The sequence below is a fragment of the Barbus barbus genome (assembly GCF_936440315.1).
Source record: "Barbus barbus genome assembly, chromosome: 1".
In the NCBI taxonomy this organism is placed as follows: Eukaryota; Metazoa; Chordata; class Actinopteri; order Cypriniformes; family Cyprinidae; genus Barbus; species Barbus barbus.
Window position 1 is genome coordinate 10,683,266 of NC_136729.1, and position 72,089 is coordinate 10,755,354.

Sequence of the window (72,089 nt, forward strand, 5' to 3'; positions counted from 1 at the left end):
AATGTCGCATCCTGCGCGATTTAAGTGACGGCCAATTTACCATATTATATAAGATGCAATGATGTGTCTGATAGCCTGCATTTGTAATGAACCTGAGAGCCGCATGATAAAGAGGGTCTAATATTGACAAAGTAGATGGACAAGCAAATTGATAGATGATATCCCCATAATCTATCTGAGACAGGAATAGTCCTGCAACCAGTCTTTTTCTTATAGCCCTTAAAAAGCAAGATTTTAATCTATATAAGAATGCCAGAGTGAATTTAAGTTTCATAGCGAGAGCTTCAATGTGTTTTTTAAAGGTAAAACCTTTATCAAGCCAGATACCCAAATACTTGTAAGTATCAACAAGTTCAATAGCTTCATCTTGAAGTGTCTTAATAGCAAGAACTGGGACTTTAGTACCTACCGGGGGCAAAAATCATTGCCTTAGTCTTTTTTGCATTTAAAAGTAACTTCAAATCAAACAAGGCGGATTGTAATGAGTTGAAATCTGACTGCAAATTCGCACAGGCAGTCTCAGATGTAGAGGCACAAGAATACATAATTGTGTCATCGGCATACAAATGATACTGTGAGTATTTAAATTCACTAATATAAATTTAAATTTAATGTAATATAAACTGAATAGCAATTAACTACAGTAGTTTATTTATTTATTTATTTACAACCATTTTAGTAATGTCATTTTGATGCATTTAATGGCAATTTTTCTCTTTGCTAAAAAAAAGAAAAGAAAAAGAGAATTCAAGATCTATAAGAAGTGGGTTTATTAGCATTTTAAAATATTTTATAACATTGCAATATAATTTATTTTAGAAAACCCTTTGTTTCTATACAGTGCATATTATAGTCTGCTTTGATACAGTTTGGAGCAAATACAGTGTGAAAGCCACACCCCCTTCAAATAAATGAAGCTGAATTAGATTCTTCTCAGTTGAGTCGATTTGTCTGGAACGTAAACATGAATTTGTCTGCAACACATCCTCTGATGCTTTTTTTAACTTTCATGAAAACGGTGATAAGGGGAACTACTGTCTCTCTTCTGTGTTCAAACATGCTAAAAGAGCCCAGTTATATATATATATATATATATATATATATATATATATATATATATATAATCTTTTTTTTTACTTATCTCTGTTCTGCATAAACCAAACTAGTAAGTCACTCAGACCTTGAGGACACACACAGACAGCCGTATAGCTGCTTTTGACTTTAACCCATTCTACCTCAACAGGATTCCCTCCTTTGTTTTCCCACCAACCTTTCTTTATGTGAGGGCTCTCCTTCTGGATAATTTGGTTAGTCACTGTCAGTGTTGGGAGTAACGCGTTACAAAAGTAATGCATTACAGTAACGTATTACTTTTTGCTGTAACGCAGTAGTCTAAGGCATTACTAATCAATTTTCAGCTGAAGAGTTCTGCGTTCAAATACATGCAATAAAGCACAAGCCCCAGCAAAAGTAATTACCATGAATGTGTCCGGGGGGAAATAGTAAGGATTCGCCATCTCCTCGTTAGACACGCCTTTAGAGAGAAGTGCATCTTCACGGATAACGATTATATTAAAGTTTAATATAATGTAGATTATAACTAAAGTTTTTGTTTTCGTTTTTATTTATTTAGTTAAGTTGTAATTTAAAGCTTTTATGTATTCGCTGACTTTCGGTTCATTTTTGTGAAGCGCTCCTGTTCAAGATAAAAACACGACGTTTTGTTGATATTGTGAGTACACACAAATAAATTACAATTTTTGACTATTTAAAGTAAAATATGCTATGAGCAGTTCTTACAATCATCTTTACCTCAAATGCTTTATTCCCTTGACCATTGTTATCCAAACCATCTCTTCATCTAGCAAAAGCAGTCTTCATTTTTAGCCACCACCATGTCTTGTAATTATCCTATGCCATGCTTTATGACCTGCATGAGTAAAAACTATGATAGATATATTAGTTCAATATCATATCAGCCTCATTGATTCAGGAAGTCATCATAATGCTGAATATGAAACTTTTTATACAGTTCTTGCCAATAAAGCAACCAACATCGTGCTACTGATATAAATTAAGAAACTTTCACAAAATAATGGCTGTCATCACATGGTCTCAGATGGTTCTTGAAAGCCCTTTGCCATTTGCCATTGAGGTCCTTGGTCTCAGCACATCCTTGTGCCAATGGATCTCCAGCTTCCTGAAGGACAGACAGCAAGCCGTACGGATGGGTAAACACACCTCATCCTCCATCACCCTAAGCACTGGAGCCCCTCAAGGTTGTGTTCTGAGCCCCCTGCTGTACTCACTGTACACTTATGACTGCGTGGCCACTTCCAACTCCACCACCATCATCAAGTTTGCTGATGACACTGTTGTGTTGGGCCTGATCTCAGACAACGACGAGACGGCCTACATACAGGAGATTAAGAACCTGGAGAGTTGGTGCCAGGTGAATAGTCTACACCCGAACATCAGCAAAACTAAGGAGCTGATAGTGGACTTCAGTACGAAGCAGGAGCGGTCATACCAGCCGATCACGATCAACGGGACTCCAGTGGAGAGAGTGGACAGCTTCAGATACCTGGGTGTTCACATCACGCAGGACTTGACTTGGTTCTGTCATACCAGCACCCTGGTGAAGAAGGCCAGGCAGCGTCTGTACCATCTGAGACGTTTAAGGGACTTTAGACTTCCCTCTCGGGTGCTTAAGACTTTTTACACCTGCACCATCGAGAGCGTCCTGACGGGCAGCATCACTTCCTGGTTCGGGAACTGCACTATGCAGGACAGACGAGCCCTCCAGAGGGTGGTGCGTTCAGCGGAACGTACCATCCACACCGAGCTCCCTGACCTGCAGGAGATCTACAGCAAGCGGTGCCTGACCAGGGCCAGGAAGATAGTGAAGGACCTCAGCCATCCCAACAATGGACTCTTTTCTCTGCTGCGTTCAGGGAGACGCTTCCGCTCCATGAAGGCGAACACAGAGAGAATGAGGAGGAGCTTCTTCCCGCAGGCCATTCGGAGTCTTAACCACTCTCCACTATAATCACATCACCCCACACTTCCACTTTGCACATTTTTCAAGTACAATCTGCACTAATTTGTAAAAGGTTACGTAAGGATAAATGAGTGGGACTTACATACCATTTGTCTTTAGTATTCCTTTACTCACTTATACACTTTACTGCACTGCACAGCACACGGACACTTTATCACTGACATACACTTTACTTTTTATAGAATCTATATAGAATCATATTCTATTTTTTATTCCTCATATCTATTTTTATTCTCATATCTATTTGTTATTTTATTTTATTGCTAGTTTATTTCTGTATATATGTTTACTGTACTTTTTCTATTTGTATTTTTGTAAACTTGAGGTTTTTCTTAATTTTGTTGGACAATTTGTTGGACAGTCGTACAATACATTTCACTACATGTCGTACTACGTATGTATATGTATGTGACAAATAAAATTTGAATTTGAATTTGAATTTGACTTTATAAATAAGCTCCTTTACCTCAGGTTTTGATCAAGTTGCATCAAGTTTTGGTCGCTTGTCACAATGAAAAACAAGCCATCAATCAATGCGGTTGCTGGTGATCAGGTCTGGAGGAGCTCACCTTTTTGAGGCAGATTGCTGTAACTTCTTACAGTTCCCCTAAACTATGCTTTTAGGTCTATCAAGCATCCGCTCAACTCCACTACCATCTCACATATAACACCTCCCTTCTGGGCAGGTGCCCAGTGGCGGTGACCCCCTGTCTTAGGTTGTCCTCTCCTGGCCAAAAGAGGATCTTACCCGTCATTGAGCAATCACCTCATGCACACTTTTTTAACCGCTCTTTCCCATTGCAACATCCTCGACAGTCTTCTTCCAGAATCCGGTATTTTCCACCACTAGGAAAGGTGCACTCAAGAACCATGATAGCCATTGACACCACCTACTAATGTTAAAACATTGAGAAAAGGTAATCAGAGCAATATTTTAATCACTAAAATCAATTTGATATCTTCAAACCAGTGAATTTAGATATCACACCCATCCATTCAGTGTAATGTTCTGCTACTTCTGTAGCCGGAGCCATCGGGCCCTGTATGATGGTGGAGACTAAAAATAAGACAGATAAGTTACTGGTCATAGAACAAGCAGCAATACATCTTTTTGACTATTCAAAATCATTACTTCTATAGCTCAGCGTCTGTATTATGATTATAAAGACATCATGTCTCTTCAACAATAGCCCCTAGATTGTTATTCATTATTTTTACAATCTCTTATTTCTTAAATGCATTGGGCAGTTGAAACATTTAACTACTAATTGCCCTCTTAATAGGATCTGAACTCCTTGTATCATGTCCTTTAACATCTCACTGAAACACTGTGCTTTACTATAAATAGCTTGTTATCACTTATGACACAGGCTCAGATAATAGCATTTAGCTGACTTTGAATGAGAGAGAGAACTCTGAGGGATTCAGGACTGGTAACAATGCATTTTCATTAGATTTTAACAATTTCATCATACTATTGCTTTACACTAGCCCAGCTTAAAACTTGTCAGAAATGACATGCATTTTCAAATAAACATCTTTATTTCTGTCTTTTTACTTTATTTATTTTGCAATTCAAAGGTTTCTTAACGTTATTTCATTTGCAGTCCTTGTCAGTACATTTACATCAACTTGTATTTAGCCATTCACTTAGTTCTGGCCAAGGCTTTGGAATTTCAACAATGGTTTTAAATCTGTCAGGGGTTATCTGACCCAGATGTGTTACTTCGGGTTGTGCTAGCTGTGCTTTCTTTAAATTAACTTTGAAACCCCCATTTATGTTACTTGTTTACAACATTATCATCTCATAAGTGAAGTCGGGGAAGTCGTGGCCTAATGGTTAGAGAGTCAGACTTGTAATCCGAAGGTTGCGGGTTCGAGTCTCCGGCCGGCAGGAATTGTAGGTGGGGGGAGTGAATGTCCAGCGCTCTCTCCACCCTCAATACCACAACTGAGGTGCTCTTGAGCAAGGCACCGAACCCCCAACTGCTCCCCGCGCGCTGCAGCATAAAATGGCTGCCCACTGCTCCGGGTGTATGTTCACGGTGTGTGTGTGTTCACTGCTGTGTGTGTGTTCACTGCTGTGTGTGTGCACGTTGGATGGGTTAAATGCAGAGCACGAATTCCGAGTATGGGTCACCATACTTGGCTGAATGTCACTTCACTTCATATGCAAGCAATAATTTTTCACTGGAATTTGGCATTTGGCTGAGATTCTGAGTGGCTGAATTTTTGCAGTCTGACAATAAAATTAGTCTTTCGCCCAAACATCAGTAAATATAGAAATTACAAATTTCCACTCATAACACGTCTCTGTTACTTTTACAACTTAAGCCAGAGTCTTGATGGGGGCCAGCATGAGATAAAAACAACTGCTTCATTGCAGTCAACGCAATCTTATCTTCTAAAGCAAAACATAAGTTTCTGTGTTTTTCCAAATTGCTACTGCCAATTTGTGTGCCTACAGTCTTTTCACTAACCCACAGTTCTGTTCAATATGCCTTGTCAGGGCTTTCAACAATTATATAGGAACTATAACAGATTTATGATATCATTCTTTGTCATTTAAACCTTCTATGCACAAAGAATCAGATTAAATCATCACTTCTGGGATTATTCACCTCTGGGATGTTACTTCTGGGATTATTTTTAACAAATAGCTACTTTACACATCTGAAAATAAGGCACACACATTTAGAATATTTTTTTTTATTTTTTTATCTCTCTGGTTCTTTCTTGTTTGCAGCCAATCAAGTTTTTGTTTTAAATTTCCAATCAGAATCAAAGCCCAGACTGACCATTCTTTCAATGAATTTAGAGAATATCTTTAAGGTCAGCGCTTCAGAGCCGAGCTGTTTACAGCATTTGCTCTCTTCTGTTTCATTATTTCTATCAGGACTAAGCAAGTTACCAAATTTGTCAGTCATATTTCTAGCACAGTTGAAAACCAAAAAGAGATGATACCAGCAAGAGAGATTGAGGCGATGATCTTACCAATAGCACTTGACTTCTGCATGATGAAACTGCAAAGTATATTCCACAATTTCCATATACTGGCCCAATCCAAATAGGCTCATAAAAACAAAATTTTAGCTCTTTCAGGGTTGTTCCTGATGCATCACAGATCAATCAATGCTTTCCCTTAACCTATATATATATATATATATATGCATATATATATATATATATATATATATATATATATATATGCGCATATAGGTTATTACTATTTCTTTATAACAGTAATTTTTGGGTATTCTGTTCCCTAATCACTGGCCTGACCTATTCACTAAAACTCGGGGCGTGCCCCTGTCTGTAATGGTGGGAGTCGAGAGTTGGAAGAGCGATTTACGACTAGAACCCCGTCTAGCGTCTTACATTCTCTCTGTATTTCCTATACCTTCACACAAAAACCCTCTCTGGCTTCTATGGGTCTCAATGCCACAAATGCACTTTTGCCTCTATGGCTCTCAGTGCCTCGAATGCACTATTTGCCTTCACGGCTCTTAGTGCCTTAGAGAATGCGATATGTCACTGATAAGAGCAAATATACCCCCACTTTATTGGTATTTAAATAATATATGTTTATTTGAACTTTATTCTTGAACAGATGGTCCTGTATTAAGCAGTATATAAAAAGTGTTTCTGTTGCTCATGAAAACATTTCTGAGACGTCCGTGCATTTGACAAATATTATGGAAAGCCAAACTGGTCATAAACGCCTGCTCGGGCGTCTGATTGCACACTGACACGTCAAAAGCGTGCGACTTGACAGCAAACCGCGCGTTGTTAGCGCGCGCTTTGGGATTATGGAGAACGCGCATTGGAAACGCGCGGTTTTGTGTATCAAAACGCGCGTCCTCGACGTGTGATTTCCTATAAAACGCGCATTTTTGACGTGCGTTTATCATAACAGGAAATGGGTGTCGAATATATGCGTTTGGAGTCGGACAAAATGCACATTCTGAACGTGTAAACAGGTAAACCAAACAGGCAGAGTAAACGTCTTTTGAAGTATCCACACAGGCGAAAACAACGTGCTCTTTCTGTAGTGTTCTCAAAATGGTGCGTCAAAAGCGTGTGCTGACTTCATTGCCTGATTCTGTCATGTTGTGTCCACTATATCCTCCTGAGAGCCCCCCCCCCCCCCCCCCAAAAAAAAAGCTTTGTGAATTTAGTATTTTTTCATGCCATTACATTGTTTAGAGAATTAGAAAAAAATGGAAAATTAACATTTTTGAAAAAATATATTTTATTAATATTTTTTTCTATGTCCTCTGTAGAGGACACTAGGACTAAGTTTTCCTAAAAATAAAATGGCATGAACAGACATCAAAAAGGCAAAAACAACAGGATTTTTTTTTTTTAAATCACCAATACATTTTTAGGTTTCAGGATTTTTTTCTTCTAAACTTTAAGGATGATTCTCAACTATGTTACAACATATATAACAAAATGATTTGATATACCATTTTGTTTTATCCAATATGTCTGTACAAATTTCCATAAAAAATGTATCTAATCTAATTAAACTAATCAGCATGTTGATATGCCACACCTGTGAGGTGGACGGATTATCTCGGCAAAGGAGAAGTGCTCACTAACACAGATTTAGACAGATTTGTGAACAATATTTGAGAGAAATAGGCCTTTTGTGTACATAGAAAAAGTATTAAATCTTTGAGTTCAGCTCATGAAAAATGGGGGCAAAAACAAAAGTGTTGCGTTTATAATTTTGTTCAGTGTATATATGTTATATCTAATTATATATATATATATATATATATATATATATATATATATAGGCCTATATGTTTCAAATTTGCTTAAATGTCAGGCATCATTCAAAAAGCAAAAGTCTATATTTTTTTGCAGAAGACTGCAACGATTCTAGAGGTAACTAGATTTTAATTATTTAAATATATTTTACTCAAATATATTATTTAGCTGATGAGTCAAGAACAGGTTTTAATGAAATGGTACAAGATAAACATATTAACAGAAGAACTCAATGGGATCAAGTGGAAATAATAGTCATTTTATTTTTTTAAAAGATTAAGATAAAAGCAACACTAATAATTTTAAATGTAGTTTTACATTTAAAATATGTTTATTTTCTGACAGAAAAGTAGCTATGTCAACGCAGAAAAACAAGGTGTTTACACTTGGCCCTGTGGCTATGGCTGCAAGATCGGGGGCAATTGTAACAGTGTTACAATTGCCCCCGATGTTGCAGCCATGATAAAATCTCATATGCTAGCTAGTCACATCTATATCAGCATAGGTTGTTCATGTTAATTTTCTATCAATAACCTAGAGATAAAATGTATGTAGTTTAAATTGGAGATCACCTAAACTTTAGACAGCAGCAGAAAAATACTGTGCATCCAAAAATTAATTTTCATACCACAAAATGTCAGGTCCTGCCCTGACAGTCATGTCTGTTCTGTCTTTGTTTAATGTGTACTTGTTTGTCTTGAGTCTGAGCACATGGCTTTGTCTTTGTTTTTGTTGGCCATGTGCTCCTCTTGACCTGCCTCCTGGTTTCCAGTTACCCCACGCCCTTGTTTAGTCCTACTCTAGGCCTCGTTTACGTGATGTGGCCACCTGATCCTCATGTGCTCAGCTCCTTTATATCGTGCCCCTTTCCCTCATGTCTCTGCTGGTTTGTTGTGTCAGCTCCTTGTGTGCAAGAGAATTCATTGTCAGTCAACTAGTCATATTAGTAATGTTGTTTTTTTTTGTTTTTGTTTTTTTAACTCTCCTTGTCAGTCTAGCTTTGCATTTAGTTCTCTTGAAGTTTATTAGGATTTCTTTGCTTTTGTTATTTTGCTCTCGTCTAGTTAATGTCTTTATTTTTTATCTAGTTTTCTCTAGCCTTTAGTTTGGCTTCTTTATTTTGATTTTGTCTTAGCCAGTTTATATTCCAGTTATTGATTCCTGGAATCTGCCTTTTGGTTCATTCTTTTTGTTTTATTTGCTCCCTGCAGTTTTCCATTTCCAGTCATAGCGTGTAGTTAGTGTCTTATTTTGTTGCTTGTTGTTCTGTCTTGTGGTCTTGTCTTGTGTGTTGTTTTGTCTAGTGTTTGTTCCTAGTGTCCTGATTCCCCCTGGTTGCTGTTCTCAAGACCTAGCTATATGACTGGACTGGTTTCACTACAGCTCAAAGTATCAAGCTCTGGTTGTTCTAGCTGCTGCCTGATCTCCAGTGATCTCATTGAACGGTGTTAATCTATCTCCTTTGTTCTCCAGCCAAGCTTTGTCCAGGTCTGACTTCGGCCATCCTCCTGTTCTCCAGCAGACTGCCCTTTCCTACTGTTTAGACTCTCACTTCAGCCCTGTCTTGTCAATAAACGTCACTCCCTTGATAATTCTGCATCTGGGTCTCTCTCTCTAGTACACTGCTGTGACAAAACCCTGACAGAAAAAAAGTAATTTGTCAGTTGCTATTTTGAGGAACTGAAAATAGACTGCACCACAGATCAACTCAAACCTGGTCTGAAGTCTAAGGTCAATGGCGCAATTATTTTTTATTTAAAGAGCGCTTTAGTAGAAAATGCGCCTCTATGTGGGTCCACTACAAGCGTTCACTTTGCTTATTACACACAGGGACGTGCAGCAGCACACAAACATGCCAAGTATTAGAAATTAAAGCATTACAGTGAAAAATAATATTGTGTAGGCTGCATAAACATAAAAATGTCACATGTCATAATGGATAGTCATTGCGTGTATACCTATTTGCTCGCGCATGAGCAGATCCATTTCCTCTATGGAGACGCGTTCAGTCTGTTCACCTTCTGCCATTTAAATATCGAATCCGCCACGGCGCGAGCGAATCTCGCTCTTACAGGGAATGGGAGATGAGACTTGTTATGTTTGAAAACGTTCAGGATTGTGTCCTGTTGGACTCTGTTATGTTATGCACTGCGAGTGACAGGTTATGGTGCCTTTAAGGTTTACAGCAGGGACTGACGGAAAAGGTCGTAAAATTGTAAGGTTGTTGGTATTCAGTAAAACGCCTAAACGAAGCTACACGGTGTAGTTATTGAGTCCTATCTAAACATAACAATTGGCGAACGAGGATGTCTGAACTCGCCTTACCGCCACCGCCGCCTTTCCTACCTGTTCCCGGTGATCCAGCTGTTCCCTGGGATCGCTGGTTGATGTCGTTTGAGGATTATTTGCTGGCTTTGGGGCACTCGGACCTAGCGGAGGCGAGGAAGTGCGCACTTCTGCGCCATTGTCTCGGGCAGGAGGGACAGCGAATTTTCGCCACGCTCACCTTATCGGATGATAAGTACGTCACAGCCACAGCCACCTTGAAAGCTCACTTCAGCTCCGGGAAAAGCCGGCGGATGCACCGTTTTGAGTTTCGTCAGAGGACCCAAAAGTCAGGTGAGACCGTTTCCCACTATGTATCAGCATTACGTGAGCTGGCTGGATTTTGTGATTTTGGGGTTTTGGAGGATGGACTTATAGTTAACCAGTTAATAGAGAAAACGTCATGTAACCACCTGAGAGAGAGACTTTTACTGGAGCCTGACTCCACGACACTAGCGGATGCTTTAGTAATTGGAAAGCAGCTGGAAACGGTCCTAATGGAGGTGCGCAAGTTCGGCTGCGCTGTGCACGAGCCAGTGACATCATCACCACCGTCAGTTCTGCACACAGAGGCGAGTGACAGTTTGGATGTACAGAGAGTGGACAAGGGGTCCAGGGAGAGTGGGCACAGGAGCTGTAGCAACTGTGGCTCTCCTAAACATGCAACCAGAGATCAGTCATGCCCTGCTCAGGGAAAACGTTGTCGTAACTGCAACAAGTTGAACCATTTTGCACGCTGCTGTCGCTCCTCTCCTGCTTGCCATGATACTGCTGCTGTTCCCATAAACACTGTACAGACCTCACAGCCTTCGTTCAAGCTCTGCACATGCCATGTGGGCACGGCTCTCATCCCACTCCTCGTGGACACAGGGGCTAAAGTGTCAATCCTGAACAAATGTACATATGACCTCTTCTTCAGTCACGTGCCTCTGGAAGCAGCGGCTAAACCTCTGTTAGGCTACGGCCATTTCCCCATCTCCACTCAGGGTGTGGCCTGCCTCCCTGTCAGATATGATCAACAATGTGCACCTGCCGCCAAGTTCTGCATCACCCGGAAGGGAGCTAACATTATGGGCCTAGACTTGTTCCTTGCCCTGGGTTTTACTGTGAGTGATGCTAGGGGCCTGCATGTCCTGCAGGTCGCCGCTTCATGGCCTGACTACTACCCACTACTGTTCAACGGGCTGGGCCGCATGACTGGATTTGTACACCAGCCTTCTGTTGACCTGTCGGTCCGCCCTATTATTCAACCCCTCCGGCGCATTCCCCTGGCACTCCGTGACGCTGTGTAGGCCGAGCTGCATCGCCTGGTGGAAGCAGACATCATAGAGCCCGTCGACGCCTCGCCGTGGGTGTCTAACCTGGTGATAGCCAAGAAAAAGGGGGGCGGACTGCGACTCTGTGTCGACCTCACGGATGTAAACAAAGCCATCATCCCTTATAAGTACCCCCTACCTACAGCTGAGGAGCTCACTAGCCATTTCCACGACTCCTCCGTGTTCAGTAAGATGGACTTGCGTAACGGCTACCTGCAGGTCCCTCTGGCACCGGCCAGCATGGACCTTACATCGTTTGTCACGCACGTGGGGGTTTTCAGATTTAAATGCATGGCATTCGGACTTTCATCAGCCCCGAGCTGTTTTCAGAAGATAATGTCACTCGTACTGGCTGGTATCCAGGGTGTCTCCATCTATCTGGATGACGTGGTGGTGCATGCGCCCTCCGCCGCACTGCATGACGATCGCTTGGAGCAGGTCTTTCAGCGTTTCGAACAGCATGAGGTCACACTGAACTCTGAGAAATGCATGTTCGGGGTCGAGGAGGTCGAGTTCCTGGGCTTCAGACTCTCGAAGAAGGGCATCGCCCCGATTATGTCCCACACGGAGGCCATTCTGTCCCTGCCAGACCCGCAGTCACCATCCCAGCTGTCTTCCTTCCTGGGGACTATCTTAGATTCATGCCACACTACTCTGACTCAACGGCCCCCCTGCGCCGGCTGCTCAGGAAGGATGTTACGTGGGACTGGACCCCAGCCTGCCACGAAGCCGTGCGCATCATCAAACGGCAGCTCACGTCCCCGCCCACACTGACCCATTTCAGCTTGATCGCGCCCACCATGGTCACCTGCGACGCCTCCGGGGTAGCGCTAGGCGCTGTGCTCTCCCAGATTCAAGAGGGAGGGGAACGCCCGGTGGCTTTCACCTCACGGGCACTTACTCCTGCAGAACAGAAGTATTCAGTGGGGGAGAGGGAGGCCCTGGCCTGCCTGTGGGCATGCGAACGCTGGCATGTTTACCTATACGGGAGGCCTTTCACCATCCGTACAGACCACCAAGCACTGACGGCACTGCTGGCGACTCAAGGCTCAGGGCACAGGCCCATGAGACTGCTGAGGTGGGCTTACAGGCTAAACCAGTACAACTTCAGTCTGGAGTTTATGCCTTGGCGGGCCAACACGGTGGCCGACCTCCTGTCTAGAGCTGTGTCAGTGACAAAGGAGACGGGCGGGGTGGCAGCAGACGCAGAGAGCGACGAAGACTGGGTCCACATCCTGCACGGGCCCCTCAGTTCAGTAGTCACTCTAGCGGAGCTGCAGCAGGCCTCAGCTGCTGATGAGGCCCTCACAACTCTCCGTACCTACGTCCAGGACGGCTGGCCTGCCAAAGTGGATGACAGGCTGCTTCCCTATTACCGTTTCCGCAACGAGCTCTCCTGCTGGGGGGCGGTGTGCCTGGCCCGTGGCCACCGTGCGGTCGTTCCGGAGAGTCTCAGGTCCAGAGTACTACAAATGGCGCATGAGGGGCACCTGGGGGTGGTCAAGGTGAAGCAGCGCTGCCGTGACACAGTGTGGTGGCCCCACATAGATCCTGATGTTGAGGAGCTGGTACGTAATTGTGCTTGCTGCCTCCTGAGTGGGAAAACTGGTCAGCCTGCCACAGCCCCTCTCACCCCGACTCCTTGGCCGTCTTCACCTTGGGAACATATTCAGGTTGACCTCTGTGGCGAACTTCATGGGGCACCTGCTCACGCTCGCTACCTGCTGGTTGTGCACGATCTCCATTCGAAGTGGCCAGAGGTTTTTCAACTGAGCTCCATCTCTGCACACTCCATCATCGACCGCCTGGACATCCTTTTTGGGCGCTGGGGCCTCCCCAGTGTTGTCACAACGGATAACGGGCCGCAATTTGCATCTGCAGAGTTCTCAGAGTTTCTCACGGTACGGTCCATTAAGCACATCAGGACGGCAGTGTATCACCCAGAGAGTAATGGAGGGGTGGAAAGGCTGAATAAAACTCTCAAAAATGGAATCCGAGCCTGTCTGGAGGAGGGGAAAAGCTTCAGTGATGCACTCAACCAAACTCTCCTGACCATCCGGGCATCCAAGCATTCCACCACGGGAGTGTCACCTGCATTGCTCATGATTGGGCGCGAACTAAAGCAACCACTGGACTGCTTGAGAGCTGAGCCAGATCCTGCACGTGAGAGCTCAGGACTCTCACGTGCAGGATCTGGCTCAGCTCTCAAGCTTAACCCCTAGTTGCTCCAGAGGCGTGTCATATATATATATAGCAATTGTAAGTCGCTTTGGATAAAAGCGTCAGCTAAATGAATAAATGTAAATGTATTCAGTAAAATGCCTAAACGAAGCTACACGGTGTAGTTATTGAGTCCTATCTAAACATAACAAGACTCTGATTGGTTTATTGCACGTTATGCCCCAAAACACACCCATTAAGGCCTTTCCACACTGAGCGCGATGGGAAAAAGAGAGGTGAATCACCCACGAATGTTGCTTTCACACCGAGCGCGAAACGAATCTTCGCCTTCTGCTAATTCACGCCTGCACGCTAGGTGGCGCAGACCAACAATGTATTTTTCCTCAGATATATAACGCGTATTTGGATTTAACATCTAAATTATAATTATAAATAAATTATAATAATCATTTTTACTACAATATTGAGGTGCAGATAGTTGCCACTATTTGCAACAAGTAGTATACATAGCACAAAATCCTGCTATTTTAACAGTGTAATACATGATGCCAAGCTGATCTAATAAATGTAAATAAAACTAAATAAAAATAAAAAACATTCTAAGAAATTAAAATTCACTTTTTTTCAGAAAATGACATGAACCCAAATCTTCTTGCTCTTGGATTTTCAAACATCATATTTTTGTCCATTGTTGTTTTTCTGGAAATAAAACTATACAGGAGTCAGACTAAAGGTAAGTATTTTTGTCTAAAATAACTTATAGTAATACAAAAATTGACAGACTAAAAATAACACGATGGCCATTTATTATACAAGAGTGTTTCTTAAATTTTCCAAAGTGCCTACATCTCTAGAGAGTCAAGTACATAATTTTCTTCTTAAATATATTTTTAGATCTTAAATGTAGAAATACTGACTCCATTTACAGTAATCTGTGTTATCATTTAGTAATTTTTTAATAAAAAGTTTTAAATATAAAAATGCTAGGATTTTGGTGTATTTTATGCCATCTCAAATGTCCTTTTACTCTCATAATTGGAGCATATTTTCTCTCTCAAAGAATGAAGACACGCTGAATTATGCAGCCATTAGTTTTGGTCAGAAACCTCTGAACACAAGAAGAGCCAAAGCAAAGATCAGTCAGGACCAATCTCTGTACACACCGGTCAGATTGAGCCCCGGTCTCATGAAAGTGCGTATTCAGATCACACCAGTGACATTCAGAGCTTTAGATAAACATCTTCTACAATGTAGAAACATTTCCATCATTATCTTTATAACGACATATTTAAATCATCCATTTAATTTGTCAAAAACACATACAGTGCAATGAATTTATCACTGCTGAGTCTGACACCACTTTGATTTTTGTTTAAATTTGGCAGCAATTACAAGTTTACTGGGCAAATATTTTCTTAAAGTTATTTGTATTAAGTTGTTCTTGTTTTACCCAAGCGGAAAGTCATATGTTGGTTGTTAAATATAGACCTGTGATATAGATGTAAAATTGCTACATTTTCATTTCAATCCGTGTTCATTTTGACCACGAACAATGTGCTAAGTATTTAAGCACGTGCAGCACAGTAAAAATATACCTGTTAATTTAGGCACGGAAAAATACACACTGCAATTGGAGTAAGTGTGAAACAGCGTTACTCTTTGTAAACATGTCTTACTTGTAAACACAACAGCCCATCCTGCTTCCGATACAAACGGATAGGCCTATATCTGAAACATGCCCTGCGTCCCAATGTGTATTAAACTCATGGTATCTACTGCCACCTAGTGGTGTAAGAATATTGCTATCCTGCCACTGCTTTCGATCTCTTCTGTTGTTCATTTATTTAATCTGGTTACACCAAAACAGGAGTGAAGTCTTGTGGCCAGAGTTTGAAACCATCTGTAATCTGTAAGGCACCTAATAACCAACTGCTCCATGGGCTCCGCAGCCAAAAATAGCAGCCCACTGCTCCAGGAGTATGTTCATGGTGTTTGTGTGTGCAATGGATGGGATAAATGTTTTTTCAAATGTGATTTAACAAAAGGAGATATAACACCAGTTTAAGTGAGAAGTTTTAGGGGCTTCTGAAGGGCAAAACACAATGATCTCTTTCTTTTTTCTTTTTCTTTTTACTCTAATAAGAAATAAAATGTAAAGACATCTAGGCTTTAACATCAGAAAGGCATTCAACTAGAGAGTCAAGGAATGTAAAAAAAAAAGTCAATTGTAATAGCCATTACTGTTTATATGAACAGAAATGATTATACATCATGTAATTATTGCAATACAACACTGTGCATGATATTTAGTGTGACTGGTTTTTCAGTCATTAAAATATATAAAGTACAGTCCATTAACTACTCAAACAGAATTTATTCTGTTTATCAAAAATGATTGGCAGAATTACACAAAATTATAGTTTTAATGATTAATATGAGCTAATATACAACAATGTTTTGCCATGGTCTTGATTTATCAAACCCAAATAAACTCGAATATGTCCTTAAAGCTGGTATTTCTTTTCAATCTTTAAGCATTTGACGATGAAGGGTGAAGACCAAAAGTTCACTTCCTCTTCCTTGTACGACAAGAAAAAAAGCATTCCAGACAATATAGTTTTTAGTTCCATATGATGATTATAGTGATAATCATAAGTGGTTTTAAATCTGGAGAGTTTAATTTGACAAACCTCAGTTATTGACACGTCATCATCAGTAGTCTGGATTTGCTTATATTTGCTTTTTGTTGCATTAATAGACTCTGTAATAAATGAGACAATGGTCAGCCCTCGCATGAGTTAAACAGCAATAGAAGCAAGAGATGATTTCAAACAAAAACTTACCATTTCTCTTCATGCAACACAGAAGAATACTGATGGTAATATTTGATGTCAGGAGCACCGTAAGGACAATTACAAAGAGTAAGTGTGTGTTCTGGATGTTCAAGTTGTCTAAATCTTGAGGAACAATATTTGATCAAGGAATGCATTCACAGGTATTCAGCATGAATAAACTGGGAAGTGGTTGATTAGGAAGCCTTCATATTAAAGATAAAAATGGAAGTGTTTTCATGCAAAGAAGTTTAGAATTTAGCACTGTATGACTGAAAAGTTCCGAGCAACAAACACAAAGAGTTGTCTTCGCTAACCAAAGGTGTCAGATATGTTGAAATGCTCACATTTTCTTCTTCAGGCTGGGAGGAGAAGCTCAACAAAATGTAGGTAATGTTATATAACATACAGTACAGCTTGATGCATGGCACTGTCACATGATTCTGTTCAGTTAGCGCTATCAGCCATTTCCTGGGCCTGACACAGTTCTACATACACCACACTTGAAACCACAGATAAGAATCATGCAGTTTGCTAAAATATAAACAAAGATTTGATATGTGTTATTTTCTGGATAAGGCATTCTTGTTTTTCAAGACCATTCAAGAGTATTTTACACAGCTCTGTTTTTCAAAAGTTGTCCATGAGCTTGTGTTAGATTGTATCTGTCATGATGTCATCAATGTTTCACCATCTAGCCACACCGTATTCACCCAAATACGCTTCAGATTCTTACAATATACATGTTCCAAAATCAGAGAGTTTATACTATATTGATCTCTATCTAGATACTACAAATCTGGCATTGATATAAACTAAATAGATACCTGCAAACCTAAGGAATGTAACTTTAAGGTCACGTAGCCCCTTGCCCTGATATATAGCCACTGCTGCCACCTGCTGGTTTTTGGATGTTGGTTCATGATCAGTTAGTTTAGATCTGTTTAATTAGATCATTTACTTTTCTAATTTTGAAAGCTGATTAGGACTGTTCCTTCTCAAAAAATAAATTGATATGTACTAGCACGGTGTTTTACTGTTTTTTAATAGGTAAGGTCACTCAAGACTATAAATAGACACTTTAATCTGAACAAGCATGTGTGCACTCAGAAAGTAATGAGTGTTTTAGCCTTAGTCAGTACAATGGGACTAAAGGTCATCCTAAAGGAGAATATTCCCTTTTTGTTTCTGAATATATATATATGATCATCAAAAATATATATACATTTATTTTTATTAATTATTGATTGTGCAACAAAACATTTTTGTGTGTGTGTGAGAGAGAGAGAGAGAAAAATCTGAAATGAGATTGTTTTCATTAAAAATGATATAAATATAATGGCAGTGAGGAAGGAGGGGGCTTATTTTTATTTATTTTTTTCGAATACTTGCTGCAGTAGTAAAATACTGCCCAATATTATCAAATTATTGTATCATGACATTGTTATTTCAATATCTTTTTTGAAAACTGTGTTGAGGAAAGTGGCCTTGTGGTGTTTGTTGCTACAGTAATTTGTGAGAATGTTGTATTATATCTTTATTTTCCTGAGCAAGCATTTCTCTCTTTTTTTTACATATATGGCTTTATATAACATATAACATATGTACAATATTAAATATGTACAAAAATACATGATTCATGACAATAGCGGGTCATTGGAAAGTCAGAGCAGTTCATGACGTTTTTTAACAAGCATTTATGATGAAATTGTCTGTACTCTGTATAGTTTGCTTTTGCAGTTTTATGTCACTACACTAATGCCAGAAAAATCTAAATAAATTAGATTTTCTTACGTAAGAATACTTTGTTGAGAATAAAATGTAAACAAACATGTGTTGACAGAGAAATAGAAATAAATTACTACAAATATGGTTGTATAAAGTAATTTTCAGCTTTGCTGTTGGCATGCTAAACCAGAATATAGTGTATCCTCCTGATGGTTCTCCCTCTTCACTCTTGAGTGTTTGGTGGAGATTTGGACAGTAGCGTAAGTCATTTCCCTGTTCTAAAAGAGAGAGAGAAAAAACTGTTTTAATCTTTAAAACAGTTTTATTAAAAAGTTTATCAAATTTCTCATTATGGATGCTTTATCAATGGCTTTAAGTCTGTTTCTATCTTTTTTTTAATTACCTTATTTATTGACAAATCATCTTCATCGGTAGTTTGTATCTGCTGAGATTTTCTCCCTGTTATAAACAGAGATGTAATAGTTTGAGAATTCCGAGGATAGATAAAAAGTAAACTAATATTAAAACTAATATTACAGTTAATTTGATTAAGAAAAAAATTAATTACATTCATATTAATGCTTACCACATTTCCTCAAACAACAAAGTAGAATATTGATGGTAAAACTTATTGCCAGTATTGCTGCAAGCCCGACTTGAATGTAAAATAGTATATTTTGATTCTCAAAGGTGTCTAAAAAAAATTAAATAAAAAAAGTGAATAAATGACACAGGCATTTTGGAAAATGATAAAACAAAACTAAATAAAATTTAATCTCCAAATATATATATATATATAGAGAGAGAGAGAGAGAGAGAGAGAGAGAGAGAGAGAGAGAGAGAGAGAGAGAGTTCAGATGCAAAAGCCTCTAAATACTATCTGAAATTTTCTTCTAAAATTAGCATTTTTATCAGGCTTCTATATTGATGTTCAGTTATTTCACTTTAATTGCATAGAAAAGGACCTTTACATTGCCAATAGAGTAAAATTACTGAACCCAAACATAGGAGCCTGGTAAAAATGCTCAGATGGCACTTTGAGGCTTTTGCACCTGAACTCTTCATATATATATATATATATATATATATACTGTATATCCATGATTAGTCACATTGTCAATATTGTATTAAAATTTCAATAGGTGACCTGAAATTATATTATTTTTATTTTTATTCAGCATTGTAGAAGAATATATATTTAAAAGTGACCTGAATTTATAATATTTACTTATCTGTTTTTTAGTCATCAATTTTTTTGCAAGACATTATTGTCTGCCGTACAACTCTACCAAAATGTATTTTCAAAATCTTTCCAAATACAAGTACAAAGACATAATAAAATGCTCACACTTACCAGGATTGAGTTTAGAACCTTTTCCAAATAAAGCCTCCCCACATGTGGCCAGTGCACAGTAAATTCCCGTTTGTGAGGAGCTGAACTGTTTCTTTGGGAGGTTGTACTCACAGGTCGGTGAAAGACAGTCAGCTTCAGAGCTTCTTACACATCCATCACTTGTGTTTCCATGAACATAAATCAATCCTGGAGGAGATTCTCCTGATCCATGTTTGAACCAGTAGAGACGATTTTCACCTCCACCACTCACTAACTCATTTTGGATTGAACATTGCAGAGGCACATTTACCTCTGATTTAACAAGTTCAATCTTGGGCAACTTTAGACTTGTGGGTTTGCTGATTTCTGCTCCTAGAATGGATGATGTTTTGTATTTTTCCCCCATAATCATTATAAACACTTTAACATGAAGGTGACATGCACTGACTTACCTTTAATAACCAGATGAGTACCATTTCCAAATTCAATTATATTAGAGAAAGAGAAAGCACAATAGTATGAGCCTGAATCTGATTGTAAGGCATTCACAATTGTCAGATTATAACTGTCAGTCCCTCTTATAGCATCAAAATGATTGCTGTTAAATTCATCATGAAATTGACTTTTTGATGAATGGAGAAGTGAGGAAGCAATGAGACGTGGTTCTTCTCCAGTGACTTGCTTGTACCATGATGCCATACTTAATTGTTTTGTTTTAATGAAGCAGGACAAAACCACAGGATCTCCTTCATATACTGATACAACTGGGTGCAGTTGTATAATGTCTCCATATATTGCCTTAACTGCTAAAAGATTACAAACAATGCTTAAATACTGATGATCCTTACAAAAGCATTGCCATTATTTGTTAAATTTATGTCAATATTATTGAAATGACACTTACAGATTTCATACAAGACGAAGATCATCACACAAACTTTTCTGTCCATTTTATCGTCATCCAGATCATTCTGTGCTCAGGCTAAAAAAAAGCATCTCACACAGAGTTAACTGTTATATACACTTATACCTTAAGATCACATGGTTCTGTTAGTCAGCAAATCATCACCCATTTCCTGAACTTGACACAGTTTTATGTGCAGTGCTTCCAACCCACACAAATATTTCTGTAGGCAAAAAAGATTGATCCTTGTAGAATATTCCTGGATGAAGTATTTACCTTTTTCCCCCAAAAAGTGCATTTTATTTTTATTTTGTTTTCAGCCTAAAATTATTGATTAAAATTAAATGATTATTTATTTTCATTTAATTTTCAAGTATCCACATTTTACTATTAAATATAGTTACAAGTACATACTATATGGACAAATAAAGTTAAATTGGGCAAGATTTAATTGTCATCCTCTAACAAATGTTTATTATTTTTTGAATATTAATAGTTTGATTCAGGCCATATGTAAATTAAAATGTACTGTAACCTTTGACACAGAAAATCCCTGTCCATGGTCCTGAAATTACACAACTCTTGGATGTTGTGCTGATTTGCAACCACAAAAAGCAATATCATATTTTGATGCACCATATTTAGTGTTCTAATTAATAAATGAAATGTGATATTATTATAATGCACATCACATTCATTATGATCATCTTTGATTAGCTTCCATGAATGGGCCAATGTTGATATTTCCTTCATCACCTTCTCTCCATTCTGCAGTTGTACTAATCATTAATAAACGCAATTTGTATTTGTATTTTTTAAATACAGTATACTACATTTTTCTGTTGTATTATATTTTTAAATATTTAATTAGTCTGTGAATTTAATCAATTTTATTATTTAACTTAGCTATTGATGAACCACAGGTGAAGTATGGGATTTTTTCAATGTTAAAGTACTTTTTAAAATACATGTAGCATAATAAATATGTTTAAATCTCTTATAACAGTTCGTGTAACGTTAAGCAACTTTAACTTAACATTAAGCTATTAGTAGGTTATTTTGAAACACTGGCCCTCTATGGTGCTATCAAAACTTTACTGTGTTTTGTGAGCATTACGATGTAGCTCGACACAGCAATGTTAATTTAACCGATGGTGTGAGTTTAAGATGCGATTACCTGTTTGTCTGAACACGAAACCGCATGAGAGGTATTTTTGCAATTTGGAAATTATATATTGCATATATCTGGAAATTATATATTGCATATATCTGGAAATGATATATTAAATATCTTTAAATTAAAACCCTTTACTCATGCAAATTTTTGTAATTCATGTCTATTTTTGGCCTGCCATAGGCAGACATATCACAAGTTCATCTAAGCTATAATTTACACAAACAATGAGCTGATAATCATGCATATCAGAAGGTGAGGTTAGTGTGTATGAGCAGGTTATATTGTATTTTTATATTGTAACTGTAAAGCTTTGTTTAACTAGAGCAGTGTCCTGTAACAACAAATGTAACACTTTAAATCAAAGGTCTTTGAAGTTCAGTCTCAGGCGTGATGCATTGTCTAAGAAGCTGTAAATGCATGTGACTGCTTTTGACACCTTTTTTTTTAGCAACATCAGTCGCTGTGTGGAAACTTTTGACCACTAAGATTGAGATCTACTGAAGGCTGAAGGGTGCTTGATCTTTCCATTCTGTTTTCACTTTCATGCACGGACCACAAACACAACACTGAGACCGACAGTCTGCACTGTGGCCTCATAAATTAGGTTGCTGGTCTGTTTGCTCTGTTTTCCACTGTAATGCTAAATAACACATAATAATAATAATAATAATATTAAAATGTAACATTCTTACCCATTTGTCAGATGTTATAAATACATACATATATATTAACTATGATATATATTATATTTCATACACATAATACATATATTACCTCATTGAAGATAGTTTGTAACTTTCAGCGTCAATGGTGTGATAAAATAGAAACTGTCTTGTCTTTTTTTCCATTGCTATATAAAGCAGAACCTATTTCTATTGAAGCGGCAAAAAAATGGTAACAAAACAACCACAAAATATCAAGCCCTTACAATCAATTTTATATCTGTTGTGTAACATTCTAACTTGGATGCGTTAGTTTGCTCTTCCTGCTCAGTTCTTCCTGTTTTCAGCAGCAGGGGGAGCAGAATAAGTATAAGTGAGAAGAAATGTTAACATTTACATTAACATTTAATTGATGAACTATGATGAAATGTATGCACTGCACATATTTTATTTTGTATTTAACCCTTGTGCTATGCTAGAAATTCTTTACTTAAGTTGGTTTTCTGTTCACACAGCCCCGGCTTGTATGTCATTTTATCTCGGATTCGATCTTTTTGCCAGTTTCTTTTCTTTGAATTTATTTTAATTAGCAATTATATTTCTTTTTGGAACTGATTGGTCATAGCCTTCATTGATCTGATCTTATGCACATCAGTTTTTGAGTAAAAATAAGCATAATTTGTGAGTAATTTTGGCAAAATTCACTTAAAAACTTGTATGAGCTCAGATCATTGAGGCCTAAGACCAATTGTGCTAATTTAATTACATTTTTGTGCTAACTTGTGCTAATTGAAAGAAAACAAGCTGATAAAAAGATTGAGTTCAATATTTTGTAATAATATTTTAAAATGAAAGATTTACAAGCAATTTGTTGTAGGCCTGTAATTTTTACTGAGAACAGTAACAAGCAAAGTCTTAGTCCAATGTTATAACTTTAACTAGTATTTTCAAGAAAAAGACCAGAACACAACATGAGGGGTAAACAACTCAAATACATAGTTTGTGGTTTAACTTGTATAAAAATACACACTTATATACACACGCAGGAATGTCTTTAGTGATATGTAACAAGTAAAACTGTCCAGTAAGATCTCAGAGACTTCTTGTAATTCTTTTTTTTTTTTAAGTAGGGCGGGCTATTTGTGTTTTTGGTAATGGAAAGGGATGTGAAGACAAAGGTTGGCGTAAGTATTTTTTTTTGTGGTTTTGATGCAGCAAGTGTTGAGGAAGAAAAATAAATGGGTCTTGTGTTGTGGGTGGAAACAACTTAAACCATGATGTATGTTCATGCTCACACTGAGAGCAAAGGTGTTGATCCATTTTACTTTGTTTATTTTCTTAGGTGTTTTATTTTCATTTATATATGTTTGTATGTTTGCATTTTTGTTTTATTTGTAACATACTATAATTGTATGTGTGTGTTTATTTCACAGGGACAATTCAAAATAACATTATTGCAGCAATTGCTCTATATATTTCTAGTACAGAAATAATAAATATAACAACCAACAAACTAAAAATCTAAAATTCATACACACAGTAATACAAAATATGTGACCCTGGACCATAAAACCAGTCTTAAGTAGCATGGTTATGTTTGTAGCAATAGCCAAAAATATATTGTATGGGCCAAAATTATCTATTTTTCTTTTATGCCAAAAATCATTAGGATATTAAGTAAAGATCACGTTCCATGAAGATATTTTGTAAATTTCCTACCATAAATATATTAAAACTTAATTTTTGATTAGTAATATGCATTGCTAAGAACTTAATTTGGACAACTTTAAAGATGATTTTCTCAATATTTTTATTTATTTTGTTTTTGAACCCTCAGATTGCAGATTTTCAATCTCGGCCAAACATTGTCCTATCCTAACAAACCATACATCAATGGAAAGCTTATTTATTCATCTTTCAGGTGGTTTAATCTCAATTTTCAAAACATTTACCCTTACGACTGCTTTTATGGTTCAGGGACACATGTGTAAAAAAATTACAAATAACCAATTATGTAAAATAATTGTACCCTAAATAAAATAATGATCACAAGATTTATTCCGTTTAAGCCTAAATTATTCTGGATTAATCAAATGATGTATTTTGATCAAAGTTGTAAGCATACAGTACAAGATACAAAGCTGATCCGCTGATGTTCACCTCAGCAGTTTCTACTCTACACTAAGCAGTTTCTTCCTGTCACTCACTCACAGGATATGATGTCATTCACTCACTCAGCCCCTCTTTTAGTTTGACTCACATGTTTAACCTGACTAGATTTCTCTTACTTTCATTCTGTACTTTAATTTAATGAAGAGATTTTCCTGGTGGGAGTCATGTTTTCTTCTGTCTCTGACTTTAATCTTGAAAAGAGCTTGTGCCACAGAGTGAGGAGGGAGAGAGTGGGCTGAGTAGGTGTAAAATAGGCCAAAGTTATTGCAGACAGCCTTATGCATGTTGAATGGGAGAAGAATGTCTAAAGCTCTTTTGTGTAGTTTGAGCAATTGATTAAATCTTACCACAGAACAGGTGTGTAAACTGGGCTAAATTTCTGTGGCACAACATTGTGGTTTGTGATGTTGATCTTATAAAATGTTAATCAGATCCTGTTACCATTCACATTCAAAATAAATAAAATCTAGCACAAATTTGTGTTTTTATCAACGAATATGTTGCAATGGTATATGAAAATGAAATACACAGAGCTTGGGGGTCTGTTTCTGTTTTCTGGAAAAAATAAGACAAACATGGCATATTGCTCAAATAACACTTTACTCACATACAGTACAATATCAACACTAAAGCACATTGACACAGATGTCTGTGGTTATTTACAGAATAAATCTGAATGTAAACCTATAAGTTCCATATTTATTTAGAACATAACATAACAATTATGATTTATCACAATGTATTCAAAGTGGCTCTGGTTAGCAAACAATATTAGCAACTATGCATATACATTACAATACAGAGTTTTTTAATTTCAGTCCAGAGTATTCTGTATGTCTTTGCCTCTTTTCTCGCTGCTGTCTTGTGCTTTGCTTTGTGAATTTTAAGGCAGCATAATTCAAATCAGAGGTCCTGTGGTACTAAAATAAAAAAACATATATTAATAAACATTTTCATTAAGGTATGCACATCATCTACACCACCTTTGTCTAAACACTTGACATTTAACATATCATTTTTTCAATGAAATACAAACCTGTACACTTGACACTATATCATCTGTAGCATAAACTTGCTGAGATGTGCTGCCTGTTATAAGATAAAATAGATGATTTTTATATATAATAGATTATATAATATAATATATATAATATATAATATAATACATAAATAGATTAAAAGGAATTGTGTTCATTTTATTCCATAAATATTACATGAATGATCTGAATAATACAAAACACTGCATATTTTTCATCTTAATGTATTTTATATGACGTATTATATACATAAATACATTAAAGTTAGCTGTTACCTTTCGAAAAGTAGAATATTACTGATATATACTGATAGAATATTACTGAAGCTTATGGTCAGCAGTGCTGCAAGGCTAAACAGAATGTAGATCTTCATGTGTTGGCCTTTATGTTCATCTGAAAAAGTAACAAATAACTTGAATGCACCACATGCTGTGTCCCTGAACTACATGCAGTGTGCAATTAAAGAAGCATGCGATTTGCATCAACAACGATATGTTTAATTTCAATGACACTTTATGCACGCTACAGTATTCTGTGTTATATACAGTGTAATATGTCAAAAATAGACAGGTTTTGTCTTATCAAAAAGTGACATGGAATTAAGTCATTCTGAGTCGTTGCCCATTAAATGGCTGCTTAGGATGTATATAACTTGTTATAAGTTGTTTTTAACACACTTACCATCAGAAGCCAGATTAATTCCATGTCCAAATAAAATTTCCCGACATGTGACCACAGCACAGTAGTACGTCCCAGCATCAGAAGGCTTGATGTTTCCCATAGAAAGACTGTAGACACAGCTCTTGGTAGGCGAAACAGTCACTAAGCTGTTTTTACAGCTTCCTTGAGTGTAAATGATTCCTGAATGAGATTTTCCTGTGCCATGTCTGAACCAGTAGACTTTCTGCTCACCTCCACAACTCTCTTGTTCATTTTGGATTGTACATTGTAGAGTCACATTTCCATCTGATGATGTTATACCAGGATGAAGCTGCTGCAGAATATGAATCTTGTTGGATTTAGAACCTAATGCAATGAATTTAAGACTGTAAAATTGTACTTATTTCAGAAAAGGTTAATCGAAATGTTTACCACTCACCTCGAAGCGCTAGATTATAGTTCCTGCTCCAAAGCAGACAATGTTAGAAAAAGAAACAGCACAATAATATGTGGCTGAATCGGATTGTACAGTTCTTTTAATAGTCAGATTAAAGCAGCCAATCCCTGCATCTACTTTAAAGCGTTTTGACTTTTTAAAATCATCACAAAGTACACTATCTTGAGTCCGGTGATATGAAGAGGCTACAAGAACAGGTCTTTCTCCCAGAGTCTGTTTGAACCACATAACTCTATTCAGTTGGTCTTTTGGGTGAAAGCAGTGAAATGTCACATCATCACCCACTTGAACTGCTACATTTTCCATCTGCAGAATACTTCTAGAATATTGCATTGCTGTAAAATAATGTGCAGACATATAGGCGACAAAGTGAAAAGTAAAGAAAGCTCTATAAAACTTATGAAACCATTGCTATTGTAGTTTTGGGGAAGTCGTGGCCTAATGGTTAGCGAGTCGGACTCGTAATCGAAAGGTTGCGAGTTCGAGCCCCCGGCCGGCAGGAATTGTAGGTGGGGGGAGGGAATGTCCAGCGCTCTCTCCACCCTCAATACCACGACTGAGGTGCCCTTGAGCAAGGCACCGAACCCCCAATTGCTCCCCGGGCGCTGCAGCATGGCTGCCCACTGCTCCGGGTGTGTGTTCACGGTGTGTGTGTGTGTGTGTGTGTGTGCATTTGTTCACTACTCACTGCTGTGTGTGTGCACTTGGATGGGTTAAACGCAGAGCACCAATTTCGAGTATGGGTCACCATGCTTGACAATACGTCACGACGACGACGACTTGTACTTACTTGGTTTATAAAAGAGAACACATACAATGAAGAGAATGACATACATTTTCAAATGACCTTCAATGCTCAACCTTAGATTCTGTGAAACATTTCCTCTGCTCTGAGGGGAAGCACTATAGATAGCATCATTGCATTGGCTCTCCGAGCTTACAAGTCCTTGCCCATTTCCTTGTTCAACTTGTGCTTCTAACAGACGTGTTCAATTTTCATATAATCTTTAATGTTTTGTAAAGTATTATATTTATATCCCGATTATACGCAGTGCGTATAATCTTATTCGGATCCTTATTCTGGGGACGAATGGAAAACAGCTTTCTCTACGATCACTGGACACTATGAATATCGAGTGATGCCCTTCATCCTAGCCAACAGTCGTTTATCAATGACGTCTTCAGAGACATGCTCAACAGGAATGTTATTGTTTACATTGATGTTATTCTGGTCTATTCAGAATCCCTCGAAAAACATATCCAGGATGTCAGGGCAATTCTCAAACGCCTCATTGAACATCAACTTTACGCCAAAGCTGAAAAGTGCAAGTTTCATGTGACTTCTCTTTCATTTCTGGGCTACATGATAAGCCGTGAGGGGGTAGCTATGGATGAGAACAAGGTAAATGCAGTTGTGAATTGGCCACTACCATCCACAGTCAAGAGGTTGCAACATTTTCTGGGATTTGCCAACTTCTATCGCCGATTTATCAGAGGATTCAGTTCAGTCGCTGCTAAAAATCATTACATCAGTGGTGCAAAAAAAAAAGGAAACAAGATCTACATGGAATTTCTTAGGGGAAACTGCTTGGCTTCTAGATCAAGATTTGGACTAAAAACTCACGATTTTAAACCTTTGAGAGACATTATATTATAAATTGATAATGAGTTATGAAACAACTACTGTGTTCAAATATTCATATAAATCCAAATGACATCTTTCTACTGGGATACTATATGTACTGTAAATCTTTATATAAAAGCTTTTGAATTATTATTGATGAAAGAATATTATGTAAGTGACTTTAGAAGAGCATAATATGTTGGAAATCAAGACAGAAATATCTCTGTCTGTGTTTCTCTATTTGTGATCCCTCACTGCCATCACCTGGTAGCTTATAATAGTATATGCTACATTGTTGTCACGTGACCTCATCATATTGCTTGTTTCAGCTAATGGCGTCAAGTTGTCATCTTGGAAATTTAAAAAAGTTCACAATTTTGTTAAAACATCTAGTCAACATTAATCAAAACAGACCATTTGTAATGCAAGATTCATCAGTGCACATTATTTTGAAGAAAAAAAAACACACTAGAAACAGAAGGTCAAAATGAGTGCATTACATTGTGGGATTGTGCTTCTGGAATGGTGTAACTTCATGAATTTAGAGAGTGGGTTCAACAAATATTTAGTCAAATTAAATTTAGTACCCACTATTTATCATTGTTCAAACAAATACAATTTATATACTAATGTAAATTAAAAATGTAAATTATAGACCCTTTTTCTGTTAGTAAACATTGTGACGTTTTTCTGTGGGCGGAGCTTAGCTGGAGGCAGAAAGATTCCACTGACCGCTTCACTAACGCTAGATATGAAGTTTGTTAGCTTGTTTTTTAACAATAACTGGAGAAAATCCGATTTCACCCATATGTATGGTCACGCACTGTCCAGGACCGCGATTGTTATTTGAAAAGGTTAACTTAATGGATGGACGAAACCAGATCTGCCGATCCGCGCACGCTTTTCCTCGAAGCATGCACGATCTGACCGGATTCCCTCCGGTTGACTGACTCACATCTAACCTGTGTAGTTAAGACAGACTCACAGTGTCTATCTAGTCATGAAGATGTATTTTCAATTTCAGCAGGCAACTATTTTTACAGAAACATTATTATTCCAAGCCACAATTACTCATAACAATACAATTACAAATGATTAAGCTTATAAGTTTGTTGTTTTACACACATGCACACAGACATTATTTCATACACAACATAATCGTGAGATGCATAAGAAATCTATAGACGCACTCATAACAACAAAAGACAATACTTTATTGAACCTTTTCTGACAAGAAGTGTGCGTTGCAAACGTGAGCATTTTGACGGTCGTTTCTGTCCAGTCCTCTGGTTTTATCGCGTTTTAATCACAGTCGTCCGTTTTTGTCTGGCAGTGGCAGCAGGTAAGCGATAAAATTTCAAATCAGAGCCTGTACTATGTCGATTCTGGCACCCAACATCACAACAAGACTATATTTAAAGCTCCTTATGTTGCTGAATCTGCGCTGGTTTGAATGGGCCGCCTCCAGTTCTCCCTCTGTTTTGCCTCCAGCTTGTGCTGTGACGTAATCGTGACGTCGACTCAAAAAGGGTCTATAAGCCTGCATGGATATGATTATGAAGAGTGTGACATTATAACTAAAAACCAACACTTTTCTAACACTTTTCACGATTTATGAAATCAAGTCCCGTCCTGCTTTTCCCCCCGCATTGAATACCGTGTTTCACTCAAAATACGTTCTGTTGAATTATTTTATCTGATCAAATAAGCAGCAAAGAAGTACATGTTTAAATATTATATTTGATATTTTTTCTACTGTATTCCTAACTCTAGAAATGGAAGGTCAAATAGAGTGCATTGCATTGTGGGATTCATTATTCAACAAGGCATGCTCTGTCATAGAGGAAGTAACTGTATTGTCTTAAGCCAAGTTCACACTACATGACTTTACACGTCGGCAGATCGCTGTGCCGTTCACACTACATGACTTGATTGTCTGTCTTAGTCGTTGTGGCATTCACACTACATTTGGCTTTATGTAGATGATCCGAAACCGGGGGTTACACAATACACCAGCTGACAACAACTCTGTCGATTCGGTGCCTAAACCACGTTTTGTCATGAAAACACGCGAGAATTGACCGTTCACAAAGAGCTTGATTGACAGGTGATCTGACCAATTAGAACCACAGCTATCCCCCATCTTGCCTGACAGCTGGCCAGTCTTCATAGAAATACATGTTAAAACGGGGTGGAAAAAAGTCGACTGAATTGAAACTTTTTCAATATAACTAAATATAAATATGTGCTGAGGGTTAAGCTGTGCTGTTGTTAGCTGCCATGGTAAATAAGCTGTGGTATTTAAAAGTGCTTGTTTTGCTTACCAGAAAATCTGGCCATGCACTGTATGCATGGCTTGCAGCGCTAAAGTTAAATGCTGAGTGTTCAATAATAAAATAATATGTTAAAAAGTGTGCTCTTATCATTCTGTGGACAAAATCCCATGAACTTCGCCCCGATCGGGAGCTGTATATTCACATGCAGCTCATCTGTTTTCAATGAAGGTTAACCGCGAGCTTCATGTCATCTTCCACTCATTAAACTATGATGGGTCCTTTACTGCAAAAAGACGATCACTGCAACACTGGCAAAGTGATGAAACTATGGCGCTATGTGCTTTTTTAAACCAGTTTCATTGGTTGCACGTTATATTGTGGGCTCGGAAAATATGTAAATGCGCATGCCCAGTAGCCGCAGCTGTATCCCTTCTAGCCTTAACCCCAAATCAGACACGAGATTAACTTCGGTGGACTTAAAATGATGTGTTCCGCGGTTGAAATTAAACACCTTCTGATGTTTATTCATGTGCATTTATTAAATATGAAAAGACGATCGGTTCACGTGTTTGAACTGAGGCAATACAGTGATCTGTCACGACACATTGAAGAGCCACAAAAAGGTATTTATTGTTTGAATTTCTTTAAAAATTACTCAATTTAAAAGTTGAGAGTCCTGAGACCTTGTTTCATATCAGCATTAACCTGCTCTGTCGGTGTGTGTTTCCTCTCTGCTCTGCGATGTGTTTTTCACTGCGTGAGATGGAGTAGTGAGAGTACTCTCTCAGTGTTTATCAGTCATGGCAACAGTAACTATTGGTGGTTAATAAAAAATATAGCAACCAAAAGCCTGTGAAAGACGCTTATGTGCAAAAATAAAAGCCTTTTCTTTAAGAGAAGTTATTGCTGTTTTTCTTCAGGTGACCTCAACCCATGCCTTAATTGCTCTTTCATTGGCTGTAGCTCATCACCACACCTGACACCACGTGATGTCGAGTCGGCCGACCGGTCCAGATATTTGGCATGCTAGATATTTGTTTGCGTCAGCGAGCGTCTTTGATGCATCGTTGTGTAGTTCACACATAAAGATCGTTAATTTGCAAATCGGGCTTAAATCGGGTTTAAAATCCTGTGGTGTGAACTAGCCTTTAGAGATGAAAGACCAAATTAGAAGGTTGACCTAAATCTAATTAGTCAAAGTTAAAAGGTTTGTATAAGTGATGAACACAGTACTTTCACATCTAGTTCCATCTTAACAGGTTGCGGTTATGCTTTTATAGAATTTTACACGTCGTCTCCTAACGCTTAACACATTTAACACATTGCACAATAAGCACAGACGTGCATAGGCAGATTTAATCTTAATATGGAATATTATAGTAAGTTTTAACCGTCAGCAGCAATAAATTTCAAATCTGGTCTCGCAACTTCGGCACAGAGTACGTTGTCTCCTCTAAGGTCCTTTTTCTCTGACCTCTTTTTGTGGAAAGGTTCAGGGCAGCATAGTTAATGTCATCAGTGTTGCGGTACTAGAAGACAGAATTAGGACAATCTTATTTTTTATTTTTTTGCTTTCTATTAAGTTAAAAGAGTTTACTTATTTACACATCTGATTGTACAAACCTGAACTCTTGTTGTATCATCATTAGTAGTCTGGATTTGTTGAGCCATTCTATCTGTTAGAAGTCAAATAAAGCATTATGAGAAGGTCTGTGATAATGATAATATTGATTAAAAAAAAAATAATAATAATAATAATGCTTAAACTAAATGATCGCACAAATGATGAAGAAACTGGGTCTTACCTTTTTTTCTAAATGGTATACAGAGTAAAATATTGACTGTAAAACTGACTGTACACAGCACTGCAAGGCCAATTAAAACAAAATACTGGATCCTCTCACTATTAAATTCATCTGAAACACAAGAAAAATGGTGCGACTTTATGAATTTAGAGAGTGGGTTCAACAAATATTTTGTCAAATTAAGTTTAGTACCCACTATTTGTCATTGTTCAAACAAATACAATACTACATTACTTATCGCATGTCACATTAAAATGGAAATTATAAGCTTGCATGGACATGATTATGAAGAGCACAACATTCATGTTAGTAATTTTTATACCGCTAACTATTTGATGTATTGGCCAGCTTAAAATGTTAAAATGCAAATAGTTTCTCAAATTTAAGAGACTTTGTTTACGATATATAAACCAGAACTTTGTCACGCTTCTGAATACAGAAATAATAATAATAATAATTGTAACAACAACAATAACAATAATAATAATAATAATAAAGCATTTGGACTAATCTATCTGATCTTTGAAACTTGGTATTATGTATATTTCTCATATAGTAAACTGCTTGCAATAGTTCTACTTCCTAAGTCGCTTTGGATAAATATGCATCTGCTAAAAAATTATATTTCTCAAACATAATGCACTTACCTTCAATGACCAATGTTGTGCCGTTTCCAAATAAAACTTCATCACAAGCTACTACAGCACAGTAGTATAGTCCAGCATCAGAGAGACCAACATTCGTCTTGGGGAGGTTGTACAGACAGCTCTGCGTATGAAAGGAGGCTACAGAGTTCTTTCCGCACTCATTATTTATGTCTCCATGAATATAAACCATTCCTGGATGGATTGTGTCTGAACTGCGTCTGTACCAGTAGACTAGTTGTACTCCTTTCACACACATCTTCACCTCTACTGTGCACTGCAGAGTCACATTGCTTCCTGGCTTCATAACACCAAGCACAGGCTGTTGAAAAACAGCAGATTTGATATCTGAACCTATAACGGGGAAAAAAAACTACAATAAAACTTGGCAATAAAAGAAATCGTCCATCCTAAAAAAAGTTTATATCAATATCATAACCCTCACCTTTAACCAGCAAAACAGTTCCAGTGCTGAAGGAAATAATATTAGCAAAGGCAGCGCCACAGAAATATGTGCCTGAATCAGATTTCAAGGTCCTTAGGATGGTTAAATTAAAGCTATCATCATTTCGCACTGCATGGAAACGATTTGCTTCAAAGTCAGGAGAAAATTCATTTGGTTGAGAGTGGTGATATGATGACACTATTAAGACAGGTTTCTCTCCGAGAACCTGTTTATACCATAGTACTCTGTGTAACTGATCATCTAAAATAAGACAAGGTAACAATACATTGCCTCCCTCTTTTACAGTTAAAACCTGATCCACATGAGCAACATTGCAGTTATGTTCACCTGTTGGAAAAATTATAAACATAGTATTCAAAAATGTAGATGATTAGGAAAAGAATGACTGAATGATGTTGTATTTTGTACTTACAGACTTCATGAAGAAAAAGAAAGAGTATCATGTAGATGTTATTGTTCATTTTATCTTCTTCCTGAGTCTTTTGCACTTCTGGCTACACGAGGTTCTGAGTCTATGAATCAGTTTGCTCTCTGAGGTACAGTATGACTTCATCATGTGACTTCATTGGTTCTCTACATGCACAAATTACTGTCTGTTTCCTGAAGTAAGCTACTAAGTACAGTATGTCAACAGCTGCAACTAGTAATATCTAATCTTGCCAGCAGGCCAGATGAATGAAATTTAGAGAGATGTGTAGAGTGACGCCATGCAAAAATCTCAATAAATAGATTACAATATTTTATGATATATAAACTATAACATAAAATTATTGTAACATTGTGGGGCAAGTGAATGGTATGATGATACTAAAACATCAGAATAGTCTATGAGAGGAAGAAGAAAGAAAACAAACATTTGAAGAAGAGTTGTATAAAGATCATATAGGTTCAAAAATGGAAGCTATTGGTATTGCTAACATGTGTTTATAGTGGATAAAGAGTATATCTGCATACCTGTGTTTGTGTGCATTAGTGTTATCTGACTGCCATCACCTGGAGGTGACTAGTAGTACATTTAAGTATATTTCCATAATGCTGCATACACACTATATACAAGTACATACATTTACTATATCTTTTTCCATGTTTGGGTCACTTTTGTTTTTAATAACACAGTTATTAACATTTATCAACACCGTTTTATTTTTTTATTTTTTTGTCTATTGATGGCAAGCAGTTTGGACTGAAAGATTTTTTTCCTCATTTGCAAAATGTTGCCCCTCTCCATGGTGCTGAATTTATTGGTAAGTTATTTTAAACCCACAATTTGTTTTTGTTTGTTTTTTTCATGTTTTTAATGTGTAAAATTAAGACATAATAATGTACATTTAGACATTGAATTACATGATGACCACACACTCCTATTGCCCTTTAAGGCAACAGCATAAAAAAATCAACAAAAGACAGTAATAGACGTCTTTCCTTAATCACTTTGTCAACTGTAAACAGCACTGAGATCAACTTTGTCTTGCAGCTGAGACTACATGATGTGACATTCTTTAAAACATTCTTTAAAAAATCATCTTATAAATAATCATAACAACAATTATAACGCATTATAATAATTACGCATTTGAGGTTATAACTTTTAAGATTATGATTATTTATAACACTCATTATTATGATTATGATATTATGAGTATTAGTAGATTTATGTTAAGGTTAGGGTTGGCAGAATGTTGATGTACTTGCAAAGTTATTTATAGTCAAACTGTAGTTTGTCTGTTGGGCAACCATCAAAATAAAGTGTTAGCAGATATTTAGCAGATATACTACTAACACTCTAATTATGGCTAGTTGACATGTAGTTGCAGAGTTACTTATCGACAGCTGTCTAAAGGGTACCATCAAATTAAACATACTGATATTACAATACAAATAGTTCAAAGCAAATGTGAACACATTCATCTGATCTGATATCTGATATTATGGCTCTTTGAGAAAAAAAATAAATTATTATTATTATTATATTACTATACTTATAAGTGGTCTTTGATTGCTTTAAGTAAGGTAGAATAAGAAATATGGCAAGACATGAGACTTATAATACATTATGAGAAATATAATCCATTGTAATTTAAGTGGATGCAATGTGTTCAGTGTGTGTTATAAATCATCATACTCTTAAAAGCTATAACCACAAATAAGTAAATATTATAATACATTAAAACTGTTCTTATGAATATTCCTAAGATGATATAACATATTATAAGGCTTTTTTTTATAATGCATTAGGCATTCATAATAATACCTTAAGAATACCCTTATAATGTATTATAAATATGGGCTTCATAGAAAGTTTTACCAAAACTTTTACAGACGAAAAAAAACACCTTTCTATAAATCAATATTATGCAAAACCATTAAGAATGAGTAAATCCTTGTTTTATGCTTCTTGTTTGACGGACAGATGCATAAACGACAGAGGTTGCCTCCTCGCGGCTCTTCATTTTTCTTGTAAACTGGTTTGGAGAGAACTTCAGTGATGCATAATTTTCAGAGTCTATATCTGCAGTCTAATTACATTTATTCATTTAGCTGACGCTTTTATCCAAATTGGAGAATGATATAATTTTAACAATATTCAGCCCTGTTTATATATATATATATATATATATATATATATATGTATATATGTGTGTGTGTGTGTGTGTGTGTGTGTGTGTGTGTGTGTGTGTGTGTGTGTGTGTGTGTGTGTGTTCTTGATTATTTATAAATATCTTAAATGACTAATGTGCATAATTTTTATTTGTCAGGCAAAGTTTAAGCACTTTCCCCCCATTGCATATATAATGTGATCTTTTGATAAAGATGTTATGTCAGATTGAATTTGACCCATCAGGCCCCATTTACACTAGTGCATTTTCGTTTTAAAACGTAATTTTAGAATTAAAACGATCCTCGTTTACACTGGCGTTTCCGCTGTGCTTCAGAAACGATCTCCGTTTACACTACACAACCGAAAACGCATGACCATTCATGCAGGTACAAAATATATGTATAGGTAGATGCCCTATTATTTAGATGGTGGACGCATCTACGTGCTTGGAGCGGTCGAATGGGGATTCTACCCATACATATCTATGGGTACAATAATGAGCATGATGTTATTGTTTACACAGTCGTCAAGGGTACGCAGAGCGAATGTGGGCAGCCACGCCATAATTTTCAAAAGTCTCCGCTTTGGTCCGTTTACACTGAAACGCAACCCCGGAGTTTTCAAACTAAAACGGGGTCTGCAGCATTTTTTCAACCTCGAAAACGCTGGATTAGTGTAAACGATAGGCGTAACCATAGCAAATGTTATGCGTTTTAAAATTAAAATGCACTGGTGTAAACGGTGCCAGAAACGATCATGCCAGAATTTTGGATGTAAACCATGGTAACCACAAAGTAAACCATGGTAACCACAAATTAACTATTTTTCTACACTAACCATAGATTCTCTTAATTTGCTGGTGTTTTTTCTATTTGCATTTGTTTTCTTAAGTTGCAGCACGTTGAGCTCTCTTGGCCACTTTACTTCTGTTACTAGGCCTAACTGAGTCAACAAAGGTGGTGGCCCAAAAATTTAAAGAGCTGTGAAGTAGAAGCATAATTGTAACGAAGTTCGTAGAACGGGAAGAAGGAGGCAGGAACCAGCAAACATTTAAGGACTTTAATAACAGAATAAACAAACACAAAAGTAAAGCGGCAGCCCCTCACGGACGACTGCTGCACACAAAACACAAAATAAAGTCCAGGCCTGGTCCTCTCTCCTCTTCCATTGTCGTCACTCCTCCTTTTATCCTTCGGAGCTCCTCCGTGGGACTCGAGACCGGTGAGTGGCGCAGGTGTCGCTCATTTGCATTAACTCCACCAGCCTCGTTCCGCTCCCATGGCTCTCGGCCCCGCCCCACTCACTACAATACTGTTGCATTTTCATGTTTTGTTGTTTTACAGCACTCAATAATGGGCATTTATTAAACAACAACTGAACCCAAACCGAACCAGACAGGAGTGTCAAGATCCAGACAGCACACTCCACACAAACAGTGGTCATATGAATGAGAAAGCATACGGCCCAAGAACTCAAAGCCACACACTTGCACAAGGACAAGATGATACACAAGAGTCACGGTTCTGTCACCAAACTAAGAATAAACCCAACTGAAGTACAGAACTCTGACAGTCCACTACTACAACACCCACAAAAATGTTCTGCTACATCAGGCCAAGATTTTTCTTTGTTTGTGAAGAGTTCCATGAAGAAACTTTTACATTCATGAAACTTCTCCACTGCACAAAAATATATTTATAGAGACAGGTGGCACGTTAGATTATTAAATGTTCTTTGCAGAACTGTTCACTGAAAGAATCTTTTGGGAACCCAAAATACTTCTATGGCACTGCATTGAAAATTCCGTTTTGGAAACTTTGTTTTGTTTTAAAGGTGCACAAACTAAATAACAAAATGTTCATGTACAGATTCCAAAGAATTCCAGAGAATAAATCATTGTCTGTTAGGAGCACATAAAAAGGTATTTTTGGTAAAGGAAGGATAGGTTTAACATGTTATTAACAAATAAGACAGTCACTATTATGAATTATAAGGCTAATTGTTTCTTAAGGTAAGCTATAATAATTCAGTTTGCAGTTGTTGACACTACAGTAATTTTCATCAGTAAACAAAATTACTGTTTATACCAGGGGTCGGCAAGTAAGTTTGGCATCGGGCAAAAAAAACTAGATGCCACTAGATGGTGGGCCAGAACATATAGTCAAAGGATAATTTAAGAAATTAATTAATGAAAAATGCATTGAAAACTGCCTGTGACATACTGTTACAGTGTCTTTTGTAACTGTGAGCTGTTACTCTGTGTTAAATCCTGTGGTAGGACAGTCATTAACAAAATGTCACATTTGTGTGGCGGTGACAGGCAGAGTAGGCTATGTGAGCGGAGTGGAGCGTCAACAATTTTCCCTCCGCGCTCCGGGCATTTAATAACTCCGCTCCAGCTCCACTCCGGGTTCACCATTTCCCGCTCCACTCCGCGCTCACTGAAATCAGAAACACCGCTCTGCCTTCGCTCCGTGGCTAAAGTATTTCAGTATCACAGTTCTGTTAATAGGCCTATATTAAAAAATAAAATAAATAAAAGTTTGTTTCAACGTGGCTTATTGGAACTTTTTTCCTACCACATCACAAGCTAATTACATGGTTGCCAGCATTAAAAGGCATAATTGCTGCTTTTTGCAGTGCAATTTTTTTTTTTTTTTTTTTTTTTTTTGTGATGAAAATATCAGTAAGTTTTCATCAGTTATTTTACCTACAGATCAATGCATTTCTTACAGATTTCTGCTCATCGGATACAGATGAAAGATTACATTTGTTTGAATGCATTATTGAGAGAGCAACTGCGTGTGGATAAGTGTTGTAGTAGTTGTTTAAATCATGCTTTCAGCTCAAAATATTCAGTATCTAGAAGGAACAAAAAAATTCCTTGAGAACTATTATAACTTCCCGCTCATGTCCATTGCCATCATTCACATTCTTTCTGATTTGAGTGATCCTTCTCTGTCAAGCTAGCTAAATTTTTTAAACTTGTGAATTCTTGCTAAATATGCAGTTATATTATGGCCGGGTCGTTGGCATGAATTGTACTCGTGATGGAGCGGTGGTGGAGCACTCTTGGAGCGAGTGAAAACCATGCCACTCCGACTTTTAAAAAATCCGCTCCTCGCTACATTCAAAATCACACCGCTCCGCTCACATAGCCTACTCTGGTTGTGAGTAGGCTAAATGTTGCTGTCATGACAGATCTGTTTTAGAACCAGCCGCTATCAAAATAATCTGGCTGTGGGCGCGGGTCAGATATTATTACTGGCGGGCCACTTTTGGCCCGCGGCCCGCCTGTTGCCGACCACTGGTTTATACATTTCAGCAAACATGTCTTTGCAACACTTCTTCAAAGATTCAGAACATTGTTTTTACTCTGGAGAAAAACAATTTTGTTTGAACACTATGAAATTTGAGCTTTAAAAATGAGTGAATTTGTGTTGGAGTGGTAGTTAAGAGCTGTTCCTAGTGCAAGTATCAGAACTGCCATTGATTTGATAAGGAAATCTACGATTATCTCATGCGCATGTCTGCTTTTGAATATGGTAGAATTTCCCTGCGATCCCTTGAGGTGCTGCTTGATTTGCATTGAACATACAAATAAAATAAAATAAAATAAAAAATAAAACATTGTTTTTAGGTCAATAATAAATGTAAAGTAGCATTCCAATTCATCTCAATGGCAGTTGTTTGACTGGTGCAGGTCCCACCCACACCATTTGTTTTGTTTATTTGTTATTATTATTATTTTTATTTATTTTTTCATTTAAAAAAATGTTTACATTTGTAACCCCATACTTTGTATTATATTGTATTGTGTTATATTCTATTTGCATCAAATTACAAAAAAAAAGCGATAATGTAAGAGTGTTTATAACACAGCATCTATTCTGACTGCCGTTTTCAGTCTTTATTTTTTTCTTTAGGAAAGTCGTGAAAACACTAACGTGGAGTTTTTCTTTTGCTACTTGAGCAAATGGGAAGGCAAAAAATATATTTGTGGTAATCTCCCATTCACTGCTATAGAAGTTTACCCAGCTATGAAGACAAAGGTCCATACTGCTTGTGTAGGAATTATGGACCCAAATATTTCTGTTTTAACTGTGGATATGCATATGAGAGTCCTCAGTTGGTATACACAGAATATTGTGATTTTCAATCCTGTCCTGGGAATCCACTGCTCTGTGCAATTAAAAGGTTAAAGATGAAGATTATTCTAACATGGGCTGCAATTAATTAAGATTTATTTAAAGGTTTGGAAAAGGAAAGAAAAAAAATGGGAAAAAAAGATTAAAAGATAATATGTCAGATGATTTTACAGTTCACTTAAATCACTTAAAATCACAAGGCTTGAGGGAAAGAAACTACCTTAAGTGTTTATATTTTAAATATTACTGGTCTGACCAGTTCAGTACATGAAACAGCTGGATTTAACCAGTGTTGAAAGTCCAAACTTACATCAGTTTCAGTTTTTCCCTTCCTCTGCGAGACCCCAGAGCATCTGAAAGTGGAGCTTATTAAGAGCATATCTTTATGTCCACCGGGAACTCATGTTTTTCTTCTGGTGATATAATGTTGATATTGCTTTCACAGATAAGCACAGGAAAGCAACTGAAAGTCATATGCAGCTCATAGGTGATGATGTTTGGAATCACACCAAAGTAGTATTTACAAAGTTCAAATATTTGACTGATAAAACTGAAAGAAAATAAACGTGTAGGTCAGTCTCCATTCAAGTTCTTTTTATTCAAAATATATTTATTTTCTCATTGCAACCAGCTTTAATTAACATGTAGACGTAGAAATAAATAATAAAGATTTTAAAGGAGGCATGTGAAGTTTCCTTCAGTACTTGATGGCAATACTGTATATGCTATTCAGAAAGATATTTTGTGTCAGAATTTAAAGTTCTGTGAAAAATAGAAAAATTATTATAATGATATTTTGACAGCCTGTTGTATATTATAATATTATATTTTAATATTTAATATTATTTTAATAATTATATTACAATTATTTAACTATTATTTATATATGCTGCACCAATATTTTAACAGATGCAAAGTATACATGTTGTTCCACATCTCTAAATATTGTGCTGCTGGGCTGGGTCCTGTCGGGTAAGACATTAGCCGGCAGTGTCATCTTGGGTGCTGAAATTTCATCTGACAAGACTGTGAAGTGTGTCAAAACATGTGGTGAGATGAATGGAAGACAGGTCATTGTGGTGGACACACCAAGTTAGGTGTGGCTTCTTCCCCCCAATGCAGTCCTCTTGTGGCTCATTTCCACCGAGCTGTACGGGTCAGGACAGTACAGTATGGTACGACTCTGCCTCTTTTTTTGTCAGTTTTAATCAACAGTAATAGCCAGTATAAAAGTATAAGTGCAAAGTATAAGAGGCTTATATAAGAGGAAATAAACACAAAAGCAAACATTTCAAAAGTATGCTACAAAGTCAGTGCTGTACTAGGGTAAAGTTTAAAATGAATATATAAAGGAACCAGGTGCAAATACTAGATTCATGAGACCACGAATTCCTGTTAAATATACCCAAAACGAATTGTAAATCATGTTTAATCACTACAGAGACATCAGAGCCAGCAGCAAATGTGGGAAGGACTAGCCAAGCTAAGGCTGCTTGAGGCGGATACATGAGCACTGAGCACCCGGTGATCGCCTGGCGCTCCGAAATCGGCATAGAAAATTTTCAAATATCTTTATAAATTAACCGCAGATTTGAGTTTTAAACAACTACATTCTCGTATGAAAAACTACATTTCATGACACAATAACAGTAATATTTTGAAAGTTAAATTTTTTTGGCAATGATATTTAGTCCACAAGAACAGAAAAGAACGCATATTGAGAAACTGTTTTATAATATTTTATATTTTCACACAGGCTATTGTCTGTGTGAAAATATAAAATGATTAAAATGCACTTTTATACAGGGGCGTCATTCACTCATTACTTTTGAGGGGGCACAAGTGTGTGCGTGGGGGGGGTCATCATGTGACACTCAGCAACCACAATAGTACTTATGTTCTTATGTTTTATTTTTTTCCTTTTCATTCGAAACATTCCCAAACGCATTAACTATATCATGAAATATCTCGATTCTCACCTTTATAAATTATGTTAGTTGATCTATAGTGGGCGATGGTCAAAGTAACCTAATAATTTAATCTATTAACTATGCATAAAAATCTGTCTGTTTACTTAAGTACCAGATATGGGCGTCATGCCTTAACATAGTTTTTATACGACTAACTTTATATTTAATGTGAATTTAACACTGAAAGTTAATATGAATAAAACATTGCAAGTTAGGCTACTAATCATAACACTTTCATTGTACAGAACGAGAGCAAAGAACATTTACATTATCAAAGAATATTTTCACTGAGAGTCTAGAGTTCAAGCACTCTCAAAAACTCCCTTTAAAATCACTGAAGCTGTTTACACTGTGAAATTAATATATTACTTACAGATTCATACACACATCTGCACTTTATTGTTTCTAAGAAGAGAATTCGCCAGAAAGAGGTATTCAGTCAGCGAGCGAGTGAAGAAAACAGAGGCATTTCAGCTATAACTCATCTGAACACCTCTGATTGGCCATTGCATTCATAAACAGCATCGTGTGTGACTGGTTATAATGCACAGAGCTGTAAAAACGCGTCTGTCTCTGGCTCAGCGAATGCAGATGTCACGAATCCGGTCTGTGGCCTTCTGCCCGATAGCCACCAGAGATCGCCTCTCCATCATATTGACTCTCACACCACACAGCACACTGAACTACAATTCCCATCATCCATTGCACTGACGACACTTATACAGCTGATTGCACTAATCACGCTCACACCTGAGAACTATCACACAATCACACACTCTACTGAAACCATGGACTTCCTCTTCCTCTCTGCCGAGCATTGTCCTGCGTATGCTGTTCACCCTTCTGTGTTTTGATCTCTCGTGTGTCTTGACTGTGTCATTTCTGTTTACCAGTGTTTGATCCTGCCTGTGTATTGTCCTGTGTTTTCTGTTAACCTATCTGTGTGTATGTCCAGCTCTGAGTCTGGTCCTGCGTATAACACTCTCCACGTGTTAGCTGCCTCACCGAGCCATTCTGTGTTTTGTAAGTCTAAGTTTAGTTTGTTTTGTTTATAGTCTCGTTTCCTGTTTTCGGCTCATGTACCTGGATTATCTCTCTGCCTTGCCCCTTTGGACTCTGTTTGTATAATTAAAAGTTTGCACATGGATTCTCACGTCTTGTTCACATCATTACAGCAGATTTGAATTTAGCAGCTGATGATATGAGGCGCTGAACGATTAATCATGCTGGTGTGATTGTATCAAATATAGAAAATATTATTCTGCTATTTTTTTGTCTTTTGGAAGTTGCATTCAAAATCCACTTGGCCACTTTCAATGGGCATGATGCCTCTGTATCATGCAAAAGTGACGATTCTAGTCAACTAATCAACGTTCCGCAAGTGAGTTTAGCTCCACCCTTTTGGTACCCTTTGCTGTGCACGGTACCGCAATGGAAGGGGACCAAAAAAGTGGTACGGTTCGCTATTTTGGTACCATTCACAGCTTCTGACAATGGAAACGGACATAATTGCGTACTGTACTGAACCGTACCGCTCAGTGGAGGAACATTGGGAAACAAATCAATTGAGTACCACATTGAAAGTAAAGGGGACGTCCTTGTGAGATTCCTTGAGATGTGTGTTTTTGAGAAAGCATGAAAGATGACCGCACCCAAGTAAATCAGTTACTGGAAAAGATTGATGAAATGATAGATGAAAATGCATTGCTGAACAGCAGTGATGTACATCTAGCAAAGACACAGAAGTTTCAAGAAGTAAAACACTATCAGAGAGGCTTCAAGTTGAGAATGTAAAGAAATGATTTAATGAAGAATGGTGAGTTATGGGAAAAAATACACAATTCACTCATTTAAAAAAAAAATGTCAAAGGCTGAATTTTATATGTATTATTGAGAGGCTTGTGGTTGTCCTGAGCTGCCAACACACACGTTGTATTCAAAAGTCATGTATTTTAAGTTTCTTTCTGGGGAAAAAAAAACGGTCAAGAATGTCATATAACCAAAGCTTTGTTTTATTTCTTTATAGAGATGTCCTCGTGTGTCAATGAAGAGGACATAAAGATGTCTTTGGCTAAAGTGCAAAGCTGGTATGAGAGGCATCATGTATCAGACTATGGAAGTGTTTCCAGCTGTGAGGAACACATGACTGAACAGGATAATTATTAACTGTTAAGCTGCTAAGGCAGTCTGAAAATGCATGTTAAATTTTTGTTGTTAAAACCACTTTAAGTGGTCACTGTTATAGTATATTTCATAATAGTCATTATATGTGGTCATTGGTGTAATTTTGTCTTAAAAAGTGGTGCTTTTTATGCTTTAAATATGTATAATAAAACCTAAAAGTATTGTAACTTTATATGTAATACAGCAAGCGTGTGAAGTTGTCATGTCATGATGGCAACCGGATACACTGCACGCTGATTTCCTTATGTGTAAGTATAAGTTTAATTTGTCCTAATATTACGGCATAAACAGACTTTAGTGTCAGTCAGGGTATAAGCAGAAACAGAGGCACCTAGGCTTCTGAATACTAGAAGCACATTGTCAGCGGTTGGACAGTTGACCTACAGTAGGTGTCATTGCACCTATTTGAACACACTTTCTTAGCGTTGCAAAACTTGCGCATGCATGCTGTTTTTTCAGTAGCTTTCAAGAAGTAGATGAGGACAAAATTTACTTTGGTAAAAGGTTATGGACATGTCCCACCTACACATTTTATTATCTTTTATGTAATTTATCCATTGATCTGCATTATCTAAAACTACAGTATTTATATGTACACATAAGTGAAGAGTAATCAGAATATAATTCTGTGAGTGGAAGATAAATGTTCTGATATTTGCAGTAATTGATGTTTCTGAAAATATCAATCAGTACAATCAAAATCATTTTGTAAAGAGGCTGTGTTCTATCTTCTTGTAGTTCACTTCACTGTATTCAGCCGAGTGTCTGTTGTTTGATCTTCTGGCTGGAAGTGCAGAGGCAAAACTCACAGTTGCATAATTCACATCTGAATTTCCAATCTGTTTAAAAAAAAAATATATATATATTTTAATCCTTTTGTTTTTCTGTTTTTATGTAATAGTTACAATTTTTATTGGGTTAGAAGTATATTAGAATATATATTTTAACATACTGATTTCATATGTTAAAAATAATTAAAATTACCTCACATGATGGTGATGTTTCATTTTTAGATCCTTCAAAATGTGCAGAAAATTATTGTTAAACTTTAATACACACATTTGTGATTGAATATTTAAATTTTGTACATCATATTTTGATGTAAAAATATGTTTGTTTTTGTAAAACTTTAGGTCACTATCCTATGCAGTTAAACTCTTAGCAAATGGAACGTGTGAGTGGAATTTTACCTTTTTGTCTTTTTCTCCAGCGTTTAAAATAATCAACCAGAAGTGCGATTATTACCATCACAAACAAAATATTGAAGGATATCAAGCAAAGTAACACAGGATCCCATAATTTTTGATTATTGCTATCTGAAATGGATAAAAAGAAACAAAAAATAATTTAATAAAGCAACAACATGCTTCCCATTGTAAAGACCATTTGTAAATGCTGTGAATACATTGCTGCATAAAGCTGTGTTCTCTGTAGATACTTGTCCATGACTTAAAACTACAGTGGTCAAACATTTAAGCCATATATTTTTAAGTGTATAAATGTCATTGCATTTGCTAACGAAATATCAAACCAAATGGCATTAATTTTAAAGCAACAGTGCAAGCACACTTTTCGAAAAAAAAACATTTCACAAAAAAAAAATGCATTTTAAATGATAAAACAATAGATATCTGATTACACCTGTGTAAATATGAGTAGAACTGACTTAGAACATTAAGTAAACACACTTTGAGACCTGTTGGTGAAAAGTAACTGGAAAAATAGCTATAAAAAATTATAAAAAGGTGTAGTTATGTTTCCCAAAGCCCCTTAGTTAGATAATTTATATAATGCCATGAAATTTAAGTATGTCTTAAGGGTACAGATGCTTCTTGGAATCACTTTTGTGGAGGTGACAGTTAAAAAAGTCAGGTAGTAAAGGACTATCAGGCTGTTTACTAGGTCGTAGCAATAAACTGAAGAATTTACCAGTATTTTTGAAAGTGGTTCCATTTACAACTTTTGTCTCCTCACATCCCATATTAATGTCTTTGGACTCTGTTCCTTCGAAGCAGCAAATATAGAAGCCATATGATGATTTTAAATGAATTACAAACAAGAGAAGTTAAATAGGTATAACAGTTTACTCCAAACGAAAATTTATAAGATAATAGCATGTTGAATATATTTTACCTTTTAGCATCAGATGCGCTCCAGTCATAAATTCTATTTTATTCAAGAAAACTGTCCCGCAGTAGTATTTTCCGATGTCCTCCTTGGATGTAGCTGTGATGTTGAGGTGAAAAGAATCTTCACTTGTTGAAATATCGAATCTCCCATCTTTAAATTCATTCTCAAATTGGATATTATTCAAATAATTGTATGATAGTGCAATAAGACGAGGGATCTGTCCAATTCTCTGTTTATACCAAACCATTGTGTTACCAAAATGTTTTTTTGATGTGAAACATTTGATTGTAACATCATCTCCCAGCTGGAATGTTTGTAATGAGACAATTTCACCACTGCTATCAGGTCGAACTCCAGCTAAAACAGAACAGAGATTTTATTTTAAACACTCAATGTGTACACATACAAGGAATTGATCAGTAAATAAATATTTAAACAGTGGAAAGAGAAAAAAAAATCTATACTTACGAGCCCAAAAGATCAAAATGGCCCAAATGATCATGTCTGGGGCAATGAATGTGCGAAAATGCTTTTTAGGAGACTTGCATGAGATGTGATTGGACACTTTCAAACCAAGACAGAACTGAATAAGACTTTGATTGGTTGAAATCGATCTGGTATCTCTCACTCCACTCCCAAATTGAAGAAAAGTGTTGCTAAATTTATGGGGTGATGATCAATAACTATCACTTTATTGTCTGTAATAAAAGACTGTAAAGGCATGCAAAAAAATTTGGTTTTGTGTAGCTATCTGCTCCTCGACTTAGTCAAATATGGAAATACAGCCTATTCTCTTTCAAGGTTATATGTTTTAATCTTTGAGATAAATCATGGACTACACATAATGCATGTAAAAGATAACAGTATGTGAACTTGCCACAAATGTAAACTTTTTTTTTTTGAAGTGCTGCTTGTGTGAAAACAGTTTGTGGTTTTCTTGTTTTTCTAAAGATGGCCATCAAAGATGACCGTCGACCACATCGGCACCATATATAGTAATCATAAAGAAACAGGTCACAGCGGGACGGACATACATCCTGTGTGTACATGTGAGTGAAAGTGCAGGCGCAATCTTTAAGGTCGTAGGTGTAACAATGCCTCTGAAATGTTTCATGACCATAGTGTTAATGCATCGGAAAATTGAGAATGCAGAAGACCGTTGCATATTCAGGCCCCTTCTGCACTGCAAGTGTGAGTAGGTGTTTGTGGCAACCACATATTTAACGTGTGAGCAAAACTATATCCTGTCTGAAAACAGATGCCTATATGTAATTTTAGAAATGTAAAGTTCAGTCTACAGCTGCATTTTCTTCACAACTTGACAATGAGTATGTTATTATAAACAAGAGCACACCCACAGATGAGAAGTTTTTATTTAGGTCATATATTCAGAAATAACTCCATCCCACTCCAACTAGTGTTGATGAGGCCTTAATATGCCATTACACATATGCAGTTATTTAACTAGAGTTGCTTATGTATAATAGCATGAACATAATACTATAAATACTATATAATACAAATAATTTGTGTATGTGTGTATTATATATTTTTTGTGTGTGTAAAGAGCAAATGTGTTCAAAGTCTATATAATAAAATGTATTTATTAAATAATTTATTTAAAAAATGTTTTCTCAGATAATTATATTTATGCTATAAAACAAAAGTTAGAATTTATTAAGCTTTAGCTCCCCCTTGAGGATTGGTTCAGTTAGTGATTAACCAAAAATACAGAGCATTTAACTGAGAAAGATTAACTAAAATTCATCTTATTTCCACACAGTCCTGTTACAAACTCATCTCCTTATACTAACTATATTTATTCAAGTAAAAAGAAAAACAATGAGAAGATGTGGAAGAGAGTCAATAACTGTGCGTGCCTAAACTTTGAACATTCGGCTTTCGTCTGATTTGCTGTGTTACCTACAAGGACACACGAGAATGTTATTGAGTCAAAATGCTAAATCATAATGTAGTCATACACACAGACACAGTATCCAGCAATACCTTTTCTAAAGTGTATGCAGTTCATGAACACCCTCCTCTGCACCCACAACTAAATATTAATCTATAAGGAAATTATTGATAAATCAAACAGAATTCAGTAATACACTGATTTTTGAAGTTTTTCAATCTATATTTAAATTAGTTTTTCATTAAAATTCTGCACTAGTAGGATGGAAGTAAATCTGTATCTCTTGTTTTGGGCAAACCCCATATTTCTGTACATTAAAGTTTCAGTGGACTCCTATTAAAGATGTTATTAAAACAGGCCACCATCTATGCAAAATTAATTATGCAATGTTTCATAAATACAGTACATCAGATGTCAATTTTAAGATAAATACTTAGGTTCATACATAGATACTGCGCATAAAATTGCATTAATGATAAACTAGTCATTATGTATTATTATGCATAATGTCACACTCTAATTTAGTAATAGCCAGGTTTAACACATTTAAAAGGTGCTATTAGATGGTTAAACGTACATAGACTTGGGGAGTGGGGGGGGGAGTCCATGAGAATATGCTCTCTGTGAAGTTTAAAAAATACAAGTAATGGTTTCTATTATCTTTTAGTCTCTTTTCTGGTCTGTCAGTAATACTTTTAGTGACTCAAAAAACATACACAATATTGTATTAAATAACATATGTAGTGGGTTTTTTAGATCTGTCCATGATGCTGAAACATTTAGCATTACATTAACAAAATAATGTGCTAGATGTAATGAAATGACACCAAAATATTTGATCTAATATTTCAACCAGTTATTAAAAAAAACATTTAGGCTAATAGTGGTTGACTAATTTAGGTTTTTCAATGGCCGATTTTATGTTGACATATTTAGATATCAACTGATATTATATTAGACATATAATAAACACAAAATATGTACAAGGAATGTATGTGAATCAGTTCTTGGGATAGTAATACCTGATTTTGGATTTAATACTGTTTCAGGGCATAGAGAAGCACTGGGTAGAAGCGTAAGGTCAACCTATAGGCTCACTGAAAATACATGCCTCTATATACATTTCTGCAGCACTGTAATTATGTACCTACCTATATGTACAAACCATTGCAGTTTCCAGTTAAAATAAACACTAGAGGGCCTTATTCCTTTTCACACAAATTATCATTTATAGGTACAGAATTTTCATTAATAAAAGGCTAATTTTCACACAATTACTTGCATAAGATTATGTTATGACTTCAAAACTATTTTAACATCCTGCGCGATTTGACAGCTGATACTTCTGAACATTATCATCACATATACAGCTTTATATGCATGAGTTTTCTAATTCAGTAGGTTTGCTCGGTAGCTCACGCGATACGGCGTCGCACTTGAGTGATGAAAAGCTCCGGTACAAACTACGGTTCGACAAAACAGCTCAAACCCACACAAGGAATTAAAATAGCATGGCTGCATCAACAAATGTGTTTTTATATCACTTTTTGCATTTGTTTACACTATCAGGTAGGTTTTGGTGGGCCCCAAGCAGGCTCTTGTAATGGAACAAGAAGTAAACACTCTCTTGAGGAAGGAGACCATCGAGGTGGTCCCTCCTTTCGACAGACATTCTGGGTTCCACAGCCAGTACTTCATTGTTCAGAAGAAAGATGGAGGGTTGCGTCCCATTTTAGATTTGCGTCAGTTGAACCGTTCAGTCGTGTGACTGAAGTTCAGGATGCTCTCTCTCAAACAAGTCATGTCTCAGATCAAGTACGAGAACTGGTTTGTCACGATAGATCTGAAAGACGCATACTTCCGTATCTCCATCCTTCCTCAACAAAAGAAGTTCCTGAGGTTTGCTTTCAGGGCCAAGCTTACCAATATTGTGTTCTTCCGTTCGGCCTTGCACTCTCACCAAGTGTGTGGATGCTGTTCTGGCTCCACTGAGACTCCTGGGTAACCGTATACGGAACTATATCAACAATTGGTTGATATTAGCTCAATCCGAACCGACGGTGTTTAGGCATCGAGATGTCATTCTGGCTAGAGGTCTGCGTGGGGCTGTTTTTTAGTCCCGCTCCTGCCCAGTCAGCAAACAAATTTGGCCCAGATTTGGCATGAATCTGGCACAGCTGGCATTCATCTGATGCTGGCATTCATCCAGCACTGGCATACAGCATGTGGGCCAAACATGGCTCAGGTTAGGCAGAGATGGTACCGGGTTTAAGACGGCACACAAGACATGGGCCAGATGTTAAATATACTGTAGATATGTGGGCCACATGAGTATGGCCAATCTTGACCCATATTTAAAATCCATTCCAAATATTTTTCAGTAAAATCCCAATGTTTTCCCATAGAGAAAGGTAATGTGTGAAATACTTTAATATATTGAAATATATTTTGAAACTATATTTTTTAAATGCATAACAAAGCTCATGTTGCGTGTTTAAGTGTTTAAAATCTATGTGAAATTATATTCATGCCTCATATGATATAGGATATTATATCTTATATTATAGAATAGTATATCTGTCAGGGATCTGGAAGGAGGACCCAGTTGCAGAGTGAGTGACAAAGGTTTGACAAAACAGACTGATACAGAAGGGTAGTGAGGTGCACATGTGCTACAACATCAGGAACACCGTAAACCAAGTGACAGCTAGGGAAGACCACTGGAACGGTCTCAGACTGGCAGATTACAATAGCAGCAAAAGGAGGGGCAAGACCAGGCAGATAGAAAGGACCAAACAAGGCACCATAGAGTTAAGCTCAGATACTTGTTGGCCGCCAACTCTGAAGCAGACCAAGTGCCAGGCAGGGAGAACCAGTGGCAGGACTCACAGGAACAAGTCAGGACAAGAACTAACACAAAAGACAAGACAAGGCTCCACAGGAACAGTTACTCCAAAGCAGGCAGGGTGATAAATAAAACAAAGGAGATGATAAAGACTAAAGTAACAAATATATAAATACAAAATAATTACCGATTTAATATAAAAAAAAATGCAACAAAACATCTGGGCCCATATTCATGAAAAATTTTAGTGCTAAGAGTTGCTCCTATAACAAAATGTGGGTGTTTCCTCTTACAATTAAAGAAAAGATCCTAGTAAAGAAAAGTTATTCAGAAAGTATCTTTACCCAGTTTGATCCTCACCCTTAAGAGGTCTTAAGGTCCAAAATTGTTAGGAGTACGGACAAGGACTTTTAAGGGGCTTAAGAGTTTCTTTAGCAGTGGAGAAAATGGACGAAACATGAAGAGGGAGAAGAAATGCGTTGCATACAATGCATAACAGGGAGTTAATAAAACGCTACACATTGGATTGTGCAGGGATCATGTTTGTGACCGATTTTATCAAAGACACTCTAACATCTCCAACACCGCGCTGAAATGCCATAGCGCCAAAAATGGACGTAATCACTACATTAACATATTTGGCAACTATAAATAGGGAGAAAAGCACACGAGGAACAGGTGAAAGCAATTACACTAACAAGGACTCAACAAGGGCTAACAAGAGAGTGTGGTAAAGATGAAACAAGGAGTAGGGACTAGAGAAGCACATGGCTTACGAAAACAAAGCCATGTGCTAACACAAGACAACAAACACAAAAACAACCACAAGACAAACAGAGGGTCAGGGCCGAACCCTGACAATGTCCTGTTGTTTTATATAAATATATATGTATACATTATATATATATATATATATATATATATATATATATATATATATATATATATATATATATATATATATAAATAAACTGTCTTCAAACAATGTTTTGCATTTTTCATATTCTCATTCAATTTACAGCTTGATGTAGGCCTACTATCCACTTAAACAATACATGAAGAAGTTTCAGGACATCTTATTTTTATTTTATTTTATTTTATTTTATTTGTGAGGGTTTCTGAATAAGGGTGAAGAGGCTGTTTTTAGATAGGATGTCTTAATTTTTTTCAAGGAATTGTTGATCTGTTTATGTTATGGGAGTTTTTGACTAGGATTTTCTTCTCTCTTTTTATAGCAAGGACCACAATGGAAATAAGTTACTGAAACTTTATTGTGTTATCCTTGACAATGAAAGTTGTAACAGTTAATTACTACTTTTTGTGTCAAATAAACTCAACTCAACTCAATTTGACTTTTATGTACTATTTATGTAAATGTGTAACTTTGATGTGTTTTAATGGGTATGCACATTTAGCATTCAAATCGCATTTAAACTGAAGCGGACGGAGTTACCATGGAAACGGGGCTCAACTCACTCAGCTGACAAGTAGCGAGAGTTCGTCTCTGCTGTTTTCACTGCTTTCAGGTATGTTTAGTTCCTAAAATTACACAAATAATACATACAACCGTTCCTGACACTTTCTTACATGCAATTGACACGTTTCTGTTGAATCTTTACTTTACAGGAATGTTTTAACATTAGTGTCTTCAAAAAGACCGTTAGCATCACAACCTAGCTAAAGGCTAACTATTAGAGGTAAGCTAACTATAGATTTGAGCTCTTATTAGTGAAAGTTTGAGCTTTTAATCACATTTTATGTGAAGATGAGCAGTTTTAATAGTTTGTAAATGTTTTGCTGGTACTCAATAGATAAATGGAAGTAACTACATGCTGCATCTGTTGTTGTATCGCTAGACAAAGACTCTGAAGTCTGAACGTAGATCATCTCTTTCGTCGCAGACTGGAGGCTCAGAACATGGTCGTATCTGTTGTTGCCTCAAAGCTGGAGACTTGGTATCTGTTATTATCTCTTCCTTCACGGGCCAGAGGTTCAGAATATTGGTGATCTGTTGCAGTCTCTTCCCTTACAGGACTCAGACTCAGGACGGGTTGTTTCTGTTGCTGCCTTTCCACTAACAGGACATGGTTTATCTGTTAGTGTCTCACCCTTGCAGACCGAAGACTCTGAACAAGGAGTGTCTTTTGGGAAGGTACCTTTGTCCCTTTCCAATGAGGAGGAGACTGCAATCTGGCGCTTCTCCATTTCCATGCTGTGATTGGCTGTTTCCATCAGAGTGTGGGGACATGATGTGGCCCACCCTTCTTTCCTCCTGTGGAACTTATTTGCATAGTCCAAACACACATTCAGAAAAGTGTCACTAAAGTTTTACCAATGCATCATTCACTTACCAAACCACAACCAGAATACCTTTGGCAATGTTACAAACACATTAAGTCCAAACATGATGGAAGAAGATTGAACTGTCATGCATGCATTCATTTGTCCATCAACAGCTGAGTTTGTGTAAGATGTTGCACTACACGTCGCTGTCACGGAGAATACTTATTTCTCTGAATAAGTATAAGATGTGTGTGTTGTAGTTTGCATCAGTTTAAGGTTTGAGAACAGTTATGAATAGATTTGGATAGAACTTTGTGATCTCTCTTTGTTTCAGCCACTGCTGCTGCATCCAGAGGTCCAAAGGAACTTTTATAGCGGTCACAGGCCAAAACCTTAGGAATCAGTCTGTTGGTGGGTGAAGGGCAGAAACTGCATTTTGACCAATGAGAAGTCCTGTCCTTCCCGGACTTTGTACCAAAGGTCTTCTTCTTGCCCTCTAAGAGATGTCTGGACAGTTTGCTTATGTTAGACCAACAAGAGCCAATCAAAATGTTCAAGTTCAAGTTTATTTGTATAGCACTTTTTATGATACAAATCGTTGCAAAGCAGCTCTACAGGAAATTAAGTTTCCACAATATATTTATACATTGCAGATCCTTAATATATTTAACTTATGGCAAAATTTGGTAATTCTGTATGTTGTCTGAGCATTGGCATCCTCTGAGGTCCTCTGAGGGGTTGGCATTATCTTTTCTCAGATATTCGGTCATCTCAGATCATTTAAGGTTTGGATCCAAACTGAAGCTTCTGTAATTCCTAGTTACCACGAGATGCTAATCCCGTGGCAGAAACAAAGAAACAAACAGAGACATAATTATTGTAGCAAACCTTTGTCCACTATTGTGGACAGAGAGGGGCCTCGCCATAAACTGGGCCCTGGAATGTACTGTCCACTACACAGCCTTACTAAACTTACTAAACTTGCCCAGCAAGGATTCACATCAGGTTCAAAAATCAGTCTGTTGTCCTCCTTAACTAGCTGCATGTACGCTCGGCATGAAACCTGCACAGTACTACGTTTGGGAACGTTAACATGCCCTTTCATGGTCTTTACTATGTATTCACATCAGCTCTCTGCACTCACAAGTTTGATGAATGTCTGGACTTTGCTCCACAATTTGTTGTATCACATTGAAACCTATGATTGGGTGAGAGAGGTTTTGACCTCTTGCTACGAGTATGGAAATGACAAGTTAGGTATGGTGAGAGTCTGAAAATCACTTCAACATATCCAATGCAGGGCATATTAATATCATTGGCAGCCACATGGTTCAAAGTGTTTGGAGACTCAAGAGTGTCTGAAACATCTCTCAGTGGGACTTCTGGTAAGTATTCCTGTTTCAACAATTCACCAATGACACATACCTGAGAGCCAGTGTCCCACAGGGCTTGAATTTGATGGCCATGCAGGAAAAATTCAACAAGACATTGCCTCCCAGTTAGTGATGTCACAGAGGAATGCTGGTTAACTCGAGTACTGCAGGGGGTGTGGACACTCATCATCAGGTAGGAATTTGAAACTGGTCTTGGTGGGTTGATACAAGTTCGCTTGTGTTCGGTCCAATGGTGAGTTTGACAGATCTTTGAACAATACAATATCTTTTTACATTGTGAACACTGCTTCATTTGCTTCTCTGTTTTTTCACAGGCTGCACATCTTTGGGATTGGTCAGTGGGTCTGGTTACTCCCTGTCCCTCAGAAGTAACCACTCTCCATTTAAAGGACTCTCTCTTGAAGGCTTAATGCCACGGATCCTGCATCCTGCTTGGAAGTGCTCGCCGCTGCCACATCTAAAACAATGCATGCAACGGTACTCTGTTCTTTGCTGCTGACAATTAAAGCACTTTCTTGCTTGGGAATGCGTAGGGGGTGCATAGTATTGTCGGAGTGTATACTGGGGTTGAAACTGAGTATTCACTCTCATTTGGTTGGTGCCCGGTGATGGCCAATATGGCTGCACTTGACACTGAATGATCTCTCTTTCAGGGACTCCTTGTGCAGGAATAGGACACTGTGGAGAGCCAAAAGCTGGTTGCTGCAATGATTCTCTGATGTGAGCTATTTCAGCACTGAGTGTTTTGAGTGAAGCTACATCAGTTCTTAGTTCTTTCAGTTCTGACAGCACATTGGAAGATGATTTTGGTGCACTTTGAGACACACTGAATTGATTATCAGTGGTTTCATCATTAGACTTAACTGCATGGACAACAGTTGTTGTGTGCTGCACATTGGTTTTCTTTTTCTTTTGTCTTTCCGCCTCATTAGCACAAACGATGTTTAATTTCACCAACAGAGCCTCATCTGTGGTTTTCGTGTCAAGAAGGAGGGGTTGCATATCTACTTTAATACTGTCACTCTGGAGACTGGTGAGTACCGTATGTAAGAACATGCTTTGAACTAATGCTGGATCATACTTGAGGCCTGATTCTGCTTCTTGGGATGCAAACAAGATTTTCTGAAGCAGGTCAAGAACACGCATAAGGAATTCTGTGGTCTCTCTTTGTTACCTTGGCATTCAGAGGTAAGTTGCTTACAAAGTTCAGTTGCACTATTTTCTTGAAACTGAGAGCGCAGAATTCGTCTGAGCGTAGGTAAGATCAGATTTGGCTTCCGATTTGGCTAAATCATTTTGGTATTTTTAGTACTTAAAAATGAAAACTGACAGTGAAAATACAACCTTCTCTTTCAAAGTTATATATTTTATATATAAACTTTTTTTTTTTTGATATTTTGACTGCATTATGTGAAGTCCATGATTTATCTCAAACAATAGAGATATTGTTTTGATATCTCTTGCATGTGGGAGAAGAACGTGGAGGGTTAAAACCATGTACTGGTTAATGAGACCTCGCTTTACAATGACTTCAAATTCCCTAGAGCAGCACAGAAAAAACTAAGATTCCTTGAGCGTTGAGTTGTGTTCCTCACCATGATGAAAGCAACTTTGATCAGGAGGAAAAGCAACATACAATAACAAAATATCTCTATTGTTTGAGATAAATCATGGACTTCACATAATGCAGTCAAAATATCAAAAAAAAAAAAAAAAGTATTTTGATGAAGTGCTGCTTGTGTGAAAACGGTTTGTGGTTTTCTTGTTTTTCTAAGATGGCCATCAGAAACGACAGCTGACCACATCAGCACTATATATAGTAATCGGAGAGAAACAGATCACAACAGGACGGACATACATTATGTGTGTACATGTGAGTGAAAGTGCAGGCGCATAGGTGTAAAACTGCCTCTGAAATATTTCATGACCACAGTGTTAATGCATCGGAGAGAATGCAGAAGACCGTTGCAAACTGAGACCTCGGTAACACTTTATTTTAGGGTCTCTTGACTAGTTGCTAATTAGCATGCATATTAATAGAATATTAGCCATTTATTAGTAGTAATTCAGCACATATTAATGCCTTATTCAACATTACCTTATTCTACATGCCTAATCCTACCCAATACCTAAACTTAACAACTACCTTACTAACTATTAATAAGCAGCAAATTAGGAGTTTATTGAGGGAAAAGTCGTAGTTAATAGTTAAAAAGTGTTACCGGGAGCTCTTCTGCACTGCAAGTGTGAGTAGGTGTTTTGTGGCAACCACATATTTAATGTGTGAACGAAACTATAACCTGTTTGAAAATAGATGACTAGGCTATATATAACTTTAATGTAAGGTTAAATCTGCACCTATATTTTTTATATTATAAACAAGAGCACACCTGTAGATGATTCACATACCTACAGACACAAGTTTTTATTTAGGTCATTTATTGAGGAAAACAAACCCACTCGTGTTCATGGGGCCTTATTATGTCATTAAACATCTGCTGCTATTGCAGATTTGTTTATATATAATAGTGTAAACATAATACTATAAATATTAACTAATATAATTATACATCATTTGTGTATCTGTATTTATTTTAAAAATTATTTGTTAAAAATACTTGTCAAGATTAGATAGATTTAAAAATTATAAAAAAATACTTTCACATACATTTCTGTTAATTGTTACAATATTTATCTACTATAAATCAATGGTTTTAATTTGAAGCTTTAGCTCCCTCTTGAGGATTGATACAGTTAGTAATTAAAAATTAACCAAACAATATAGAGCATTTAACTGAGAAAGATTAAAATTTTGCTTATTTCCACACAGTCCTAAAAACTTGTTCAAACTCATCTCTTATTTGCCTTCTCTTTACTAAAAATAAAATCTGATTATTAAGATATGTTATTAATATAGATTAAGATATATTATTAAGACGTCTGGTATAGATTGGTTTAACTGTATCAGTTTATTAGTAGTTATCACAATCCTTCATCACAAAATATTACAAGATCTTTTTTCATTTAAATACATTCGTTTAATCCAGATTATTTCATTTGAGAGTTTATTGACAACAAAGACAAAAACGCCTTTAGAGGGACAAACAAAAAGAACCAAGGCATTGGGCTTTCCTTTCTGTACCCTCACAATGTGTACCAGTGAGATCAACTGAAGGACCGTGTTCACACGGACACACAGGGCAGATGCACAGCTCTGAAAGTCTCTGTATATTACAAGTGTTCATGCATTCTGGCTCTCAAACAACCATCTTGTTATCATGCATGTTATTTCAGGTTCTGTCTGCTGGCTTTCCTCAGTAGCTGCTCTCGTGACCCGTTAAAATGTATAAATTGCTAGTGGCTGAAGGGTTTTCAGTTGGGGTGCTTTGCAAAACAATGTCTCTGTAACCAAGATTGGAGAAGAAACACATTAATGAGAATGAAATGCAATTTTTACTCAAGTTAAAAAGAAAACAATGAAAAGAGGTGGAAGATAGTCAATACCTGTGCGTGCCTAAAACTTTGAACACTCGGCTTTCGTCTGTGATTTCCTGTGTTACCTACAGGGACACATCAACTATTAAAACTCAACAAATGATGACAATATGTACTGATACAGAATTAGACAGGTATATCTAGTTAGACGCCATATTTAATTTTTGACAAGAATGAAAACGAGGCTGTGAGGGAAAGTCTTGCCATTTTTACAACGGCACGCTCTGAATAAAGCTTCTACAGTATGTCATTTTCACAACTCACAACTTTCAAAACTGTTTTATGAAATATGTCTTTTGAAAGTTTTTCTTTTTTTTCAGAGAGTCTTTAATTTAATCTGTGCTTAAATACTTCACAGCCTCATTTTCATTCCTGTCAAAAATTAAATGCAGCTGTACCCTGACTGGAGTCTATTAAAATGCAGGTAACACTTTATTTTGATAGTCCACTTTAGACATTGTACTAACAGTAAGTAAATTTGCAGCAACATGTCAACTAGCAGTCAGTAGAGTATTAGTAGACTGTCTGCTTAATAACTTCTAACACTTTATTTTGATGGGTCCACAACATACTGACTATGAGAAACTTTGAAAGTATATGTCAACTTATTCTACTAACCCTAAACCTACCCTAACAGTCTACTCTAAAAGTTAGTAGATATGTAGTTGCAAATTAATGAGAATTAGTTGACATGTAGTTACAAAGTTACTTAGTAGAATGTCTAAAGTGGACTATCAAAATAAAGTGTAACCGAAATGCACAAAACATCATAACTCTTTACCTCGCAGTTGTGCAGACTAAGTCCTTTAAGCCCATGTTTCCAGAAAGCTAAAACACTTTCTTCTAAACAAACTGTTGAAAAACAGCACATGAAAACTTATGCCACTTGTATCATTTCATTGTGAACAGATGCTATATTTTCATATGTCAGGTTTGTACCTAAAGTCTCGATAGGGAAGTCAAACTCCAGGTTGGATGCTAACTCCTTGCTGGGGACACCCTGCATATCAACAATCTTCACCATTTCTAAAAGATGACAGTGAGGATTCATTTATAATATAAGTATCAGTGCATGCTTTAGAAGTTGATTCACGTATTATTATCATACATATAAATCATACATACTTTCCAGTGCAATTAAAACAGTGTCTCTGTCCAGCTGTGTTACTTGTACAGCTCTTACTGTCTCACTGTCTAAGGAAAGACGCAAAGATCACACATTCGCACACGTCTCAATGAATAAAACATAGCAAGCGCATACAAAATTTGTGTTTTTCATAGTTTTTTTACTGAGAGGGAAAAATCTGTTGAATTCATAGGAATGGGTTTAAATTAGAGATGCACCGATACTGAATTTTTCTGCCGATACCAATAGTCGATTATTCAGCATGATATCGGCCAATACCGATAGTCATGAGAGAGTTCAAATTTGACGTGGTCGGATTTGTGCCAGTGCATGGTCTGCGCTGCTCCATGCATAAAGCGCGTGCCGCGTTCCGTCTCGCGCACAGCCACATCTTTGAAGTATACTCAACCGCGGTTAGTGCAGACAGACGAGCTTAACACATGCTCAGTACCACCTACTTGACTTGTGCTCTGTCAACATTCACCTCGCGTATGAGCTGTTGTGAGCGAGCCCTCCTGATGATGAAAATGACGTAATGCGGACGGTGAGCGGACACGGACGGCCGAAGTATACTTTGGCCTTAACATTTCTGATCACGTGAAGAGAGTGAGAGAGGCGCTTTCAATGCGATCTCTTTGGGAGCAGATCCTGGTTTATACTCGCCGTGTCAGCACGAGCTGCAAAAATTATGCGAATACTGAGAAAACAATGGCGGACGGGACAGATGATTTGGTTTTCCAGCGAAAGTAAAATAAAAGACTGCTTCTTAAACCAGAGAAGGTGAACATGTTGGTTTTGTCTTTGCTTTTTATCTCACGTTACGCTATGGAGGCTTTCTTTAAATGTTCTTTATTTATTTGATTCCTCAATGTTTGCTAAACGTTCTGGTGTAGCTTATGCCATGCCTCGTCTTATTCATTTATGTTAATTACTTTTTACTTTACTTTACTTTACTTTTGTCATTTAGCAGACGCTATTGTCCAAAGCGACTTACAAATAAGAAAAAGTAACTAAAACTAAAAAGTTACAACTCTATAAATACTATATACCCACATATTTAAGAAAATAAAGAAATTAAATAAAATTGACACATGCATATAACAACATTTCAATAATAAACATATAAATGAAAAAATTAAATAAAAAGCGATACTACTATCCCTTGCCGGTGTCCCTGCCCGGTGGAGTCGCACGGTAGAGTTGATGGTCTTTACACTCTTTACTTTTTTACTTTTGTCATTTAGCAGACGCTTTTGTCCAAAGCGACTTACAAATAATAATTATAATTACATTATATAAGTTAGTTTGTAGCCTACCGTTTTATTGTTGTTGTGCTTTTAAATTAAGAATAACAATGAATCCATATTTCAATCATTTGTTTTAGTTTTAAACAGTGAATAGATGTAAGCAAAACAGACAACTATCTTTTCATGTAAAAATTGATGGTCGTGAATTCGAATTCGGATGTAAAATCGTCCAAAGCCCAGCTTAGCACAGCAAAAGAGGAACTCCCGTTCACAAAATTCAAATCACAAATAATACTGATGAAAAGAACACGTTGAATGTTAACCACCTTTGTTACCATAAACCTAAACATAAACTTTCCTTTTTTCTTCATAAATACCTTAATACCAGATTTATTCAAACATATATATAATTATAAGTAAAAAAAACCTCCTCTTCAGTATTGTTTTATAGCTAACTAATGAACTGTGAACAGCGGAATTACTACAGCGGAGATTTTCTTCACTCACAGTATGAGTTGAAGTCTGACACATTTTTCCGCCGCCTTTTGATTGACAGGATATAATCGGCTGATTTTGAACAAGCGGCCGATAGTGCATCTCTAGTTTAAATGTGATGTTTGTTGAGAAATTCTTCAGCTCTGAGTTCATGCAAGACCAGCAATCAGTCAATCACTTACCTGGCTGAGGGTTTGGTGTGCCGTTCAGATGAATGATGTCAAACTTTAGCTGTCGTTCATTTTGCTGTTGAAGGCTTTGCTGGACGCCCACGCAGAGCTGAGGAAGCTCATCTGTCATTAACACCAGCAGCTCAAAGATGGGCAATGGGTCCGGCAGGGGCACAGCAATGTGCTTCAATGAGAAGATGATAAGAAAGGAGAAATGTAATGAGAGAACAACTACAAGATGTTGTACAGACTCTTGTTAGTGAAAGCATAATTTTGTTTGTTTGGTAACAATAAATTATTTTCTTGTAAATAAAATTGCCATATATTAATAATTGTAAATTCAACATCAACATAAAGTTAATGTTTTATTATGCAAACAAGACTCTTAACCCTGTAAAGTTTGACACACGAAATAATAGCAAGAACATTTTAATTTGAAATGGCACAGTTTATTGAACTTTTAGATAAAATCTTAATAAATGCATATGCATATATGTTTTTTTTTGTATCATATTTGATACATCAGACTTTTTTGGCTCATATAGTGTGTTATAGGAGAATATGGTGCTCATAATAAAAGATGAAAAAAACTAATAAAGCATAAATATGTAATTTCGTGCAGCTGCTGTTATTTTTATGGCCAGAAAATAAGATAATGAGATAATTTTAGAAGACTTCACATAAATATCAGCTGTCACTCTGTATCTCCCAATAATATGTCTTAGATGATATATAAATGCTTAGTTTTATCATCAAATTTTTTTATCATCTCTTTTGTTGTGGAGGGCAAAACATATAATGCAATACAATGATGATTGAGAGATGGACAAGCTCCTCAAAAGTCTGCTGTATCATATTTGAAATTCTTTTTTTATATATATATTCTTTAAAAAAATGGATAATCAAGTAAATCAAAGTTGCTTCAGTCCAGCAAGTGTTCCTCTTGAAATACTACTAACAATATAAAATTGATTCTTGTGTTTACTTTATAAAAATTATTAAAGTTTTTTAAACAAAAAGACATGTGAACCACAACCCAAAGGTGGAAAAGGCCTTTTACATGCTAAAAAATATAAACTGTCAATCTGAAGACAGAAGACATGCATTTTGAGATACTTTAGAGGCCTTAGAAATGTATCATATATGATACAGTAAGCTTTATAGGGTTACCGTTACCTTGAGGTGCATGAACTTCTGCAGCGGTTCATACCACAATAGTAGCACGAGGCCAGAGGGAACTGCAGCACATAAGAACGTGCTGTCTGTGTATGGGTTACGAGCTGATGAACAAAAATCAAGAAAACATGGCTTTCAGTATTTTTCCATCTTAACCAATAACAGAAGGTCAGCGAAGACATTCATCAGGATAAAATGAATAAACATTGATCTATTATGATGTAAGACGTGACCCTCACCCACGCTGCACTTCCGACATCCCTTAGTGTCTGCAATCTTCACTGACACAGCAAACTTCCTGTGAAAAGATTATTTTGAGTTCCAAATGAACAACATATAAGCTGGATTATTAAACTTGTATGCGTTTATGTGACCTGTGGATGATCCGTTCTGTGAAGCGGTTGGCGCCGAGGGACAAGTGACCCTGTTTCCTCTGCAAGTGCCCTCGCTGCTCAAACAGAGCTGTCAGTCTATGAGAGTAGAGATGAGACGACTTGCCTGAGAATAGAATAGAATAGAATAGAATAGAATAGAATAGAACAGCCGTTTACAGACCACTGAGGTGTAGATGTACAGTTTATTTATTTATTTTTAGAAAAGCAATACACAGTATATGATTTCTAAAAATGGTTGGCTGTTACTGGTATCACAACATCTAATACTTCAACCATGTAACTATAAAAATGTTACATACCAGCGATGGACATTAAGACATTGTTCATGACGTAAAGCCAAGTGCATCTCTGTGGAAGCAACTGCAACAGAGATCAGCAGTGAAAACCATATTAGCCATTAAAAATAAGATGTTTCTCTCTCATGTTGTATTTTATGACAGAAACAGTATTGGGTAAAAATACGAAATACCTTTTCTAAGGTGTCTTCATGCAGTTCATTTAAGTTAAGGATATAAACACCCTCCTCCGCACCCAGAATTAAATACTGATCTATGAGGAAATGAGTGATAAATCAAACTAATCTATATCAATCTATATTTAAATTACATTTTATTTTTATCACAATTCTAGATCAGTAAGATGAATGGAAATCTGTACCTCTTGTTTTGGGCAAAACCCATGTTTCTGCACAGTGAATTTTCAGTGGACATCCATTAAATACTTTAGTAAAACAGGCTCCCATCTATGTAACATGAATTATACAATGTTTCATAAATATTGTACATCCAATATAAAATTTAAGATAAATTCTTAGGTTCATACAAAGATACTGGGCCCAAAGTGAGTGAGTGAGTGAAGTGACATACTGCCAAGTATGGTTACCCATACTCAGAATTCATGCTCTGCATTTAACCCATCCAACGTGCACACACACAGCAGTGAACACACACACCGTGAACACACACCCAGAGCAGTGGGCAGCCATTTATGCTGCGGCGCCCAGGGAGCAGTTGGGGGTTCGGTGCCTTGCTCAAGGGCACCTCAGTCGTGGTATTGAGGGTGGAGAGAGCGCTGGACATTCACTCCCCCCACCTACAATCCCTGCCGGCCCGAGACTCGAACCCGCAACCTTTGGATTACGAGTCCGACTCTCTAACCATTAGGCCACAACTTCCAAAGGTGCATTAATGATAAAATGATAAAAAATGTCACACTCAAATTTAGTAATAGCCAGGTTTAACACATTTAAAAGGTGCTATTAGGTGGTTAAACTTACATAGACTTGGGGAGTGGGAGGAAGTCCATGAGAATCGGCTCTCTATGAATTAAAGGTTAAAAATACAAGGAACAGTTTCTATATGATCTTTAGTCTCTTTTTAGTCTGTCAGTAATACTTTTAGCGACTCAAAAAATATACAAAATGTGTATTAACATATATAAATAGGTTTTTGAGATCTGTCCATGGTGCTGAAACATTTAGCATTACGCTAACAAAATAATGTGAAAGATGTAATGAAATAGCACCAAAATACTTGATCTAATCATTTTTCTACCAATTAAATTAATAACAAACTACTTAACAGTGGTTGACTAATGTAGGTTTTTCAATGACCAATTTAATGTTGATATATTTAGATATCTACTGATACATAAAAGACACAAAATCTGTACAAGGAATGCAGTACATGTAATAATTTATATCTGACACTGTGTTTGATAAAGGGAGTTAACTAGTTAACTGAGGTTCGGGAGCGAGGCCACGCCTCTACCAATCACCTCACATCCTGAATCCTTCATATATCGGGCCGCCTCATTCCGTGCTATTTGTCTCTTTCTCTCGAACCCACCCTTCCCTCCCCTTTTAATCAAATCAGCTATCCTTATTGTTTTCTTTTCAGGTTGCATCGGGGGGTCCTAATCGCCTGGCCTAAATATACAAACGAGATGATACCCCCATCCTGAGTCTCTCCGGGCCATCAATTCCAGACGCCCAGATCAACCTGACCATCATCCTATCCCCTTTAACTTTTCATCCTCTTCCAACTCATCTCTAACATTCGGAACAATAAACTATTCATTTACATATTCGGTTGTGGCGTGGTCCTTGCTCGTGAAAGGGACATTAATGTAGCTGTGATGTATTGAAGTGTGGGACACAAGCACACATAAGTGCAAGTCTGTTATATGTAACATATACCAACATTGTGTAACTCACAGAGTCCTCTGTTTTCTTCCTCATGGTGCTCCACTCTGGAGAGAGAGCCGTGTCTCTGCTGAGAGTCCTTGTAAGAGTCCTCTGTTTGTCCTGTGTGTCATTACCATCAGGAACACAAGGGTCGCTGCACCAGTGCCGCACATCCTGACTGCCTGAACACCTCAACAACACTGACAAAACACAAAGAGAGAAATGTTTTAAAACTCTGTATGGTGAAATTCCCCTGTGTCTTGTACTTTATGTTCACATACCAATACCTGATTTAGGACGTAATACAGTTTCAGGGCAAAGAGTAGCACTGGGTCGAAGCGCAAGGTTGTTGTCCTCCAGATCAGAGTCTAATGAGCTCATGGGCGGAAGTGATGTCGTAGCAGAGACGGGTGGTGGGCTGAACAGTCCACTTTTCCTCTTACTCCACTATGAAACATCAGAAACTGTTTACAGCCTTACATCATTTTTATATCATCATGAATTAATCATCAGGACAGGTTCTCAAATACCTCAAAATATGAGTGTCTTTTTACTGTCAAACTCCTGAAAGAAAAATAAAGTTCAATGACAAAATAGTTGTCACACACATGTGCAAATTATATTACTGCAGGTGAGTTTAAAATTGTGCATAAAAACAGGTACTAACAAATTGTAATTTAAATAATTATGAAAAAAATTAAAAAAGGAAAGCAGAAAAACTATTTAGAAAGAGACTATGAATAGAAATACACACACACACACACACACACACACATACAAATTATATCTACTAACACTTCACTTTTTAACTTGTCTTTTTTATTGGGGGGTTAGAGATGCCATTCCACAAGATGGCGCTAGAATATAAGTTTGTCCCACCTCTGCTGTAACTCCTCCTCCACACTTTCCAAAAGACCCCTGCAGTAATTAATACATTTCAAATGAAAGGTTATAATAACTGTTTAGTCCGTAGTGTATAAATCCACTTAAATCAATCAGCACTCACGGTGACTCTGGTTCATCTCCAGATATGCTCCAATCATCACACGATCCCTGAGAACATAAACATACTTGATTCTATTTTTTTCAAGTATAACCATGTATTATGACAGAATATTTTATGACGTGTAAAAGAATGTGGATTGTGTTTTGTGTGTCTCATTATCTTATAGAGAACATCACTAAGAGAGAGCAATAAAACTGACCAGGTCAGGATAGGGTTCAGTCTCTTTCCTCCTGGGAGGGGTAAACTTGACCTGGTCAACTGAAACAAACACATATTACATATTACTGCACATAGTATTCATTTATACATTTTTACCATTCAAAAGTTTGGGATTCGGTCATGTTTTTGAAAGCAGTCACGTATGCTCACCGAGGCTGCATTTATTAAATCAAAAATACAGTAAAAACAGTATTATTGTAAAATTTAAAACTGTTTTATATTTTAGTATATTTTATAATTTAATTTATGTCTGGGATGGCATATGTAAATATCCATAAATCTGGACAATATTAATCCATATTCAGTAATCATGTTGTTCAGATTTTCCTCCAAGAACTTCATATATGTACAAAAAAGCTTCATTGTCTGTCTGTCTGATTTGTCTGCCTGTGAATGCTGTAATCTTACAGTCAGGAGTGGTGACAATGGATTCTCAGTGAAAATGGCATCAACTTGCCACGCGATAATACACACACGCATCGCACTCTCCGCTTAGCCTCGAATGTGAGCACTGGATCCAGTTCACGCGAGTGAGTGTGTGAGGGGGATGGATAAGCACATGCCATAGACGTGTGCTAAACAGTACCAGCTCTATGAGTTGTGTGCCTCTTGACATCGCTCAATAGTAGCCTTGTTAAAGCAGCACCTCCTCTGCTACACTTCGATTCATTAAACTTTCTAATCATGCACACGCTGCAATGAAAATAGACACTGCAGTGACAGTGAACTTCAGAAAATTGATGAAAACATAATATAATCAAGAAACATTTTAAAAGATATGGCTAAAAATGTGTTTTCTACTCATTTTTACAGATAATACATGATTGTGTTTGAGAGATTTTAATGACTTATTCTGCTATAATGTAAAGTATAACAAAGTATATAATACAATTTAATGATAGCAAATAGGATGCATATAGTATTGCTAAATACAAAGACTTATTTTATCAAATATTTACTCTAAATGTCTTTCCAAGAAAAATATATATTTATAATATATATATATTATATATATAAGAATTAGGACTGAATAGTGTATATTGTAGTATGTTAATGGTATGTTAAATATAAATGGTATAAATGTACAATGTCTAACCAGAACTTACATTGTTCTTCTGATAAACTTCTCACCACTGGCATATGTTTCCCTTTAGACTGGATTTTATCTGGGGCTGTATCGTTTGCCTTTAACACACACACAAATATCACCACTAAAACAACTGTACACTTTGACAAACTGAACTCTGACATGAATATTTGGAAAAAGCATTAAATTACTTTATAAGGAGGGGCACATGCTCAGTATTCTTGGGAAACCTTTCCCTAATTTATAATGTTCTTTATTTATCCTTGTTTGGACAAATATTTTTTTGATGACATGGAGATATGAAAGTAAGTTGAAAGCTTAAGCATGCTTTTAAGAAATTCTGTCTTGCTTAATGATTTATGATGCAATTAAATTAACTTCCTAAACAGAAAAACTTTCAGATGACCTTAGATCAGCTCGGATTAGATGGCATGCTGAATTCAACACAGATGAAAACAAGGCTGTGAGGAATAGATTTACAGTCTTTACAAAGGCACACACTGTATAAAGGTCCTATGTATTTTCACAACTTGACTTTCAAAACTTTTATACAGTTTTCATCGACTAAACGTTTCTGCAGGAAAGATGCTTTGTCAGCTGAACAATCAGTATGTTGTTAAACAACCGTACTGTACTTATATCCCTCACAGCCTCATTTTCATTCCTGTCAGAAATTAAATGTGGCGCTACCCTGTGTTCATGTCATGTCAAACTTACCATAATTATGTATAAACTGCAAAAGAAGTTTTGCATAAAAACAAGTAATTTCTGAGCCAGAGGACATGAATAGCTCAGAGTAGTGTTGCTATCTCATAATTACAGTAATTGCAACATAATGTGAGCGTGTCTTATTCTCACCTCTTCATTCTCTTCAAGACTGGGTGGATGATGGAGGTCTGGGTTACTTGCCATGTCCAGTAGCTCAATCATCAATTTTCTGGTGAGTAACTGTGTTACGAAAGGGTGCTGGGGAGAGAGACAGCAGCAACAATTATCAACTTTTCAAGAAATACAAACTTTATTAAAATGCAGTATTGTATGTTTAATGTTTTCTAGTAGGGATGCTCCACTCAGGATTTTTTCAGCAAAAGACAATCAGATTTTTCTTGATCGGCCAATACCGATCAAAGATTTTTTTACTTAGATCAGTTAGATGCATGACATGCATCCTTTCTAACCATTATTTAAAAATAAATAAATACATAAAAGCACGTTTCCTTGTGCCTAAAAGCTTTAACACATTTTATGACCACACAAGGAAAGTTATTATAGGGGTATGTGATATTCAGTAGCAATGCTAATATTAACTTTGATTTTTGTGTTTGATTCTTCTGTCACCTGGAGAAGAGTTTCTGCTGTTGGCCTCTTGCGAGGACTTTTGATCAAACACATCTTCACAAAGCTATGAAACCCTGCAGACCTGCAAAGACAAGGACACAAACCTCTTACCAATCATGTCAGGTACTCATGGGAAAACTGGCACTTTTCTTTACTTTTTCCATTTCTAAGAGAAATGTCCTTTCTTTCTGTGGGGTTTTGAATCTCACCATTTGCTCTTGTCTTTTAGTTTGGGAGGCTGGAAGCTGCTCTTAGACATCAACATCAGAGCTCTACAACAGAAAATTAAAGCTCAGTTCAAAAATGCTTTGTTATGGGGTATTTTCTGTTCTCGTAAATGAATTAAATGAGTCATTCTGACCGCATGGGATGAAGGTCAAACATAGGTGGCTGTAGCTCTGCCAGCTCAATGGCAGTGATGCCAACTGCCCAGATATCACACAGATGGTTATATCCACCCTTCTTTTCCACTGCTGCCACCTCAGGGGCCATCCTAACAAAACAAAGACACCTTTCCATTAGACACATCATAGCCATCAGTCTGAGTTTCTTTCAGAATAATGTAAAGAGTAAAGGAGTGAATGGAAAAGGGGCATATGGAAATGTTTTGGATCATGCATTCTTTTTATATTGTTATGTATTGTTAAAAACCTGTAAAGATAATAAAATCACAGACACACACACACACTACCATTCAAAGGTTTGGGGCTGGTGAGATTTTATTTATGTTTTCAAAGACTGTCTTATGCTCACTAGGCTGTATTTATTTGTATTTTGTAATGTAGAAAAATAATACAGTAAAAAATACAGTAAAACAGTAATATTGTGAAATATTATTGCAATTTAAAATATGTTTTCTATTTTATTATATTTTAAAATGTAATTTATTCCTGTGGTGGCAAAGCTGAATTTTCAGCATCATTACTCCAATCTTCAGTGTAAAATGATTTTGCTGCTCAAGAAACATTTCTTACTACTATCAATATTGAAAATAATTGCGCAGCTTTTTTGTATTATGCTTCTTTGATGAATCAAACGTTCAAAAGAGAAAAGAACAGCATTTATTTGAAATAGAAATCTTTTGTAACATAATAAGTGACTTTACTGTCACTTTGGATCAATTGATGTAATTTCTTTCCAAAACAAACAAACAAAAATCTTACCAAACCCAAACTTTTGAACAATGGAGTAGATATTATGCAGCTACAGTTTATTAAGCAGTAAAAAGTAAAGAGAGAGATTTAAATGTACAGTTCACCTAAAAATTCTGTTATCATTTACACATCATGTGTTTTTCCCAAAAGCATTTGATAAATGCAGCCCTGGTCATTTCTCTTTTTGTGTTTCATGAAAGTAGGAAAGTCATAAGGGTTTGGAATGACATGAGGGTGAGTAAATTAATCTATGGGTCAACTATTCCTTTGTACTAATCATAAGAGACAGTATGATAATTGCTTTACAAGACAATCCAGACAGTGTGATTCTGCAGGACTCAAGGGAAAATCTCGGTGCAGACGGCTCACCAGTAGGGAGTTCCTATGAAGGACTTCCTCTTGGCAACAGAAGCACTGATCTCAGCCGCAACCCCAAAATCAGCTACAGAGAGAGAATGAGAGAGAGATACAATTATCCAAAATGTGCAGCTTCAGATGTCTGTCTGACATAAAATCACTTACCCAGCTTGACATCTCCTCGATCAGTAAGAAGAATATTAGCTCCCTGTATTAGAAGAGAAAATTCAGCTTTGTCATCACAGGGATAAATTATAAAATTTTATAAAATAAAATTTTTATTTACATTTTAAATTGTAATAATCTTTCAAAATATTGCTGCTTTTACTAGATTTTTAATCAATAAATGTAGTCGAGATCACTAGAGACTTCATTAAAAAATCCTAAAGACCCCAAACATTTAAACAGTATTGTCATGAAAAGCCTCATTCACCTTAATGTCTCTGTGTATTTTGCCTGTCTCATGGAGATGATTCAACCCCTGGGTAAGATGAGAACAGAAATCTTCTCAAAATGTAGGGATGTGTCATTGAGAAAGATTTATGCATCCAAAGAACATTTTAAATAATTAATTAGCCTCACCTGGAGTGTTTCCCTGCAGATGTAACCAATCTGTTTTTCCTTTAAAGGTCCAGTTACTGTGAAGGGCATATTATATTAACACTCACTTAACTGGGACAGTGGTTAAATGCAGACATTAAACTCTCAAAGGAAAAAAAATCACCTCAAAAATATCAGATGGAATTGTTTTTAGGAACAGCCTGAAATTTATAGTGGTTTGTGGAAAATATTATTCTCCTTTTATGCAGTTTTCCCATCCCAGAATAAAAAAAGCAATAAAGTCATATGTGACAATGTGAAGGTGATAAAGAATTTTCTTTTTTTTAGTGATCTATTACTTTAAAATGCTTAAAGCAATGGTTCACCAAAAATGAAAATTTGCTGAAAATGTATTCATCCTCAGGTCATCCAAGATGAGTTTGTTTCTTTATTGAAACAGATTTGGAGAAATTTAGCATTACATCTCACCAATGTATCCTCTGCGGTGAATGGGTGCCATCAGAATGAGAGTCCAAATAGCTGATCTATGACTCATTGTTTAGCCAGAAATGATAGTTTAAGGATAAACCAGCTTAATTATAAATGTATTTATTACAAACATGCAGCTTTTCCTTCATAAGACATTAATTGGTGGACTTGAGTTGTGTGGATTACTTGTGGATTATTGTGATGTTTTTATCAGCTGTTTGGACTCTCATTCTGACAGCACCCATTCACACCAGAGGACCCATCTGTGAGCAAGTGATGTAATGCTAAATTTCTCCTAATCTGTTCTAATGAAGAAACAAACTCCTCTACATCTTCGATAGCCTGAGGGTAACTATATTTTCAGCAAATTCCTTTAAAATGCGTAATAACACTTCCCTGTGATTTTCAATAGTCTCAAATGCTTGCACAGAATTTGAATGTTATTTACTGTATACCTTGGTAGATATCCTGCAGTGATCCTCCCCCACAGTATTCCATGCAGATCCACAATTTAGTATTCCTGAAAAGTTGAACAGTTCAGTGTCTGGACTTTTGAGTCAATGCACACGAAACATTTTCAAAAGATACATATGCACACACCCATAACTTACAAATATGAAAAGAATCTCGTAAACATTTTGAAAGCTTGTGAGTGGGAATGCATGCCTTTGAAATAATATTCAGGAATGCACAAGTCATCTAGA

General features: G+C 36.8%; 3 protein-coding genes and 1 long non-coding RNA gene across 6 annotated transcripts in view; all 4 read right to left on the reverse strand.

The window, feature by feature from the left end:
- Window positions 1–18,019: 18,019 nt before the first annotated feature.
- On the reverse strand, window positions 18,020–20,553 carry nitr5 (novel immune-type receptor 5). Of its 2 annotated transcripts, none has more exons than XM_079435017.1 (6): window positions 20,459–20,553; window positions 20,007–20,360; window positions 19,576–19,926; window positions 18,808–18,915; window positions 18,625–18,680; window positions 18,020–18,499 (listed from the first exon to the last, which is right to left on the reverse strand). In XM_079435017.1, exons 1-6 carry the CDS (start codon window positions 20,502–20,504, stop codon window positions 18,383–18,385), a joined length of 1,032 nt encoding a protein of 343 aa, XP_079291143.1. In that variant the 5' UTR covers window positions 20,505–20,553; the 3' UTR covers window positions 18,020–18,382. The 2 variants fall into 2 exon arrangements, with proteins under 2 accessions (XP_079291143.1, XP_079291144.1); XM_079435018.1 differs by having other exon boundaries at window positions 18,026–18,499; window positions 20,007–20,357.
- An 8,888-nt stretch (window positions 20,554–29,441) lies between these two features.
- nitr4a (novel immune-type receptor 4a) lies at window positions 29,442–33,952 on the reverse strand. The gene is made up of 6 exons (XM_079391206.1): window positions 33,851–33,952; window positions 33,418–33,765; window positions 32,976–33,326; window positions 32,329–32,439; window positions 32,147–32,199; window positions 29,442–32,052 (listed from the first exon to the last, which is right to left on the reverse strand). Exons 1-6 carry the CDS (start codon window positions 33,897–33,899, stop codon window positions 31,933–31,935), a joined length of 1,032 nt encoding a protein of 343 aa, XP_079247332.1. The 5' UTR covers window positions 33,900–33,952; the 3' UTR covers window positions 29,442–31,932.
- Window positions 33,953–43,933: 9,981 nt separating this feature from the next.
- On the reverse strand, window positions 43,934–46,978 carry LOC306874319. The gene is made up of 6 exons (XR_013784616.1): window positions 46,938–46,978; window positions 46,473–46,826; window positions 46,269–46,343; window positions 45,530–45,655; window positions 45,324–45,355; window positions 43,934–45,178 (listed from the first exon to the last, which is right to left on the reverse strand). It is a non-coding gene; the product is annotated as an uncharacterized lncRNA (long non-coding RNA).
- Window positions 46,979–57,853: 10,875 nt separating this feature from the next.
- The window catches only part of map4k2 (mitogen-activated protein kinase kinase kinase kinase 2), an 18,998-nt gene continuing 4,762 nt past the window's right edge, over window positions 57,854–72,089 (reverse strand). The window contains exons 4-32 of one of the 2 annotated variants that reach the window (XM_079422951.1): window positions 71,841–71,905; window positions 70,939–70,994; window positions 70,790–70,837; window positions 70,522–70,564; window positions 70,369–70,441; window positions 69,207–69,338; window positions 69,055–69,117; window positions 68,846–68,927; window positions 68,366–68,473; window positions 67,527–67,605; window positions 66,401–66,459; window positions 66,202–66,248; window positions 66,075–66,113; window positions 65,726–65,759; window positions 65,483–65,642; window positions 65,226–65,395; window positions 64,287–64,328; window positions 63,668–63,752; window positions 63,480–63,559; window positions 63,310–63,370; window positions 62,990–63,113; window positions 62,855–62,913; window positions 62,616–62,719; window positions 61,452–61,623; window positions 59,527–59,595; window positions 59,341–59,427; window positions 59,183–59,253; window positions 58,411–58,466; window positions 57,854–58,308 (exon numbers count right to left, since the gene is read on the reverse strand). In XM_079422951.1, the coding sequence (XP_079279077.1) occupies window positions 58,221–58,308; window positions 58,411–58,466; window positions 59,183–59,253; window positions 59,341–59,427; window positions 59,527–59,595; window positions 61,452–61,623; window positions 62,616–62,719; window positions 62,855–62,913; window positions 62,990–63,113; window positions 63,310–63,370; window positions 63,480–63,559; window positions 63,668–63,752; window positions 64,287–64,328; window positions 65,226–65,395; window positions 65,483–65,642; window positions 65,726–65,759; window positions 66,075–66,113; window positions 66,202–66,248; window positions 66,401–66,459; window positions 67,527–67,605; window positions 68,366–68,473; window positions 68,846–68,927; window positions 69,055–69,117; window positions 69,207–69,338; window positions 70,369–70,441; window positions 70,522–70,564; window positions 70,790–70,837; window positions 70,939–70,994; window positions 71,841–71,905 (2,356 nt within the window). In that variant the 3' untranslated portion in view covers window positions 57,854–58,220. Of the gene's footprint in view, window positions 58,309–58,410; window positions 58,467–59,182; window positions 59,254–59,340; window positions 59,428–59,526; window positions 59,596–61,451; window positions 61,624–62,615; window positions 62,720–62,854; window positions 62,914–62,989; window positions 63,114–63,309; window positions 63,371–63,479; window positions 63,560–63,667; window positions 63,753–64,286; window positions 64,329–65,225; window positions 65,396–65,476; window positions 65,643–65,725; window positions 65,760–66,074; window positions 66,114–66,201; window positions 66,249–66,400; window positions 66,460–67,526; window positions 67,606–68,365; window positions 68,474–68,845; window positions 68,928–69,054; window positions 69,118–69,206; window positions 69,339–70,368; window positions 70,442–70,521; window positions 70,565–70,789; window positions 70,838–70,938; window positions 70,995–71,840; window positions 71,906–72,089 lie in introns of both variants that reach the window. The other variant, XM_079422950.1, reaches the window with a different exon arrangement.

What these genes read in the sequence shown, in the direction of transcription:
- nitr4a (XM_079391206.1), bottom strand. Translation starts at nt 33,899, where the DNA reads ATGAACAATAACATCTACATGATACTCTTTCTTTTTCTTCATGAAGTC. An exon ending in CACAACATTGGTCATTGAAG is followed by an intron (nt 32,440 to 32,975) that starts GTAAGTGCATTA and finishes CTTGTGTTTCAG; the next exon opens with ATGAATTTAATAGTGAGAGG. An exon ending in TATACCATTTAGAAAAAAAG is followed by an intron (nt 32,200 to 32,328) that starts GTAAGACCCAGT and finishes GACTTCTAACAG; the next exon opens with ATAGAATGGCTCAACAAATC.
- nitr5 (XM_079435017.1), bottom strand. Translation starts at nt 20,504, where the DNA reads ATGGACAGAAAAGTTTGTGTGATGATCTTCGTCTTGTATGAAATCT. An exon ending in CTTCGTCTTGTATGAAATCT is followed by an intron (nt 20,361 to 20,458) that starts GTAAGTGTCATT and finishes GTAATCTTTTAG; the next exon opens with CAGTTAAGGCAATATATGGA. An exon ending in AGGTTCTAAACTCAATCCTG is followed by an intron (nt 18,916 to 19,575) that starts GTAAGTGTGAGC and finishes AATTTTTTTTAG; the next exon opens with ACACCTTTGAGAATCAAAAT.